This window comes from Alexandromys fortis, unplaced genomic scaffold (genome assembly GCF_014885135.2).
Source record: "Alexandromys fortis isolate MF-2015 unplaced genomic scaffold, M_Fortis_MF-2015_v1.1 scaffold_50, whole genome shotgun sequence".
Taxonomy (NCBI): domain Eukaryota; kingdom Metazoa; phylum Chordata; class Mammalia; order Rodentia; family Cricetidae; genus Alexandromys; species Alexandromys fortis.
The window spans coordinates 1,932,516-2,003,978 of NW_026067932.1; the positions used below are offsets into that span (position 1 = coordinate 1,932,516).

Consider the following 71,463-nt stretch of genomic DNA (forward strand, 5'->3'; position numbering starts at 1 on the left):
TGTGGTGAGGCAGGCATAACATAACTTGACCAGGCTAAGATTTCAGAAAATATTGATATATGATCAGTTGGCTTTCCTTTTTAGAAGGTGCATGCAGCTTGTCCTGTGGTGTGTGGAGGGGACTACGGTTGGTGAGAGCTGCTTTTGGCTCTCATGTTTTTGCCTAAAGTTCGTCTCCCCCTTGATTGGTTGATCCGCGGCTGTTGTTTCTCAGAATTCCGTGACTGAGCCAGGAATGGCGTGTGTTGTTTATTGATAGACATTTATTTCGCCTGTCTGGATTACCACACCACCGCAGAAGACTTTGACCCATGTGAATGTCTGGAAAGTCGAAAACATTTAGAAGCCTGGCGCTAATGACACCACCAACTGGGAGGTTATGGAGCAGGAGTTGGAGGTAATTCAAATGAGAAGAACACTTATGTAGTGTGTGTGTGTGTGTGTGTGTGTGTGTACAAGTTTGCATGTATGCCAGTAAATAGTGTGTAAAGGCCAAAGGACAACCTCTGCTGTCATTCCTTGAACACTGTCGACCTTGCTATTTTGAGATAGGTTCTCACTGGCATGGAACGCACCAATTAGGCTAGCCTGGGAGGTCAGTGAGCCCCAAGGACCCACCTGTCTTTGCCTCCCAGCACTACAGTTGCTGCGAGTGCCACCATACCTGGCTTCTTTTCACATGGGCTCTGGGGATCCAGCTCAGGTCTTTGTGATACCGAGGCCAACACGTTACTAAGTGAACTATTTCTCCAGCCTGAGGAGGAATCCTAATAGTGCATTTGGCTCACCTTTTTCTCATGACTCTAAGGAGCAAACAGAAGCTTAGAGGAAGTCCAGAGAGATGGCTCAGAGGGTAAAGACCTTGCTGTAGAAGTCTGACAAGCAGGCTTTGATCTCTGGGACCCACATAAAAGTGAAAGGAGAGAAGCCGACCCTACAAAGTGCCAACCGCATGCTGTAGTTAGGGTGCCAATTGCTGTGAAGAGACTTTTAGAAAGGAATACATTTAACTTAATTTAATTTAGTTTCAGAGGTTTAGTCCATGACCATCATGTCAGGAAACACTGAAAACAGGCAGGCAGGCACAGTGCTAGAGAAGGAGCTGAGAGTTCTACATCTTCATCCACAGGAAGTAAACTGTGACACTGTGCAAAGCTTGAGTATAGGAGACCTTAAAGCCCACCCCCACAGTGACTCACTTCCTCCAACAAGGGCACACTTGCTAATAATAGTGCCACTCCCTTTGGGGGCCAATTTCTTTCAAACCACCACACCACACAAAGGTGGAACTGAGTCCTTTGACTCCCACACATGCATTGTTTGACTCTCCTGACCCGCATACATGCACCACGGCATGTCCCCTGGTGTCACTCAGAAGAACAGCAAAAATATTAATATCCACCAAGGGTCTTGATCAAGGCGCCCTCTTCTGTGAAGCTAGCTGAGACCTTCCTTTTTTTTTTTTTTTTTTTTTTTTTGTTTTGGTTTTTCGAGACTGGGTTTCTCTGTGGTTTTGGAGCCTAGCTGAGACCTTCCAAGGCTTCNTACCGAGGCCAACACGTTACTAAGTGAACTATTTCTCCAGCCTGAGGAGGAATCCTAATAGTGCATTTGGCTCACCTTTTTCTCATGACTCTAAGGAGCAAACAGAAGCTTAGAGGAAGTCCAGAGAGATGGCTCAGAGGGTAAAGACCTTGCTGTAGAAGTCTGACAAGCAGGCTTTGATCTCTGGGACCCACATAAAAGTGAAAGGAGAGAAGCCGACCCTACAAAGTGCCAACCGCATGCTGTAGTTAGGGTGCCAATTGCTGTGAAGAGACTTTTAGAAAGGAATACATTTAACTTAATTTAATTTAGTTTCAGAGGTTTAGTCCATGACCATCATGTCAGGAAACACTGAAAACAGGCAGGCAGGCACAGTGCTAGAGAAGGAGCTGAGAGTTCTACATCTTCATCCACAGGAAGTAAACTGTGACACTGTGCAAAGCTTGAGTATAGGAGACCTTAAAGCCCACCCCCACAGTGACTCACTTCCTCCAACAAGGGCACACTTGCTAATAATAGTGCCACTCCCTTTGGGGGCCAATTTCTTTCAAACCACCACACCACACAAAGGTGGAACTGAGTCCTTTGACTCCCACACATGCATTGTTTGACTCTCCTGACCCGCATACATGCACCACGGCATGTCCCCTGGTGTCACTCAGAAGAACAGCAAAAATATTAATATCCACCAAGGGTCTTGATCAAGGCGCCCTCTTCTGTGAAGCTAGCTGAGACCTTCCCTTTTTTTTTTTTTTTTTTTTTTTTGTTTTGGTTTTTCGAGACAGGGTTTCTCTGTGGTTTTGGAGCCTAGCTGAGACCTTCCAAGGCTTCTGCAGAGCTTTGCTTCCTCATATGAGGTCTCTCCCCTTGTTGGAATCATCCCAAGATGGAGCCTCTCTCACAGCCCTGAGATGTTCTCAGGGGGTAAACCCAAAAGGCACAGAACATTGGAAGAATGTGCCATGTTGATCAGATGAGTCTTGTCCATGCTCTTGACTAGATACTATTTTTAGGTGGTCAGACTCACAAGGGATTGGGGAAAAACATGAAAAGCTGAACTCTTCTTGGTTGCAGGCCTAAGAGTAAAGTTAATCACAAGAGCAAGCCAAGAAAGCACATCAAAGCATGAGATGAAAAAGTTAAGGAGACCCAAGCCAGAAAGAAGATAAAATAACAACAACAACAACAACAACAATAAAAGACTCATTTGTTCTCGCAGTCTCTGAGTTCTGGTGAATGCCTAGCATAGCCAGGGTGGAAGGGAGTTTAAAGTATTCAAGATTCAGCAGTGAGGACACAGACCAGGTTTCTATTTACATATCCAGGGAAAAGATAAGGAACACAGCAAAGGAACAAGCGCTGGAGTGACAAGTACCAGCAAATTCATAGGTGAAAGTTAAGCTTAACAGGGCAGAAAAGTGGGAGAAGAAGCCTTTCTGAATAAAGGCCCTTGAGTTCAGTGATTGCCTTGATGGATATTGAGGAAAGAGCATTTGGGAAGGAACAATGCCCCTGAGGCAGGCATGGCGTGTTGAGAAAAAAGGAGAGGAGAGGTAAGAGCAGCATTGGGGGAGGAGGAAGGAGATAAAAACAGTCTTGCACTGGTGAAATGGTCTCTTTCTCAGAATTAAAGTCTTGCGATGGATGACCTCTGACGCCACAGGCCAGTCCTGTCACAGAGTCCCTACAGCAGCCAAACGCAATCTCCATTTCTCAGAAGTACTTACGTAGAGTCGCTCAAGCCTATGCAAGCAATCCGGATTCTCACCTGAGGCAAATCTGCCCGGGATTTACAGTGAACCTTGAAGAGATTTTTTGTTGTTGTTGTTGTTGTTGTTGTTGTTGTTGTTAAACAGGCTCTCCTTAGGTAGTCCTACCTGGCCTGGAACTCACTGTGAAGAGTAGGCTGGCTTCAAACTCATAGAGGGCCTCTTGCTCCTGTCTCCTGAGTGCTGGGATTAAAGGTGTCTGCTACTGCACCCAGCAGGGATTTTTTTTTTTTCCAGAGAAAATCTTAGTTGCAACTTGTACCCAAAAGCCTGTAAGACTAGGCAGGAACATAAAAGAATAAGTCAGCCATGAGAATCCAGTCTCTCCTCTCTCCCTGTCTCTCCTGTTTGTTTTTTACAAGACAGGGTTTCTCTGTGTAACAGCCCTGGCTGCCCTGGAACTCCTTTGTAGACTAGGCTGGCCTGGAGCTCACAGAGATCTGCCTGCCTCTGCCTTCAGCCTTCAAGCTAGTATTAAAGGCGAGTGAGCCACCACCCCCACAGTGAGAACCCAGTCTCTTCAACACAAGGAGTTACTTCACTTCCATGGACAAATATGCTTTCTTTCTCTTGCCATGATACAATTAGTGTATGTGTGCGTGGGCACACCTGTGCATGCATGTGTGCATGCCACAGCATAAACCTGCAAAGGGATGACTTTAAAGGTCAGAGGACAACTTATGGGAGTTGGTCCTCTCTCTACACTATGTGGAATCAAGGGCTAGCACTCAGTTGTCAGGCTCCATGGCAAGCATCTTCGCCCATTGAGCCATCTCACTGGCTCTGTATTCAATGTTTTGGGGGCTTTCTCTTATTTTCTCACTATGGATGGACGCTAAGGTATAGAGAATTATTCCTCCACCATAAGGTAAAACCACAAGGGTTTCCTACAAAAAGCAATTTATGTGCAATGCCAGGGACATCACAGAACGGGGGAGGCCTACAGCCAATGGGATGATCGCGTGCCGGCCAAAGAAGGCGGCCACTGCTCTGCTTCAGCTGATGCTGTCTTGAGGGACCGCGACCTCAAGTTGACAGATCATATGCTTGGGCAAGAGAGGGGGTTAAGCTGGATATCTTAATCTTTTTTAATCTTTCTGGTACTGAATGGTGGTACGCCCACCAACCAGTCTGAAGAAGTCAGCCCCTTAGGCACATGGTTTGTAGTTTCTGCTTTGACAAGAATTCCCGGGGGAGCTCTGATTTGAATAGCACTAACAAGCTCCACCCATCAGCAAACACTGTTGTGGGAAAAATCTGAGGGCATGGCCGGTCACCTGCTATGTTCTTAGGTCTCAGAAGTCTGGAGGATGGCTTCTATCTGCCTCACTTCTCCTGAACCTTAACCCTGGCTAGGGGTGCCAATTCCAGGGGTAACCTCCTCTTTTCTTTGACCTCCAGTGAGTCCTCTGCTACAGGGATGGCACAAGTAGGACCTTAGGAAAGGGATGTGAGAATGAAAAGTGGCTGGAGAGATGGCTCAGTGGTTAAGAGCACTGGCTGCTCTTCCAGAGGACCCAGGTTCAATTCCCAGCAACCACATGGAAGCTAACAATTGTCTGTAACTCCAGTTCCAGGGCACCTGACACCTTCACACCAATGCACATAAAATGAATTTAAATGAACTATTAAAAAAAAAAAGAGGGACATGGGGATGAAAAGTGGGAGATGGGGGGCTGGAGAGATGGCTCAGCGGTTAAGAGCACTGCCTGCTCTTCCAAAGGTCCTGAGTTCAATTCCCAGCAACCACATGGTGGCTCACAACCATCTGTAATGAGGTCTGGTGCCCTCTTCTGGCCTGCAGGCATACAAGCAGACAGAATACTGTATAAATAATAAATAAATAAATATAAAAATAAAAAAAAAAGTGGGAGATGCTTCTTAGCATAGATAATAGCTCCCGTCTTCCTCTTCTGAGGACTCTACTCCACTCCTTCCTTTTAAGTCCCTCCACACTTAGCCCAGTGACAGCATGAGAGTGTCCCGGCTTACAGTTACCCAAGTCCAAATCAAACAGCGGTTCCCATACCCACAAATCCCAAAGGAAGGACAGCTACAAGCAGGTTGGGTTCCAAGGCGCAGGAATCTCTTCCTGCCCCTCCAGCCCCGGCTTCCTTCTCTTGTCTTCGTTCTGACCTACTTGGTCATCACTGCTGTTTCTCCTGAAGCATTTCCACTCAGTCTTGAAGAGGAGGATCTAACTGCCTGAGGGGGTTGTGACACTAGACAGGGCCTCGTGTCCCAGGGCCTGAGTTACTCCCATGGATAAACCAGATTTATGTGTGCTCTAGAGGAGTGAATGATTCCAGAACCAGAGAGGGCTGAGGATGCTCTGTGTCACTGGTGTAAAGATGTGGGATGGGATGCATTTAAAGAGGAGGAGGGATAGTGGACCCTTAAATACGTACTTTCGGTCAACGAGTACATGAGAGACTCATTCCTATCAGACTTAGTTGCCAAAGATCACCTATTGGTCACCCAACTTCTGTAAATTGGTAGAAAAAAAAGAAATATGTCAATGACAGTATTAGCTCATTGCAGAACAAACATGTCTGGTTTGGTACCCTTAGAAGGGGTGTTCAAGTCCAGGCTATTCCCCAATGCAGGGAATGGAAGGGGCTCTTTGGTTTTGTGAACAACTCCCCCCCACCATTCCCTCCTTGTACCATAGTAAGGACCCAGTTTCAGCATATTTGCTCTTGATTCTCTGTCAAGAGGCTGCAAAAGAGCAAGGAAACCACTTAGCAGACACCCCAGTGACCCGGGTGGTTTGTCCTGGTGTGCACTAGACGTGTGGCAAGCCCTTCAAGTCTAAGCTTGTTGGGAAATCAGAATGGGAAGATTGGTCCACAGGTGGACAGGAAAGCATTCGGTGGGCGACGCTCTGAGGCCTTTGACCCGAGATGCTGAGCCCTGGAGTGAGTGTTAGGAGCGGCAGGGAGGGTGTAAAAGCACAGTGCGCTCCTCTCCTAAGTGGGAGGGACCATCAGGACTCAGTTTGGGACATTGAATTGGGGATGCCTATTAGACATCTCCAAAGGTGATGACGAGGGACAGGGGGAGAGCTCAGGAGAGGGGTCCTTCAATGCCGAAGTGCAAGGTCGATAAGATATACTCTACGTCAGGGCAATTGAAGACATTGATTCACACGTGACTCTGGCAAAATAACGACTATCAAAAATACTAGATTAAAGAATGTCAGATTTTAAAATTCACCCCTTTTCTGTTACCCTCAAATACTTACTTTTCCCGTCTCCACACCGACTCCCAGTTTTGCCCAGATGCTTGCATAATTGCATAATTTTGTTTTTCCCTCTTTGCTTGCCAGGATCTCAGAGACATTTCCGGCATGGCTCCCACAGTGTTTGTGGAGGATTTAAGAGACAGACAAAATGCTGGGCATGAAACAGTCTAGAAACAAAAGGTTCTCAATCGCCCTAATGTTGTGACTTTTTAATACAGTTCCTGTATACAAAATCTGTAAGATTTTGAAAAAATCCTACACAGCTTGGTGTCCCTGCAGTAAACCATGTACCTACAGACTGAGGTGAATGATGGCAGACCGCCCTGCACTGGATCAGAGACAATTCTAGAAACACATCTGTGTGAAGGCCCAGGAGGCAAAAATGGAGAAATATCTCCTCCAGGCTTATGGGTTTGAATACTACTTCCTAACTGGTGGCACTAATTTAGAAGGTTGTAAAGCCTTTAGAACAATGGCTCTCAACCTGTGGGTAGGGACCTCATTGTCAGCTCTCTGTCTCCAAAAATGCTTACGTCACGACTCATAACAGAAGCAAAATCACAGTTATGGAGTATCAATGAAAATAATTTTATGGCTGGGGGCGTCACCACAACATGGGGAACTCTATTAAAAGGTCACAGCATTAAGGCGATTGAGAACCTCTGTCTTAGGAGGTGGAGTTTCGCTGAAGGAAGTGGGTTGCTAGAATGGGGTTCTCAGGTGGTAGAAGTAACCGATTATACCTGTTTCCTGGCCCCTTCTCCAGCAGACGGCACCACAAACTCCTGCCTATGTGGAGGGGGTCCTCCAGCACCCAGGCCTTCCTTGGCTACCTCCTGTAAACCATGAAACAAAATCAATCCTTCTGCCCCTACACTGCCGCTGCCAGGTGTTTGGGCACAGAAATCAGTAAAGTAACACAGTTACAGTTGGAAGATTTAGTTTAACTGATAAGTAGAAATTGATTTGTTTAATTTCTGCACACATGTGCGTGCGTGTGCGCACGCGCGCGCACACACGCACTTTATGAATTCATAAGCATAGACACACACTTTCTCGAAGGTTCTTTACCAAGAAACCATCACACAATGTTGACCATTGTGAACCCGAGACATTTTAGTGGTTTAAAGTTTAATTTGGGCCGCCGACTACTCGGAGACGCTATGGGGGATCTGATTTGTTCCGTGTTAACCTGCCCCCAACAGCTTGCATCTAGCTTTTAATTTTACGGAAAAGGTTAGGGGTGTAAAGGAGGCGAGCGCCCTGCTCGGTTACTCAACCGCTTTGTACTACAGGCTTTCTCAAACTTCACTAGGCTCCACCCTTCCCATCGAAGAGTCCAAGAAAACAAACAGCTCCAGGCTCACGAATCCATCGCCGACAAAGCCCCTCTCTAAACTGCGTTATGTCCCCTCGTTCACCGTCCTGTCACGTGTATAGAATTACTTAAGAGGAAAAAAATTACTGTGGACAAAAATTGGTCCAGGACTCCTGACCTTGGAGCTGGTTGGTTGTGTTTCCTTCCAGGGCCAGCAGGCGGGGCACCAGGAAAGGCTTGGAAACCGCGCCTCCCCCACCCTCTCCTAGCCTCCCTTGCCCAACTTCCCCATAGCCGCAGCTTCAACTAAAAGTGGCCATTGACCTTTCAGGCTTTTGAGCAGTGATGCAACACAACAGTATTTCAAAGAAAAGTGGTTATCGAAGTTTTGAATCTGGTTTTCCCATGACTGTTATTTTGTTTGTTTGTTTGTTTTTCGGGAAAAAGTAGGTCACATTTAAAGTGGGTCACTTTTCAGGGCCCGGCGTTCATGAATGTAGGATGGGAGGCCAGGTGACCTCCAACAGTGTGCAAGGTGAGGGTTCCATTAGGAAAGAGGTGCTGGGATCTGGGTCCCCGGTTTTGCGGGGAGTCACAGAGACAGACGCACCGGGCCCGTCACCCCGCAACCGACCGGGGCACAGGTAAGGGCACCTTCTCTGTGGGTTCGAGCAGGTGGGCCGGGTGGGCCTTTCGGGGCTTCCGGAAGGACACGTTGGAGTTGAGCGGAGGAGGAAGGGAGGAGCTGGGCAAGGCTGGTGCAGGGGACTACCCGCCCGAACTCCAGGGGGAGGGATTGAGAGCAGCGCGCGGCGCGGCTTTAAGGAGGCGCTGGTCTCTGCTCGCTCTCGGTCTTCTAGGGCACTGGCGGAGAGGGGGCCGCTTCTGGTTCGCTTCCCGAGGCCCCCAGGAGGGGTCATCGACCTGGGCAGTAGCCTGCTTTCCCCGGCTCCGTGGGTCTTAGAGAGGGAGGGACCGACTTCTGGCCACCCCCACCCCCGCCCCGCCTCCCGCCTGTCCATGCACCCCGGACTGCAGAGGGTCGCGTCTGGCAGGCCGGTGATGGTGTGGATGGCTGGAAAAAGATCCTCTCCTCCCGTGGCGAGCCAGAGAGAGGGGCTACTCTATTCGGAGGGGGAGGGGGGCCGGGGACCAAGGTGCTCAGCTGCTGCCGATAGGGGCAGGCACTGGCCGCCTAAAAGGCACTGGCTAGGGATTTCTCCCACTAGTCCCCGAGCACCCCGAGGTGCAGGGTCAGAGGAGGGCGGAGTCCCAGACCGCCACCCGCAGCCACCGGCACCCGCACCGGCTCTCAGGCCGGCTCCCTTGAAGCCTGCGCATTAGCGCCCGAGCCTCTTTAAAGCGCTGGCGGGGGCTGCGGTCACGTGAGACGGATTCCTGGAAAGTTCCTGGAAAGCGGCCTCCGCAGCGGCCGGGCGGGGCGCAAGGGGCGGAGGGAGGCGGGGAGCGTGCGAGCGCGCGAGGGAGGGAGGGAGGCGCGCGGGGCTGGGAAGTCGCGCGCACACTCTGCTCCGGGGACAGACGGTTAACTCTTGCCAAGTCTCGCCGCCGCTGCGGCTCGCGGGCCTTGGGCTTCCCTTGAAGCATGAGCCTTCCCTCCCGCAGCCGCCGACGCTGCGCGGGTCGCGGACAGTGCGCGCCGGGGCTCCGGGCGCGCGGACTCAAGATCCCTTGTGCCCCGAGCCCGGAAGCTTGCGGCAGGTACCGCTCGCGAAGCCCGAAGGCTCCGCCCGGGGCAGAGTGGCGGCGGGGGGGGGGTATAGCGGGGGAGGGCGGCGGAGTGAGAGCGCTGGAGCAGACGGACTGCCTGGGCTTCCTCAGTTTAGGGCTCTCGGGGAAGAGTTCGAGTCGCGGCTCTGCCCCATCCGGATGCAACTGCCACCTCTCCTGGGTTCCTTCTCACCCTCGCGAAGTCTTCGGAGCCCCCAACCACTGCTATCCAAATTTATAATCCTAATAACCTGATCTCCCGCTCCTCCCAGCCAGCCTCCGCCCTTGCTCCCCCCACCCCTTCTCTTTCGCCCATCTCCTCCGCCACAGCTGGAGGGAAACCCGGCACTAGCGAGCAAGGGTGTCAGCCTGGGGTGGCTGGGGAGAGCGAGGCGACGATCCCTGGGGTTTTTTTTTTGTCTGCTTTCGGCGCAGCAAAGTCCGGCTGCTTCTACCGAGCGCAGAGCCGGTTGCATCCCCAGGCATCTCGTTCTTCAAATAAACACCAACGGGGGAACTCAGACGAGCACCCCTCCTCACCCCCGGCTCCCCCGCCCCATGTCCGCTGGGGAGGCTTCCTGGTGCGGAGGCGGCAGTCGCCGCGGCGGAGGTAAGACCTCGGTGCTGGTTGATGGCACGACCCGCTGCCCTCGCTGTTGCGGGCTCAACCCCCGGCCTCGTCTGGAGCTCGGGCGGAGGCTGCCCGCTCCGGCCGATTCCTCGACAGCGCCCGCGGCGGCAGCTGCAAGAGCAGCGTTCCGCGTCCCGGAGCGACCGCCGCTGATCCCCTCGTCCTTGTCCCGAGCGTGCTCCGGGAAGCCCTCAGGAACGGGGCCGAGGCCGCCCTCGCGGCAGGGATGCAGCGGTTGGCGCACCGCTAGCGCACCGCAGCACCCTCGGCTGGCGACCCAGGAGCCCTGCGGCGCTTTAGGGCGTGGAACCAGGTTTTGCCGGACGCATCCTCCCAAGGGCCATGGGGCTGCTCGAAGTGTGGGATGGAAATGCCAAGTGCAGAGAACTGCCACGTTCTTTGCATTTATTATGCTTTTTTTCCTATTTGCCCTTGACAAAGGCCTATCCGACCCGCAGGTGACTGTTCCCTAGGCTCCCTGTGTGTGATTCCTGCACAGTTCTTGGGCGGGAAAACACCTTGTTTATTCTCACCCTGTCTTCCATCTGACCCTCTCCACTCAGGCCAACTCTAGCGTCTTGGGTCTGGGCTCTCTTTTTACCCGTCTTTCCCCTAGAGCTGGGCAGGGCGTTGACTGGATGCCTGGGGTTAAATGGTACAGAAGCACACAGGCGGAGGAGTCCCTGGGATTTTCCACGTGTCTCTTTCCCCACCCCCACCTCGGCCGTAGGGGTCCAGTCCAGACTGACCCAATCTCTGCCCCATTGTCTCTTCCCAGGCGATCTGTGGGTGACCGTGTCTGCGAGAGACTTTGCCACACCATTCTGCCGGAATTTGGAGAGAAGGAACCAGCTGCTTCCAGTCCCCTCCCCCTCCGCCACCATTTCGGACACCCCGCAGAGACTCGTTTTGGGATACCCTGTGACTTCCAAGGAGGACGCGAGGTCCTCTGGCCCCAGCTCGGGCGACCACCTGTCTCTGACGTGTTGACTCCTCTCCCATGACCCTGCGGTGCCTGGAGCCCTCCGGGAATGGCGCGGACAGGACGCGGAGCCAGTGGGGGACCGCGGGGTCGGCTGAGGAGCAGTCCCCGGAGGCGGCACGACTGGCCAAGGCCCTGCGCGAGCTCAGTCAAACAGGTAGGGAGCTGGCGGCTGGCAAGGAGTGCGAGACGGGGCGCCTCCCCCAAGGCGGTGGAGAGAGCCGGCGTGGGGAGCACTGAGAGCGATGGGACTAGTCTCCTGGCGTCCGGTCCCCGTCTCCGGAGCCTGGGACCCGCACAGAGGGATGCCCGCCGGCTCGGCGGGATCTTAGGTGGCGACAAAAAGCAAAGTGGAGGGACGCTGGAGCTTGGGCGGAGGGCAGAGCGCGAGCTGGGAATGGTGTCCCAGTGCGGTGACCCTGGGCTGCTTTCGGCTGGGGTTCGGGCTTAGGCGCTCCTGTTCGCACCCGCGTGGGAGAAAAGCGGCCGGTGCCTCCCTTAACGGAGGGCGAGCCGGCGGCCAGTGGGGCTGGGCTGCGTGCGCTCCCGGGGCTCAGCCTCCGCCGCAGCACGGGACGGTGGCGGCCAAGTTGGGAGACAGACAGTCTGCGTGGAGCGCAGCTGCAGAGTAGCCTGGCCGGGAGCAGCTGGCAAGAGCCGTGCCCAGGACAGCCTCCAGGTACAGCTTGGTCTCAGGCGGCGCTCTGCGCAGTGCGGAAGCGGTTCCCTGCATTTGCGGGAAAAGAAAAAGTATACATAGTATTTTTCTCACGAAAGCAACTCTTGTAGTTAAAAATCTGTCTTGAGGCAAGACAACTTTTGGTAGCAATAAGATTGTGGGAAGGAGGGGGAAAAGTTCCAGTCTTTTCTTTCTGCCCCCCCCCTCCCCGCCCCCGGCTTTCCCTCCTCGGGAAAGTTTCCCGGATATATACTGGCGGTATTTGTGTGTTGTTTGAAGAGGGGTGTCAGCCGAATTGGAGGGCACGTTGTTCAAACTTATTAAATGAAATGTCTTCTGTAAGTGAAATTCTGGATATGACCAAAACAATTAAATAAAAATTTCAGAGAACAGGGGTTGTAGTTGGGGTTGTAATACAATTTGAACCAGGGCAAAGTCCAAAAGAATATGGTGAAGACTGTCAACTTAAAGTTCCAGATACTATGCACTCTCTCTCCCCCCAAACTTAGCTAGTTTTAATCAAAGCAGTCCACAAAGTAGTGCTTCCTAGGACTTCTAAAAGAGGCTAAACATTACAGACAGGTTCTTTGCAGGCAGCTCTGGGGGCTACCAACCATTCAAAAAAGATACTTCTGTTTTTATTGGAAATACTGGAGATAAGTTTTCCACTTTTCCCCTAATGTCTACTTTATTTCTAATTTACTTAGTAGGTTTTTGTCTCAATTTAACTATACTGAAAGTATCATTTTTTTACTCAGCCAACATGTCTATCATATTGCAAATGTTCTTTTGGCTCGTTAGAAGAAAATCTTAACGTAGTTTAAAGAAGAGATACGGAAAATCTTTTAAAAAGAAAGAGCTTGGCTTACCGTTGTGCCTAGAATGGACTTAAGTGTTTTTCAATACCCATCAAAGGATTTGTGATAGTTCCTAATAAACTCCCACCAGCAGGCATTTTTTTAAAAAAAAAAAATAGGTATAACAAGAAGAATTAGTTGAGCATGGTGGTGCAGGCCTGTAAATCCCAGGACTTGGGAGGTGATTGCAGAAGAATCAGAAGTTCAAGGTTATCCTTGGCTACAAAGTAAAATTGAGGCCAGCCTATGCTCCATGCGGCCCTGTCTCAAACAAAACAAGTAGAAAGATGACTGCCAAGTGCAGACCGTATTCTAGAAATTCGTATCATTAACTGTTTCACTTTCTTTTCTTTTTCTCTGTGAACGAAAACCCCAGGATGGTACTGGGGAAGTATGACTGTTAATGAAGCCAAAGAGAAATTAAAAGAGACGCCCGAAGGAACTTTCTTGATTAGAGATAGCTCGCATTCAGACTACCTACTAACTATATCTGTTAAGACGTCAGCCGGACCGACTAACTTGCGGATTGAGTACCAAGAAGGGAAATTCCGATTGGATTCCATCATCTGTGTCAAGTCCAAGCTTAAGCAGTTTGACAGTGTGGTTCACCTGATTGACTACTATGTTCAGATGTGCAAGGATAAGCGGACAGGCCCCGAAGCCCCCCGGAATGGGACTGTCCACTTGTATCTGACCAAACCTCTGTACACGTCAGCGCCATCTCTGCAGCATTTCTGTCGCCTCACCATTAACAAATGTACCGGTGCCATCTGGGGACTGCCTTTACCAACAAGACTAAAAGATTACTTGGAAGACTATAAATTCCAGGTATAAGTATTTCTCTTTCTTTTTTTTTTTAAACACATGCCTCATATAGACTCTCTCCGAATGCAGCTATGTATAAGAGAACCCGGAGGCCCTTCTCTGGATAACGGCGCAGAACTCTTTCTTAAGGACAATCGAGCTCAATCTAATTTAAAGGTGTGAAGATGTAGCTAGGTATTTTTAAATTCCCCTAGGTAGTTTTAGCTGAGTGATGCCTCCTTTCCTATGGCTGATCAAGACCAAATGGCCCTTTAAAATTAAAAACAAACATCCCAAGTAAAGGCGAGGGAGTCTTGCTACCAGAATGACTTGCCTTTTTCGGGTTCCTATGCACTGGGTCAAAAGTCCAAGCTCCATAGGCGAGAAAGTCCCATGTGAGTTTCTGAAGGAGGAAAAGACCCTGGCTGACCCAGGCTTAGCTCCACTTCTAGATGCCTGGCGGTCAGTCTGCGTGAGAACACGGGATGCTTTCCATCCTGGTGTATGCGGTAGGAGTTTTGTTAAACCGATCATGCTTGTATTTACCCCTCATTTTATGCAATTAACCAAACCAACCAAAAACCAGTCACCGCGAGATCCTGTATTTGTCTTTTTACTACACGTATGAACTCCCGTGAATGAGTACTGTAGTAATCCATTTCGAGACAGCCTTACTTACAGAAACATTTCAAACTGGTGCAAACGGAAGAGACATCTCTCTTTTCCTTTAAGGCTAAAGACAAGAATGTCATGCTACACAGGTGCAACTCAATCCTCGATAATAAAACCCAATGTAGATAGAGACATTTTACCCCTTGACGTAGCTGTGAGTCTTAACCTACTGCCATTGATTTTTGGAAATGGCTTTACAAGTTTCCGAGTTGTCCTTGAATTGTCTGACCACGGACATCAGCAGCTGTCTCCCTTCTACCGTGTAGAATACCGACTTACTTTTCTTCCAGATATAGGGGGTAACTTGCCTGTTTTTCAAAGTGTTTATTTACTGCTGTTACTATCCGATTAGAATGTATTAACTAATAAAGAAAAACCTCTGACTTTTACAACTTGCATTTATTACTTTGAGCTGTAGATGTCCATTTCCATGGTAATAAAGGGTTGTCATAAAAACTTATATCAAGTGAAACAGATATAAGCAATCAGCACAGGGTAGAACATTAACTCGCTCGCCTCCAAATTAGGCCTGCACCTGCCCTGCATGGTTTAGAAAGCACGGTTTACAGACGAGGGATTGTCAGACAGCCTGGTCCTGTGCAAGCTGGACGGGTGTAAGCCTCAGGCCTTCGGCGTTTTCAAAAGGAATGGTTTAGCAACGATTGGAGTGATGTCAGGGTCTGCCCTTTAACAAGCTGAGCAGACCCAATACTAAACAAAAGTGGCAAAGCTTCCGGCCACTTTCTTTGGGTCCCAGTCTCATGACTGCTGCAGATGGGTCATCTTTTCTGGAGCCTCGACGTACAGTCTTCTCGCCACTCTTTACATTTTCCCTGCCAGCCCCTAGACTCCAGTGTTCCAGGTGAAAGACGAACCTGGTGTACCGTGGGTGTACTCGGAGCGAGCAGAAAACTATCAAGTGCAGATTAAGAGAACTCGCTTCTCACATATCGTACGTACCTTGCAGTTTTTGAAATTCCCAAGTAGTTTTCGCACCTAGAAGGAATTATTAAGTCTACCCAACACCAAGGATTGCTGGGCGTGGCATAGGAAGAGCCTCTGTAGCCTAATCTTGAAATAAGAGCTAGTTTTATAGTGTCTAGTCAACAGTGGGGCAATAACCTTCTCATTGGGACATTTAGATGCTGCGTTTTTTCTTCTTCACGACACGGACATTTCTTTGATAGAATGCCTGACTCCTGGCCCATCTCTTATATGATGAGTAGCAAGGAGCTCTGTGGAATGCCCACACAGGTCTCCTGCCACTTCTCAGCCCATGGGGGCGAGACATGAGTGCCTGTGGCGTTAGGACAAGTTCCACATTATGGCATCAAGTGACCTGCAGCTGGAGACGGCCCAGGCTTCTCCGCCGTGGGCTGTGAAACCGATCGCTTATATTTTCCCAGTCCAAGAAAGTTGAGAGGCATCAGGGGACAGCGTTTTTTGCTTTACAGCCTCTAATATTTTATTTATTGAGTTCCTTGTGTGCCAGTTTCCTAATCAGTACCTTATCCATATTATCTCGTTCGATCCTCACAAGGACCGAAAGAGCAAAGTACAGTACTTACGGGAGGTGATTATTTTCGACACCGGTTGAGCTAACCAGTTAGAGCAGGCTATGGGAGCAACTATTGCCTCAACCAGAATAGTACAGATACCTTAATTAGTGTTGCACTCTGTCTGTGTGAGGTTCTACCCAATCTCTGAAAAAAGTCAAGAAATGTTTTATTTGTACCTACACGTGTATAATGTGTGTATAGACGTGTGCCAGGCTGTATATGTGGGAACTACAGGACAATTGACTTGGGTCTGTTCTCTCCTTTCATTGTGTGGGTCCCAGAGATTGAACGCAGGTCTTCAGGCTTGCTGGCAGGCGCCTGTACCCACTGAGACACCTCGCTGGCCCTCCAGCCATCAATCTTGTCAGTGGTTTTTTCCTTGAGCACCCCCAAAAGGGGAGCTCATAATAAGTGGCGAAGGGGTCAGTTTGCCCCTTTTACTGGGTGGCTGCTAAACGTTGCCAGTTACCAGTGATCGCCCCATTTTAGATCCAGTAAAACACAAACAAAGAACGTATTCCCCTAAATGAACCTCAGCAGAGGTTGGAAAAATTTTTAGGGTTGTCTTTCTGTGAGGGTGGGGGTGTGAAGCCTTAGTAAGGCTATTTATTCTTGTTATTCTAAGTGCTGCTGTTGTCGTGGGGTATCCTGTGCAGGGTTTGGCTGTCCCCCCAGACTTAAGTGACTGCTCTGAATGAGCAGAGATGAATGTCATTCCTTCCAGTGGACAATGACAGCTGTTTTTTTTTTTTTAGGGGCCGTACTCTGGCTTGTATGAGCGTGGAGGTCTTGCTTTGTGTTGCTGATATGGAAGTCTGACTTCGTCGCAGTTACATAATCCAAATAGGTGACAGGAAGGGACTGTTGGTTGTTCCATGCTGTTTATTTTCTTGGGAAGGGATCCCCCTGCTTTTAGAAAATTGCACCCTGCTTGGCGGAGGGTAGAGATAAAGACGTCATCAAGTAATCCAAGGGATGGAATGTCCAGAGAGCAGACTGTGCCCTTCTGGTTGTGGGTTTGGGCACAGGGCAGGAGGGGGTGAGTGGCTGTGGCTCTAACAGCTGGGCTGAAGCCTCCCTGGCTCCCAGTAGCCCTTGTCCATCTCCGGGTCCTTTCTACCCTCCCAAGGAAAGAATGTGGCTCTGAGCCTGTCATTTCCTTAGAGGCATGTATTCTCTCTTCCAGTTGTTAACTCCCTAGAACCCTGATGTTTGAACACACTGTTTGGATCCGTAGTTTAGGTCCTTTATATTGCCAGAACTTTCAGATTCATAGATTAGGTTTTTGCCCATGCAGTAGCCGGCAAACCGGCAACCTTCAAGCAGGTTCTCGGGTTCTTGGAGCAGTAAACAGGCCGCACGTCTTCCCTTTGTTCAAACAGCCCGTACTCTTCCTTGCTCCTTTAATGCAACTCAAAATTTTCTTCCTCTGACATGTGAAATCAGGCTTTGGAATAACACCACAGTGGGATACTTTCAATTCTTGGCTCCTTCTGCCTCAGACTCAAGGATTAGTTACTCCGCTGGATTTCAACATGTCTTGATCCACTGTAGTGTTTTGCGTTCATTTGCAATTCAGGCATCTTTTTTTTTGGGGGGGGGGATAGTTTTGGAGATTGAACGCAGGGCTTTCCTCAACGCTTGGCAAGCATTCTCCCGCAGAACCACATCTCCAGCCCAGTCTCAGCGTTTCTAATCTCCGTGCTGTTTTAAAATCTCAGCCCTCCCATCCCTGCTGTCTGATGGGTTCAGGATGCCTCTGGCAGAGGTAACCCCCTCACAGCCACGGTGCTCAGGTGACTGTCTGCTCTCTGGTGCTCACCAGTAGAGTCCTCTTTGGCTCCTGTCCCCTCTTGGGCACAGTTCCTGCCTTTCTTTTTCATTTTCTTATCAAGGCCCATTAGATTTTAAATTCTTGGTGACTGTATCATGGGCCTTTGAAAGAGGGAAGCTACCTTAAGCTAGGTAATTGACAGATTTAGGATTCTTAGGATTAAACCTCTGTTTCTCTTTAGCTCCCTTAAGGTTTTAAAGCACAGCTAGTCCCAAACACCGCACTTCGAACTTTTTTTTTTTTAGCTTGTTTATTTAAACAAGCAGAGCTTCTTTTCCAAGAGTTTATGCTCTGTTGGGAAGGAAGGAAGAGGGCCCTTCTTCAGTTTGTTTGCTGCTGAGAGCAATTCTTCTCGCTTCAGCTTGTCTTCTCCAGCCTCTTTTAAAGAATTTTTTTTTCCAGTTTCTCTCCTGCATGGCTGCAGTCACTTCACCTCACACTCAGTGTCGGTGACAGCTGTTGCTGGAGCCAGCCTCGAAAAGCCTCCCTGTCCCAGAGGCTTGAGTAGGTCAGCTGAAGCAGAGGCCTGCTATCTTCCTGCCCCTTCCCCAGCTCCCATCCACAAGGGAGGTCGGACCTGCCTTCCCAGGGAAGGGGACGTGCTCACTTCAATAAACATTTACTGAGCCATAAAAATAAAACTGCTTTTATAGACAGCTCTCACTTTGAACTCCATCCTTCACCTGGAGAGACCCGCGTCACCTTAGAGCAGGAGCACGCTTTGGGATGGTTGGAATAGGTTAAAGGGCTTGTGAGGCCTCATCTCTGCTAGGAACAGGGGGAAGGGAAAGCCAAGCCAGAGGCTTGGTGAGAGCTGAGGAAATTATGCCAGCTGCCTCCCCCTCTGTCCAAGCCCACGTTCCTCCCAGGGAGCCCCTTTGCTGTGCGGAACGAGCCATATTTGCTAGTTAAATCATCGCAGGACATCATAGACTTTCCTAGATTGTCCCCGTTCCCAGTGGTGTTAAGATAAAAAGATAGCCTTTTTGCCAAATGGTTTTCCCCCTTCTGTTCATCTGGCAGCCCTGTTCCTGTTTAGATTTTGATCTTGTATTGCTGTGATCTTCATCTTTCAGGAAAACCGACTCCCTGTTGTTTCTTCCCCTGGATGTTATTTTCCGATTTTAACTTCTGCCACCTCGATGAACGTCACTCTCTTAGGTTGCCGGCTTCTATTCCCTGTTCTTCTAGGTAGTAGACCTTCATTCTGGGTTGGCCAAAAAGTGTGTTTGTGTTTTGCAAGCCCTTTATTTGCTTCTCTGCTCTCCATTGTCTGTGGTAATAAAGGGTGGAGAAGGTCGGGTTAAGACGATTGGTTTTCAACAGCTTCTGCTTCCTCTCCATTCATCCCCATTCCTGGAACCACTGACTTATTATCCTCCTTGTCCTTCTTATTTAAGGATATTGATAAGCCACCGAAGAATTGGGCAAAAAGTAAAGGGTTGAAGCCTCACTAGTGTGGTGGGGGGGGGCGCTCTTGAGTCCATCATGAGGTACCCCGTTAGCTCTCCTAAAATTAGGACCAACTTCTTTCTTTAAAAAAAAAAAAAAAAAAGCTTTATTTTATGTGCATTGTTGTGAAGGTGTCAGATCTCCTGGAACTGGAGTTATACAGACAGTTGTGAGCTGTCTGTTGACTTGAGTTTTCTGCCCTGCCCGGTTCCCGCAGTCATTAAGTCCCAAAGAAATCACACAGAGGTCTACATTAGTTATTAACTGATTGACCCATTAGCTCAGGCTTTTTATTAACTCTTATAACTATATTAGCCCGTTATTCTTGTCCATGTTAGCCATGTGGCTGGGTACCTTTTTCGGCAAGGCAGTCACATCTTGCTCTATGGCTGGGTCACGATTGCAGACTTCGCTTTCTTCTTCCCAGAATTCTCGTTGCCCCCACCTCTACTTCCTGCCTGGCCACCCTGCCTATACTTCCTGCCTGGCTGTTGGCCAATCAGCATTTATTTAAAATACAAGTGACAGGGTGCAGACCATTGTCCCACAGCGGCTGTCGTGTGCGTGCTAGAAATTGAACCCACGTCCTCTGGGAAAGCAGCCCATGCTCTCGAAAGCTAAGCCATCTCTCCAGCCCCAACCAATTCATTTCTATCGTCCTTTGTACCAATCCTAGTTCTGAAGGTGGGGCAGGAGTGGGCAATTTTAGGAGAAAAATCCTTCTGGGGCCGGGTCTTGAGTACCTAGACTCAAACTCCCCGTATAGCTAACAGTGATCTTGAACTTCTGATCCTCCTGCTGCCTCCTTCCAGTTGCCAAGATTACACAGGTAGGTGCCAACCCCTGGGTGATGCAGTGCCAGGGAGTGAAAACAGGGCTTCCTGCATTCCAGGCAAGCACTGTTACCAAGTGAGCTACTTTCTCAGAAACAGGAGTCATTTCTAATAAAAACCGGGTTCTACCTTTATATAGGGCAACGTTACCTTGTCCTGGTGAACCAGGTACTTTCTTCCTCAGCATCTTTTCCTCATCAGCGTTACCTGTAGAGTTTAGAGCTGGGGAGAATATCTAATTTTTATTCAAATGTATGCATGTGTATCTGTGTGTGCATGGATACTCAAGAGAGGCCCGACATCAGAGGATAGGTGTGAGCTACCCTCTCACACCTGTGGGTGCTGGGAACTGAGTTCAGGTCCTTGGAAGAGCAATGAATGCTCATGACACTGGGCCATCTCTCCAGCCTCCACCCTCTAAGCCTTGTGGCCACTACTTATACTCACCCAGGCCTAATAAATCAGGGTTTTTCTTTGGCTTCTATTTATATTCATTTATTCCATAACATCCCCTCCAATCTTCTTTCTCACCTGCATGCTTCTCTGCCCCTCTCCTTCCCGGCAACATTTATTGGGCACCCGTTGTGTTATTCACAAGGAACTCAGAGAAGAGAATCCTCTTAAACTAAAGGAGCCCCTTTCCCTTATGGGCAGAGGTGGAGTAGATGGGATTTAGATTTATTCAATAGTCTGATCTGCCTCCTGCCCTGTGGCGCCATTCCATTTCGTCTCCACAACAACCCAGGAAGGTATTACATGCTCCTTTTATTGAAAATAAAATGGAAGCTTGAAGATAGAAAACACAATGCCCAGTCATCCAGCCCGAGACTCTAACATGTATGCAGGGATAGAGTCATAATACTTACCACAGGACGGGAGCCCCGAACTTGCCTTGAGGGCTAGGAAAGGCCTCTGAGTAGGAACCTTAATTCCTAATACTTGGGTATTAAGGCAGGAAGGCGTCTTCAGATGAGGTACGTATCTTCGGTGAGGAAGATCTTTTGGTCTTGGGGTTGAAGAGGGTAGAGCCAAGGCTTGTGGGGGCGTCCTGACATAGAGAGCTGGGACTGACCTTACCTTGATGAAAAATTTAGATGTATCCTGTGGGCAGTAGGGAACTGATCAAAACCTGTTTCCTTCTCCTCCTCTTCTTCCTCCTCCTCTTCCTCTTCTTCCTCCTCCTCTTCCTCTTCTTCCTCCTCCTCCTTTTTCCCCCCCAGACTCTTCCAATAGGATTTCTTTATTGTTACCAGATAATCACTGCACATAGTAAGGGGTTCACTATGATATTTTGATCCATGTATGTAATATACCTGTTATCTACCCTTTTCTCCTCTCCTGGTCTGATACGAAGCTCCTTATATGAACGAACAGTTGGCTTTGGCTTGTGCTGTGTGCTGTCCTTCTGGAATCCCTGAGGGCTGGGGTTTGGAACCAGGAGAGTAGACTTAAGGAGAGGGATGGGTATGTGGCAGATAGGAAGACAGTAGGTGCCCACGAGGAACGGAGACACAGATGGTGGCCTCGTTTGCCAGCAGGCTCAGGTTTGGAGTTTTGGGTCGGCCAGCTTTCCATTTGATACTGGCTTCCACTCTGTGCGTGTTGGGATAACTCTGCATTCTCAGGAAAGCAGGGATCTGCCACACGGTGGGTGCCCTGCTAAACTGGGACTGGAAAGACCTCGAGACTGTCTCGAGTTGCTTTGTCCTAGGCCAGACCTTGAACTTTTTAGAGTCTTAGTCACGACATTTGTAAAATTCAGAGATGGAGTCATGATGCTTTTTAGACTTTCAGGAAGTTACCTCACCTGTGAGCACGCTGGGAGGGGAGGAGACAGGAAGGGCGAACGCCACATTTTGTTGGAACCTTTATTGATCCTTAAAGGGTAGGCAGGTAGGTGGTCGTTGAACTTGTGTTCACTTGACAAGCAATTTGTTACAAAAGCTATGAAAACACCAGCACCACACTATGTAACATATTAAGGAGATCCTTAGATTCCTTAATAAAACCAAAACAATTTTCTCTTTTTCTCCATTACCCCATTTGAAAACAGCTTTGGGTGTGGACATTCTTGCCTAGTCTATCCATCTTTTTGTTTGTTTGTTTTTGAGACAGGGTTTCTCAGTAGCTATGGAACCTATCCTGCAACTCGCTCTATGACCAGGCTGGCCTAGAACTCACAGAGATCTGCCTGTCTCTGCCCCCCAAGTGCTGAGATTAAAGGCATGTGCCACCATTGTCTGACTATCAATTTTTTTTTAAGTTTTATTTTTATTATCGATGTAAATGTGTGTGTGTGTGTGTGACTGTGTGGGCACATGTGTATGTGTGCCGATGGGGGCCAGAAGAAGGCTTCAGCTCACCTGGACCCGGAGTTACAACTTGATATGGGTGCTGGGAACCAAACTCTGGTGCTGATTCTCAACAAAAGAGCAGCAAGCATTCTTAACCACCGAGCCATCTCTCTGGTCCCTAGCCATCTTAGATTTGGTCTCCTCCTCCTGAGCTTCATCATCTGATACTTTGGTCTCCGCCTCCTGCGGAGGTATGCTATAGGTATGGCCCCATCATGCATGGCTCCTCCTGGACCTGTCTTAAAGCAGGGGTGTTGGCTTCGACTCTTGACCACCACCATTGTTGAGGTCCCCTTTGCTCTCAATGAGAGTCAGGTTGACATTTACTTGCTATTATGATAGCCATGGAAAGGTGGTAGAGACTTTTTTTCTCACAGAGTAAGTTAGTCACCATGAGACTGAGTTGAAAGTCTGGCTCTCTCTGTGGGTGCACCTCACTTCTTTTCTTTATAAAATAAAACCTTAGCCATCTGTTAAGCTAGAAAATAGATGGATGTAGTAGTCAGGGAGAGAATGGGGGTATGAACCTGACAATAAGTCAAAGCTGCCGGGAGACGCAGGTGGAAGCTGTGTTGGGTAGGCCACAGAACTCATGTGTTCTAAGCATGGGAAGAAGGCAATGATTCTAAAACAGAGCAGCAGCTCTTGGGTTCCCAAAGGACTGGGGAAGAAATCAGTAATGCCAGGCGTTGCCCTTGGTACTCACCACATACGACCTCGTTGAGGGCACACAACAAACCACTGAGCTCTCCTTTAGAGATGAGGAGACTGGAGTCATTAAGTTAGGGTATAAAAAGTTAGAGCTGGGATTTGAGCACAAAGCTGCCTGACTCCAAAGAACAAACCAAAAAACTATGACTTTATTCATTCTTCCCTATTTCTGTAGGAAATGTATTATACTTTCATTCAGTGCTGTATGACAGTCGGATGTGGGTAATATGTAGCATGTGATTAATGTCAAGAGGGCATGACTCTTCCCAATGTCCAAATACAGTATTGTTAATACTTTATGGAACCGCTGAGTCCCAGGCCCCACTCTAGAAGACTCTAATCTAAATGTACTTCTTCCCCCTCCCCCTTTCTAAGCTTTCCATTCCTAGCCAGTATAAACCACACCCCTCATCTCTTTCCAATTATTCTTTTGTTTTCTTCGGAGGTAAATTCTTCGAATATACTGTCAGTCACTGTTCTGTGGCTGGGAAGAGACACCATGACCAAGGCAACTCTTATAAAAGAAAGCATTTAATTGGGGACCGGCTTACAGTTTCAGAGGTTTAGTTCATTTACATCATAGTGGGGAGCATGGCAGCACACTGGCAGGCTTTTCATCCTGACCCACAGGAAGCAGGAAGAGAGGGGGAAATCCTCAAAGCCCCACCCCCAGCCACCCACCTCCTCCAACAAGGCCACACCTCCTAATCCTTCCCAACAGCCCAACTGGGAACCAAGCAAGCAAACATATGAGTCTTTTTTTTTGGGGGGGGGGGCAATCTCCCTCAAACCACCACAGCATAGATGCACCATTCATAGCGGGCTAGGTTCTGCTGTTCGCGAACCCAAGATGCTTGATGACTTAAAACAGCAGAGGTTTATATCTTAAAAATAACGAAGATCCCTACATCCGAGTCTGACAACAAGGCTCTTAGTCCCACAAAACCCCAGTCTGAAGAAGCAGCCACCAATTGGATGGTTCTGGAGTGCTGAGCCAATGGGAAAAGAAACATCTCCTGCCAGCATGCATGCTTACCAGTACCTTAACCACTCTGTACACGGGCCGGAATGCCTTAAAATGGTGCCCTTCAGCCACAAGGGGCAGACAGGGCAAACCTCCCTGCTCTCCAGAGGAGAAAACAAATACTTGGTGAGTGGTACGAACCACCACAGACACCACGCTGCCTACTGGACAGCTCCTCTCCCACACTCGACAGGACACCTATGGGTTGGTTAGTGGTGACCCACCTTCCTTTCAGTATTTCAAAACCTCTGCAAGTAGGGCACAATCCCTCCTTTTCTTTTAGTTATTTCTGAGCCAAAGGAAAGGTCTGCTGCTGTCTTGAGGTGAAACCGGGCATCGTAAAGAGCCAAGCTCTCCACTGATGTCTCTCTGGGCTTCTTCACTCTGTTAAAATTAAGCCTGTCTTTTTCTCCAGTGTGAATAATTCAACACAAATAAATTATATACTCATACACTTTCAACGTTTACTCTTTCACCTAATTGGCCATGAAGCTGAAAAATAATTTTTACAAGTCCCTCCCTCCCTCCTCTCTTTCTTTCTTCCTTCCTTCCTTCCTTTCTTTCTTTCTTTCTTTCTTTCTTTCTTTCTTTCTTTCTTTCTTTCTTAGATATAGTTTTATGTGGCACAGGCTGACCTTGAACTTGCTATGTAGCTGAGATTGGCTTTGAACTCTTGATCCTCCTGTCTTTACCTTCTGAGTGCCAGGATTACAGACATCCATTACCAAGCCCAACCTTTTTTTTTTTTAACTCAATTTTCAACCAAAAATGAAATCTTTTTTTTTAGACACATTACAAATGAAATACGTTTCTCATGATAAATTGATACCTAATCACTGATTTTAATTTTCTTTGGAGAGGACTGTATTCTCATTAGCACCAACTGAGTTCTACACTCTATTTTGGGGTACAAGCAGATTGGGTTTTTTTTCTACAGAAAACAGCTGTATAACAGAAGAACATGCTGTGTTTCAACAGACAACGACCCTCTACTGGATTCTTGGACTGTTAGGTCTAACAAGATTAGGACATACAGAATCTACTACTACTTTACAGCTTTCCAAAGGAATTCAGATTCTTCCTCAATACTACATCTCGGTTTCGCTAGACTAACCTGGCTTGGAGACTCTCACGCTATTGACTTCTTCCTCTTCGTATTTATTTCTTTCTTTCTTTCGTGTATTTAGTTATTCATGCATCTGCTTACTCACACAGTCATCCCACATCTCTGTCTACCATGCATACGACATGGTCCTGGGAAAAATGAAAAGGATACTGTCTTTAAAAAGCCTCCGGCAGCAGTTACAGGATAAGTCCTATCCCCGTCTTTTTTAGGAATCAATAAAGAAGCACATAAATTATTGTGTCACAGCTTAGGGAAAGATTTCACATTTATATTTTAGTCTTATTCAGTTTTTGCACACACACACACACACACACACGTGTGTGTGTGGTTTAAGTACATTTTTCTGAGAAGGCCCCATGGTCTTCACAATATTTCTGGAGACCAGTACTCTCGCTGGATTTGTGGGAGATTATAGAGACAATGAAATTACTGATGGATCAGGGATGTGAGGCAAAGGAGGGATTCAGAACCTCACTGTACCCCTCAAGCTTCTGCTGGGAGTAACATTCTTTTTTCTCTTTAATTATTTCTCTTATTTTTAAAGATTATAACATGTAATCAGATCCTTTCCCCTTCCCACCCTTTCCTACAAACCCTCCCGTAGATCCCTTCTTGCTCTCATTCAGATTCATGGCTTCTTTTTTTTTCAGCAATTGTTGTTACATACATCCATGTATGTATGTATGTATGCATGCATATACACATACATGTTTATCTGTGTACATGTATATTCCTAAGTACATAAATACCACCTTCTTAGTCTGTGCAGGGTTACTTAGTACATACGTGTTCAGGGCTGACCATTTAGTGTCGGATAACCAGTTGGTGCGCTCTTCCCTGGGCAGACTCTTTGTCTGGCTTCAGCATTTCTTAGTAACCTGTGTTCTTTGTAGAGTCAGGGTCTCCTGGCAGGAACCTTCTTTTATGCTTATTCCATTCTTTCCTGCCTCCCGTACCTACCTCTTAAAATTCCACCCTAGTAAAACCTGGAACGTGTTTTCCAACAGTCAAGTATGAAAAGCTGTACTGAAAAACAGCCTCCTTGGCTCGCTTCCTCTCTGTCTGTCAGTCCTGGTTTTTGTTTTGGTTTATGGTTTTTAAGACACCCTCACATAGCTCACGTTGGTGTTGACCTCCTTACTTCACTGAGGCTGGCCTGGAACTCCCGGTCTTCCTCCTTCCACCTCCCGAGTGTTTCCATAGAGAGGCCTGGCCCTGCTTAGGCCTACATACACCTTTTGAGCCTCCAGCTGATTACTTCTCTGGCCAGAGTGCAAACTGTACGCAGACAGTGCCCTGCAGTCTGTAGCGTCTGCTCTATTTTTCCCAGTAGGTGCGGAACGACTATAAAATGAGCTGATTCTTTCCAAGGAGAGTTCTTGTTTCAAGGTCACTGTATTGTTTATCAATTCTCGGTATCAGTTTTAGAAGATGCAGTTGCAAATTAGGTGAGCTTCTATGTTGATTCCTGCACCATGGGTTGAATGTATTCAATGTGATCTCAAACCAGGATTAGGAAAGGTGGCTTGGAAGAGTCCCCCTGCCACTGCCCTTTACAGTTTTTACTTTGGCTTGGTTTTCTTTTGCCGTTGTGAGCCGTGGTTAGTGACAGTTCTGCTGCCTGGGCTGTGGACTGCAGACACCACAGCAGCTGGGCTCCCTGGTTGGCTCCCCGCAGGTTCCTTGCCACCGCCACACACTGTGTGAGGTCCAGGAATGTATAGTTTCTGAGGTCTGATATATTTTGATGGTTGCCAGAGAAAATCGATGTCTGCCCCCCCCCATTTTTTTTTCTAGGAAAAACACATCTAGACATTTCCAAGTCGATTTGTAGGACTTCATGTCATTAGGACTCCGTGGCGAAACTTTTTCTCAAGTGGCTGAAGAAAACAAAGACACTTCAGTCTCCAGGGCTGTGACACCACGTCCTGTGAGCGCCACAGCTGAAAGGTTGACAAAGTCCTGGATTGTTTAGACGGCCTTTCTTCAAAAATAACCGGGTATTTGGCCTTTTTCCAATAAGGAAAATAACAGCTTTAGCTACTGACATCAGATTAGTGCCACGGCTTAGGAGAAACAGGGTACCTTTTCCTCTCTATTTTCTAATAACGCCTCCATTTGGCGACAGCCTTGAAAGGTTTGATTGCTGTTTGCCGTTCTTGCTGTTTTATTTATTTATTTTTGGCAAGGAGAACTACTTTTGGGAGAAACGGGCTATTGAAAAGTTAGCTTCCCAGACCAGGCATGTGAAAGCACAGCCTTCCACTTCATTTATATCCTCAGCACCCGAACGAGTTAAGAGGCTGTTGTGAGCGAGAGCGAGTACCTGGCAGTACCCGAGTTACTTCTTCTTTACTCTCCCTAGCTCCTTCCTAAACCCAGCGGATGGAGAACAAGCAAAGGCTTGTTGGCCGAGCAGCGAAGCTTCGGCATACTCTTGGAACAAAATGACGGTTGAAAACAACAACAACGAAAACGCAGTTTTTACGAGATAAGCTTCGGCTAGGGAGCGGGGAGTAAATGTTTTAGATTTGGAAGAAGTTTAAAAAAAAAAAAAAAAAGCTGCCGGTCTTCCGAAAGACTTGGCATCTAATTCGTGAGTTATTGAGGCCCGAGGAGAGAGAACTTGGTCTCTTAAAAGCTGCTACAGCACTGACTCAGCTAGAGCCTGGAAGCAGCCCGACCTTGATTTACATACACAGAAGCGAGGACTAGGCCGGCTTGAGCTATTTCGAGGAACTGGATGAGGGAGAAGGATCAAGATAGCAGCAGCAGCAGAGAAGGAGAGAGAGAGAGAGAGAGAGAGAGAGAGAGAGAGAGAGAGGGAGAGGGGGGGGGGGGGGGGGGGGGGGGGGGGGAGGGAGGGAGGGAGGGAGGGAGGGAGGGAGGGAGGGAGGGAGGGAGGGAGGAAGGATGACTGCAGGAGGGGGACGTCTCCTTTACGGTCTCTATTCTTTCTGTGGGGTCTGACGCTGTCTGGGGCGCACCCCGGCCGTGGAGAGGGAAGGGTTGAGGTGCCACCGGGCGACGCAGCAGCGTTCTTTGTCTGCCACCATGCCCATCCCGGAGTGCGGAGCCCAATGGGTCTGCAGCGTGGCAGCTGCTGCTGCTGCCCCGGCGCCCTGCGGGTCTCTCGTGGACCTAAAGCCACCACAGAAGCGTCGCCACCAAGTGCGCGTGGCACGGGGCGCACACCGCCGGCTTTGACGCTTTCCGCTACACTGAATGGGTTAACGTCTTCCCCTAGCCCCAGTTATCCTTCTACAAACCGGGTTCGGGAATGTGGTAGCCGCCGGTCTTGCTTCTGTTAATCCAGAGTAAATATAATCTTTTATTAACTGGTTTCCCAATTAGTCTGAAGGCAACAAACTCATGGTTAAAAATCTAGCCAGTTCAGCATGTCACTAAAGCGGGGGACGAAACTGCAAACCCTCTTTTCCACCCCACTCTCTCAGGGTACTGTTACTTGTTTTAAAAAAAATTCGGAACGTTCTAATTCTAGAGAAGCATCTATTTTTTAATCAGTTTTTTTTTTTAAAGTGCAAGCGTACAGTGTAATACACACACTCTATTCTGTGATTTGTTTCCCAGGTTTGCTATTGGGGGGGTCTGTAATAGCTTTTCATGTTTTTATGAAGCTTTATTCTTCTCAACAGCTGCACCATATTCCAGCCCATGAACGCACCGCTGCTGATGGGTTCGGCCCCCTAACTAGCAGTGGATAGTTAGGTCATTTCCCGCTTTCTGCCATCTCAAAGAAGAATGTATGTAAGCAAAGCTGGTCAAAGCACTGTGTGCTTATGGGAGCATGTACATGGAGTAGGTCCCTGGCCGCAGAACTTCTGGATAAAGGGGCCCCCATACCAGACACGTTTAAAGGTTTTCAAGCACATAGTTCCACCGATATCCAGACTTAATTGCGTTCTTAGCATCGTTCACATTTCAAGCCCTTACAAACCTTTCCTTAAGAGACTGTTAATATTTAAAAAGCACTTTTGGTAGTAAGAGCAAATAAGTCCATGTTTATCCGCTAATTAAATGTCTTTAAAGTTAAATCTCTATTCCCCCCAAACAGAGGTCTCTAGAGTGTGCCGTGCTCTGCCAGGGCCTTTAGAACTAGCAAGAAGCCAGCCTTGGCGAACTCATCCCACTGTCCAGGGACCTTCAGGGATGTGGCATGTGATTCCATGCTTTACTGTGACCCCAGAACACTGGCTGCTTTGAGAAGCTCTAGGGTAGAAACGGGGAAGCATTTGCTTCCTGTGTAAGAGTGTCGTCTCTAACTAGTCCAGTTCAGAAACAGAGATTAAAAACAACCGAGGCGAGAGTCTCCCCTCCCCCGTCCTCTCTCCATAGAACCTCCTGGTACCAGATGGGAGCCCAGTTCTAGGAACCACAGGATTAATTGCCTGCCACTGAAAGGTGACCCAGCAAGAGGATTAGCTTTACCCATGGAAAGTCACCCTGGTGGCTCTATGCTTTATCTCCATCTTGCCCCCAGAGGCCTGCATATGAGTGGCTTAAAGAATTCCACCTGCACCAAACACTTCCTCTTACTTCTCACTTGAGTTTTATAGGTAAAAACATTGCAGGTAGGTGCAACCAGATCCCAGTGTGTAAGTCAAGTTTTAGAACCTGGGATTCAGGCTGCTGTTAAATTGCTTTATAAGTGATACTAGTAGCACCCCCAATTGCCTTTTAGATTAAAGTCAACTTTTGGGGGGCGGGGACCCGGATAGAACTTTGAGTTGTTTTATTTCCCAGATGACCCACGTGACTGAAAAATGGCGAGTTCAAAACCAGACTCCCTCACCCTCAAAACTCATCTTCAACAAAAACACAGTCACATTGAGGTACAGGGCCTGGGTGTCAGCCAAAAGGAAAACAAACAAACAAGCAAACAATAACAAAGCGCAAACCAACACAAATAGAGTGGAAACAAACTCTCCAGCCCAGGTCTGAACCTGTGGCTGTCAGGCGCAGCCACCAGCACACAGATTTTTGTCCCGAGATAGAGCAGACAAATCAACAGGCATGGGAAACCGCCTCATAAAAGCCTTGGATTTCAAACCAGTTTCCAGTAACACACGAGAAGGGCATTGGAAGAGCGAGCGGGTGAAATGAATTGTCCCATGATGTCCTGAAATAGAACGCTCCTTTCAACTCTCAGGAAACACCTGGGGGCTGCTTTAGCCATTCAGACCAAAACTGCTTCTGAAATAAGGGAAAAATAAGCTGGATTCTTGGGCCAATGCCTTTAATATCTTCACACATTTGTGTTGTTTGTCTTCACCTAAATGACAACGATCATGAATTCTAGACAGTAATGTATTTAACTCTTTTGGGGAGGGCGGGGAGCAGATGATGCCAAGCTAGGGAACGCAGGCAGGGCACTTAGCTTTTAGCCCTGACTCCTTTTCTTGCTTTGTTGGGGCTGTTCTTCAAGTACTTTCATTTTGACAGTCCTTTTCAGCAGTCTGTTTAAAAGTTGAAAAGTGAAACAAAAATGTTTCTTAATTGTTACAACTTCTACCATCTCTTTTTAATTCATTATATATATATTTTTAATGTCCACGGAGACATCAGAGCAGGGCTTCTCAACCTTCCTAATGCCTCGACCCTTTAGTACAGTTAGTTCCTCATGACCTCCAAGCATAAAATTAGTTTTTCTTTGCTACTTCATAACTGTGATTTTGATACTCTTATGGATCTTAATGTAAATATATGATATACAGGATATCTGACTCTTGTGAAAAGGTTGTTCAGTCACAAAGGGCTGAGGAGAACCACTGCTGTAGAAGACATTCTTTCCCCCAAATCCGCTTTAGTTAGCAAATGACTAGGGCTCTTAATGGGACTTTTCCTTTTTTGCAAGTATTCCAGCTCTGTTGTTGCTCTTTAGAGACGATCAAGCCTTCGTTTTCCCTTGGAGGTTTGATATGAAGCCAGTTGCTTTGCTTGAGCATTCTGCTGTCCTAACACCTGATACCATAAGCACACGGTCACCAGGCTACTGAAGGATGTCATGAATTAACCTCAGAACCCCGGTAGTTACAGGGAAGGCTTGAACTGGTCTGCCATGGATCTTTGCATTTTAAACAAGAATTTCAAAAAAGCAATTCCGTGGTTACATAACCAGCCCTTGAAGCAAGTTTTACTACATTTTGTTCAAATTGAATAATCCAGTCAGAAACACAGGATCTCAAGACTTGTCAGCAGAATTCTGAAAGTAAAGATTTATTGAGGCTCCTCTCAGCGTTATGACTTTTGCAAGTATGCGACGGCATTACTCTTAGATTTACTAGGGTTCTTAAGGTCTTGTCAAAAATGAAACAAGCCCTTTCTGTGGTATGAGTCGCCTGTTAGCATGGCTATGATGCGGGGGGAGCAGCTTTGCCCTTGGGATCTCACTCATTACTGAAAACAAGATACGCTCAACCCTTCCCTTCCAGTAGCGGTATTTGTTTTTACTGATTCAGAGCCAGTAGTCAGCTCGGGGGGATGCTTCACACGTTCCTGTGAGTAGTCAGCTCGGGGGGATGCTTCACACGTTCCTGTGAGTAGTCAGCTGGGGGGGGGGGATGCTTCACATGTTCCTGTGAGTAGTCTTTTAACCGCGGGTTGAGTTTCTTCCCCCTCCTCCCATTTAGAACCCTGGTGATGCGTGTCTGAAACCCTGGTGCCAATTCTGTCCCTGTACGCCGGAGCGGGAAGCCAGGCTTCTCCTGCGGTTCTTTGTGGTCCAGAGTCCAGATTTGAAACAGGCTCACGGTCCTCTCGAACCCACCTTGAGGGGCAGGAACTCAGGCTCCCGTTTCCTGCCTGTGTGTGCCCCTCCAGCTGGAATGTCTTTCTCCTGCCAACTCCAAGCGGAGCCTGCTCCTCCTCTTCTCCCAGATTAAGCCTGCTTTCGCTCCTGGGCAGTGGGGTTGGTTCATGACCAGAAGTGCCTTAAAAGATAGACAAAAAGAAAAGAAAACTTCAAAACCAACCAAAACCACAGCCTATAGTTTTTTTTTTCCCCCTCAGCTATTTTGGATTTAACAGAATCCACTTTCTCCCTCCTCCTCTCTCCCGACACCCTTTCGTCTTTCTCTTCCCCCCGCTTCTTCTTCCTTTTCCTCCTATCCAATAACTTTCTTTCTAGAGTCCTGGAGTTTTGTCCATGTCAGAGACTGTGTATGCAAATGTGCATGCATGCAGGAGTCAGGAAGGTTTTTCTTTCTTTCTTTCTTTTTTTTTTTTTTTTTTTTTGATTTTTCGAGATAGGGTTTCTCTGTGGCTTTGGAGCCTGTCCTGGAACTAGCTCTTGTAGACCAGGCTGTTCTTGAACTCACAGAGATCTGTCTGTCTCTGCCTCCTGAGTGCTGGGATTAAAGGCATGTGCCACCACTACCTGGCCAGGAAGGTTTTTCTGTGGTTATTTCTATTTCTATTTATTTTTATTTTTTTTGAGACAGGTATCTCTGGGACCTGGGGGTCTTTGACTAAGCCAGACTGGTCAATGACATAAGGTATCTGCCTCTTCCCAGCGCTGAAATTATAGTCCCGCCATTATGACTGGGCTTTACCTGCTTTCTGGGGATTGAACTCAGGTCCTCATGCTTGCGTGGGTGGGTACTTTACCTCCGAGCTGAATCCCAGACGTGGTATCTATTTTCTTTTTTTAAAAAATTATTTTTATTTACTTATACATGTGAGAGTGTGCGAGTGTGTGTGTGTGTGTGTGTGTGTGTGTGTGTGTGTGTGTGTGTCCTAGAGGTGGCTGTGAGCTCCTGACCTGGGTCTTGGAAACCAAATGTGCGTCCCCTGACAGAGCAAGTGCACTTTTTTGTTGTTGTTATTTTGTTTTTGTTTATAGAGACAGGGTTTCTCTATGTAGCCCTGGCTGTCCTGGAACTAACTCTACAGATCAGGCTGGCCTTGAACTCACAGAAATTCACCTGCCTCTGCCTTCTGAGTGCTAGGATTAAAGGCCACCACTGCCCACAACTGATGCTTTAACTATTGAGCCTTCTCTCCAGCCCCCCAAGCCCTGCTGGCTGGCCCTGTGGGTGCTTGGAACTAACACAGTAAGTTGTGCATGCTGGCCCGCACATCTTCTGTGCTCTGTCCTACCCTCCACTCCAGCCCTGTCTTCATGGTTCACAGTGGCGGCTTACATTAAATTCCCACCAATGTCCGGTTCAGCAATATTGGATCTAGCAAATCATTCTGTGAATGAGATAGAGTGTGCATTTCTTCTTCCCTTTTCTTTTCGTGGCTGCCCCAGTACAATTCATTGAACAGATTCATGGTGCTCTCCCTGCCGGTTTTTAAATCACATTTTCCCACGGGCGTGTGTTTGCTATGTGCCCTTCAGTCTGTCCTGCGTCGTGTTGACTAATGCCATAGCTTTGTGATAAGACTTTTTGTCTAGTGTGGTCAAGTGCCTTTCTTTGTCATTCCGTCCTCTTGGTGACGTCTGGCTCTTAAGTCTTTGTTATCAAGAATTAACTTGTCAAGTAACACAGGGGAACGTGTAGATGTTGGTGTAGTCACAATACAGTTATAGATTTACTGAAAATATTCCCATCATTGTGTCTTCTCATCCCATATTGTGAACTTGAAGTGTCTTTCCATTTACTTAGCCATGGTGTGTGTCCTTGAGTTTGACTCCATATCATCTGTCTGCAAATTCCCTGAAGTTTTTATTGCTATAATTAGTGAACACTCTGGTGAACAGTGTGGGAGCTTGTAAATGTAATCCACCACCATAAACTCATAGGGGTGGCACTATTAGAAGGTATGGCTTTACTGAAGTAGGCGTGGTCTTGTTGGAGGAAGTGTGTCACTATGGGGCGGGCTTTGAAATCTCCTATGCTCAAGATACCGCCCAGTGTTTCAGTTCACTTCCTGTGGTCTGCCAATCGAAGATGTAGAATACTTAGCTCCTTCTCCAGCACCATGTCTGCCTGCACAAGCACACCTCCATGTCCCACAATGATGATAATGGATTGAACCTCTAAACCGTAAGCCACTCAACTAAATATTATCCTTTGTAAGAATTACTGTGGAGCAGAGCCGAGGTGGCGCACACCTTTAATCCCAGCACTCGGGGGACAGGCAGGCGGATCTCTGTGAGTTCAAGGCCATCCTGGTAGACAGAGCAAGTTCCTGGATAGGCTCTAAAGCTAAACAGAGAAACCCTATCTTGGAAACAAACAAACAAACAATAGATAAAAAGAGCTGCCGCGGTCAAGGTGTCTCTTCACAGCAATAGAAACCCTGTCTAAGAAAGACCCTTTTTAAAAGTTCTACCCTTTCTTAGTTTTCTGCTTCTGCATAGGCTCAGTGTTATTTGGGGATATTCATTCTTACCTAGGTACCTTGCTGAACTCTTAGATTGTTCTAAGAATTCATCTGAAGAGTCTTGGATTTTTATCTTTTTTTGTCTTTCTTTCTTTCTTTCTTTCTTTCTTTCTTTCTTTCNCTTCTTTCCTTCCTTCCTTCCTTCCTTCCTTCCTTCCTTCCTTCCTTCCTTCCTTCCTTCCTTCCTTTCTTTTTTTTTTCTTTTTGCACAGGGTTTTTCTGTGTAGCTTTGGAGCCTGTCCTGGAACTCACTCTGTAGACCAGGCTGGCTTCGAACTCACAGAGATCCACCTGCATCTGTCTCCCAAGTTCTGTGATTAAAGGCATGCACCACCACCACCTGGCAAGAGTCTTGGATTTAAAGAAACAATGTGAACAGTTTTTTTACAAGTTCCTCCCAAGCTTTTGAATCTATGCTGCTCTTCACTGGCTTGTATATGCAGGGTTAAAAACGAAACATGGATCGCCATTCTTGTACATTATAAAGTATCTTTATACATTACCTTTTTCATTCCTAACTCCTATTCCTTTTGCTATTAATTTTCAGGGAATTTTTTAATGTCGACAACAAAAATTTTAAATATATACTAAAAATTAAAATCTTTAAAAATTAGGAACCCTCACTGGCTGATGACCTAATTAGCATATGGCTGTCCAGTCACCGACAGTGTGTGACTGCAGACTCAGACACACTCCAGTACGTGTCCACGTTTTATAAATCCGGAGCTGTGACAAGGATGGGAAAAAGAAAATAGTCTTCGCCGGGCGGTGGTGGCGCACGCCTTTAATCCCAGCACTCGGGAGGCAGAGGCAGGCGGATCTCTGTGAGTTCGACACCAGCCTGGTCTACAAGAGCTAGTTCCAGGACAGGCACCAAAGCTACAGGTTTCAAAACCCTGTCTTGAAAAAACAAAAAAAGAAAATAGTCTTCAATACAGTGAGCACATGCGTGCACGTGTGCAAACACACGCACACACACACCATCTGTTGATGTGTAAAGTAATGTGAGTTACTAAATTGTTTTATTTATTAATAAACAATCATAAATAATAAAATAAATAATTATTATCTATAGAAACAATTATTATTTATTTAATAAGCCATTTATAACTCTTACGTTGTCTTCATGACAAAAATAGCTTCGTGACAAAATTAACCAGTGTCATGAAGAAAACATGCATCATGACAATGAAAGATCAAATCTTGGAAGCACGTCCATGTCCTGTGTAAGTTTGGGCACTCCTGATTGTCTACTGGGCACGCTCACGAGTCCATTCCTAGCTGGAGCCCCAGGGTATGTGATATGTAAGAGACCGCTGAGGATATTATTTTAGGGAATGAGCATGTCCGATGATAAATGCCTCAGTTGAAGCCTGGCTGGAGTTCGAATGGGGGCTACTCTCCATCGATTCTGACTGTGGCACAAGCCCCACGGATGCTCGGTCCCCAGGACAGTGTTAGGTCCTACCAAATCCTGCAACCTGGGATCTGAGAATATGCTTCCCTGCCAAGGTATGGGCAGAGGTGGTGCTGAGGAGACAGGACCATGGAATCAGGAAGTAGTTCGTACAGCTCCTAGCAGGTTGAAACAGGAAGGGCCCAAGGCTGGCTCGTCTTGGCAAGCCCCCGAGGGCCTGGCTGTTCACCTCTGAGGGGCTTGTTTTTTTTCCTCCGGTGTTCAGACTTCGTTGGAATGAAGTCCAGGTGTGGTCTGACTGAGAGGCGCTCACTGGGCTGTTTAGTTCTCCACTGAATCTGCTTGGTCAAAGCCCTTCTTGAAAGTTATGCGAGTAAACAGTCCTATTTTTAGGAGATCATTGCTTGCAAAAAATAGCTCGAAATCCAGACGTTTGAATCTCAACGGCCTTCAGCTTGCGTGGTAACGTTGCCAGTTGATGCTGGCGTTTTCTCAGGGGTCCTTGTTCAGTCTTACGTGTACTCATTGATGTGATCCCTATTTTCATACAGGAAAACCAAGGCTCAGAAAGGTTAGGTTATTCAAGTCAGAAAGCCTTGAACAAACCGAGCCCAGGACACTAGGTCAGTCAGCAGCCTGACGTCACAACCTGACGTTACAGCCCTCAGTTTGGGGCATATTTCCTTCCCACCTTGCCATATTCCATCTTGGCACTGGCTACGGGATGTTGTTATTGCATGGGATCTGGTCCAGTTTCCTGTAAGGAATTCAGTTGCTGAATTAGAGTCAAGTTACATAATCAAGAAATTGCTTATCCTTCTTATTTGCTTTAAAAAAAAAAAAAAGTCATTGGGATCTATAAGTTACCCTGCGCATCTCATTGTGCCGCATTTTTCTAGAGACTCGAGATATTTTTCTAACACAGCATCACTTGTGGCAACTGCTTGTCAGTTTAAAAAGCTCCCGGCAGTGGTGTGAACCATGGCCTTAGAACACGTGGCGAAACCCATCAGAGGCTGGGCAAGCTCTTCCGACAGAGCCTTGCTGATTGCTTTAACACACAAAGACCGAGTTCAGGATCCCATACTTGTGGGGATGATTGACACGCATCTCCAGAGAAACTTCATCTGGGAAACCACTGACCAGAAGCCACTCACCTCACAGAAATCAAATACGGAAACCAAGCGATGGTTTAGTGGCCGAATAAAAATAGCGAGCAGCCGGGCAGTGATGGCAAGTGCCTTTAATCCCAGCACTCAGGGAGACAGAGGCAGGCAGAGCACTGTGAGTTCAAGGCCAGCCTGGTCTACAGAGCAAGTTCCAGGACATCGGGGCTACACAGAGAAACCCTGTCTCAAAAAAGGAACAAACATGTGTCTGTGTGGACATAATACACCTACTTTCAACTTGGCATTGCTCACAGGGAAAACACTGTGGTCGCTGCCTGTTTCCCGATGAGGTCCTTTTGGCTCTAAAAACTGCTGTCAGTTTGTGGCAAGGCGGGCGAAGGCTCACAGAATGCCCGTACCAGGGGTTAGCTCAAACAGCCTGGGAGACTGTACCTGCTCAAGGCTCCGTTTCTGGGCACTTTCTTTCCTTTCTGTTCTTCTGAACTGATAGATTCTTAAAAAAAAAAAAAAAAAAAAAAAAAAAACCACCAGCTCAAAATTGAGATTCTGGTCACGGTTGTCCCGTGGATGGGAACGTCCTTGCGTGCACAGGCTGCAGGTGCCCTTGAAGGAGGAAGTGTCCCTTTAAAAATCCAATATCCCAGCGATCTGTGTTTTTATCCTCCAGGACAACAAAAAAAGATTTACCTAATCTAATATTTATATGCTTGAAAGTTTTTAAATGATCACATATCAAATGAATTGCAACAACCATAATTGAAAGTAGTTTTAGCTGGGGCTCGTGGCATACGCCTATAAGCACAATTACTTGGGGAGCTGAGTCAGGAATGCCACAAGTTCAAGGCCTGCCTGGGCTACAGAGTGAGTTCAAGTCCTGCCTGGGCAGCTTATGTTTTGGCCATGTCTCAAAAATAAAAAGTATGGAAAGAGCTGGGGATGTAGCTGCCTGTTCTTGTTTAACTATGTGTGAAACCCTACGCTCAGTCCCTAATACTGAAAAAAAAAAAAAAAGAGAGAGAGAGACATTTAAAAAACCATTACAGTTGTAACTACACAATATACCTGGCTGGATTCATCGGGGTCAAGAGCCACACTCGCCCTGTCTTGTGTCACCATTCACAGGACATTGTCTGTACTCATGGCCCAAGACAGCACTCACTTCTTATACTGTTTGTTTGTTTTGAACTATGTTCGAATACCTGACAAGAGCAGCTAGGGGAGGAAGGGCTTTTTTAGGTTCATGGTTTGAGAGGACCGACCATCACAGTGGAGAAGTCAAGGCAGTAGGAGCATGAGGCAGCTGGTCACATTGCAACCTCCGTCAGGAGCCTGAGGGAGTCCAATGCTGGGGCTCTATCCAGTTTCTCCTCCCTGTTCAGTCTAGGGCCCTCGTCCAGGGGTTGATGGCATCCACACTCAGGGCTGGGTTTTTCCCTGCTCAACTAAGCCTTTCAGGGAACACCCTCGTAAACACACCCACTACATTGATGGGTTTGATGAAGATCAACCGTCAAACTTCTCCTTTCCTACCCTTTAGACACTACTCACAGTTCATTGGCCAAATGGGATCACCTGACCCTGTCAGCCTGCAAGGAAAGCTGGGAAATTCAGTCTTTGTTCTGCACAGCCATGTTTTGACAACTCTGAAACCTAGGCTGGAGAGATGGCGTGCCTGTTGAGCAAGTGGGAAGTCATGTGTTTGGGTCCTCGTCAACCATGTTAAAGCTGGTTGTGTTTGTAACTCCAGCACTACCAGAGAGGAGACAGATCTCTGAAACTCATCTATCGGCTATCCTATGAGAAGTGATCGGGCCCTGGTATAGTGAAAGAAATGATCTCAAAAATTAAGGTAGGAAACCATTGAGGAAGATACACAATACCAACCTCTGGTCTTCCCATATGTGGGTACACAACCACACGAATAGGTACAATACATCACACACACACACACACACACACACACACCTTTACATTTCTATTCTAGAAGAAGTGGTGGTTATTTGGGGCCACTTAGACATCTGTGCATGATTCTCTTTATTTTCCCAGCACCAGGAGACAGGCACAAATGAACCCATTCAGTATTTGAGAAAAAGAGAGATCAAGTTACTTGCCAAGGAAACAGCTAGTTCTTTGTGAGCCCTTTGGGCGTGACTTTATTTTTGTTCCCTTTTGTGCGTCTAATTTTTCTGCATTCCAGCATGAGAATCCTGGTGGAGCTATCTCTGCCTTCTTGGGATTGCCACAGCCCAATGGCACCTGATTTCACCATGCACACCACTTAAGACAGACATCCAGGAAGGCGCCCCATGGCCTCTCCTTTAGAGTTGAAAGCAAACACTTGTTTAATTTCGTTTAAGGAATTCTGCGACGCTTGTTGAGCAATGGGTAGTACATTTGAGTGTTGCTTAATCAAAGCCTGGAACTAGACCAAGGAAACGCCACTCTTTGGTTTGATTCATATTATACCTGGCTTGTAGTCAGGCTAGAACACTTGTTCCCCAAATCTTCCCCCATCCTTTCTCTCCCTTCCTTCCTCCCTCCCTTCTTCCTTCCTTCCTATGTTGTCCTTCCTCATATTTTTTTTTCGTACAGAGTCCCACTCACCAGGTAGCCCAAAGAGGTCTGAGGTCTGAATTCTAATCCCTTGTTCTCTGTCTCCCAAGTAGTACAGGTGTGTGCCACCTGGCCCCAGAATCTTTTTAATTAAGAAGGAAACACTCTCCAAGCACTTGGGAGCTAGATGCAGGATAAGCAAGAGCTCACGGTCATCCTTGGGTACATAGGAACTTTGAGGCAAGCCTGGGCTACATGAGACCCACTCCACTTCAAAGAGAGAGAGAGAAAATCTTTAATAAAATATTCATTGTTCCATAATATTTTTTCCCAAAGGCCAATGTTGACAAAGAGACAAGCTCCTAAAAATAAATAAAAAAGTAAACAAACAAACAAACAAATAAATAAATGGTGGCAGATTTTCTAGAAAGAAATTTATTTTAAAAAGAAAAAAAAGCAGAGAAATCTGGTTCCTCCAAGTTCACACCTGAGGTTTCCGAAGCTAGGATATCAGATCTAAAGGACACACCCCCAAGAGGAGGCCCTAGCAATACCTGCTGTAAGTTGCCTTTGGGAAAGGTAGAAGTCACATTTGCAGGACTCAGACCCGAAGTCAGGTGAGCCGCTCACCTTTGACCCAAAAAGCGCCAGGATGCCAAAAACTTTTATAACCAAAATTAATGCTAATTTAACGTTGCATTGAAAAAGTGTTCAAAACAATCACGAACAAGCATCATAGCTATTTTTTATTTGTTCTTACAATTTTCTTACATGTGTACGATGAAATATATCTACCCCCCATTTCCCTCCTACTGCCCACAACCCCCAGCACAGCCTGCACCCAATTTCATCTTTTTCTTTTTCTTTCAAATAACCCACTAAGTCCAGTTGGCAATGCTCATCTGTACATGGTTGTGGGGCCATCCCCAGGAGCACGGGAAACCTGCCAGTGGCCAAACAGCCAAAGAAGAATGACTGTCCCTGCCCAAGTAGCTCTGAACACCAACAGCTTCTCAGTAAGGGGCGGGTCCTGGAGAGCCCCTCCCCCGACTTGGCCTTGTGCTGGTAACTTCAGTTGCAGTGGTTTCCTGAGTGCTACAGTCACAGAAAGGGCAGCCCTGAAGCTCTTTCCGGCATTCCTCCCGTTCTCTGGCTCTAATGGTGTCCCTGCATAGCTTCCCCAACGTTCCCTGAGCCTTCTTGATGGCGGTGGTAGTGGGTGTAGTTGCGGGGTGTTTTTGTTGTTGTTGTTTGTTTTTATTGTTGTTTGTATTTTTTTGGCGACCCACCACCCAACTCCCTAATAAATCACACGGAGACATTTTTTTTTTTTTTGAGACAAGGTTTCCCCGTGAAACAGTCCTAGCTGTTTTAGAACTCTCTCTGTAGACCAGTCTGGCCTCGAATTCACAGAGATCGGCCTACCTCTGACTTATTCTTACCTATGAATACCTGGCCTTGTCTTGGCTTATTTCTAGCCAGCTTTTCTTAATTTAAAACATCCCATCTACCTTTTGCTTCTGGGCTTTTATCTTTCTCTATTCTATATGCTTTTCTTTACTTCTTACTCTATGGTTGGTTGTATAGCCGGGTCTCCTCTCCTGCCTTCTTGCTCCTTGATCTTCTCTCCCCAGATTTTCCCTTCTGTTTATTCTCTCTGCCTGCCAGCCTTGCCTATCCTTTCTCCTGCCTCGCTGTTGGTCGTTCAGCTCTTTAGCAGACCAATCACGTGTTTTAGACAGCAAAGTAACCCAGCTTCACGGAGTTGCACAAATGCAACATAAAAGAATGCAACACATCTTTGCATCATTAAACAGATGTTCCACAACATCAGCAAATGTAACACATCTTCAGCTAATAATCTACAACAGGTGGGTGTGCTGAGAGAGACCTTCCGTCTAGGACTGGGTGCTCAGTCTCTTAGCGCTTGGACCGCCCATGCATTTCAACACTGACCGACCGAAGCCTATTGCAGGAAGAAACTTCTCTGAGAATACCTGAGGAGAGCCCAGCTCTATGGGTAAAAGGCAAATATTTAGAAAGCGTTTTGACAACAAGACTATAGCAAACTAACAATAGCATGTCCCGCCCTGGTGCTTCTGGCCTCCCTAGCCATGGACTTTGGATAATGCCAAGATTTTAAATAAGGTCAGACTGTTTGTCCTTGCTTTGCCGACCTGTGTTTCTGTGCAATGAAAACGTTACCCTCCGATGAGGCCCCGAGTTCCGTCCCCATACCCACCTCTCTCTGCTGGCTGGGTTAGAGCTATTACAGTGGTGTGAACTGGTTGGAAGGTAGGCTTTATACATATTCACTCTTTAGATACAGCTTTCCTTAGTTTTTCCCACTGAGTTCAAAATAAAGGAAGCTATTTGGAGGAGTGTATATATAGTAAACAGTTTTCCTTTTGGGGAGGCTCCGAGGCAGTGTAATTGGATTTTCCTTTGGGCCACCAGCTCCCAAATAACAACATGGAGACTTATTATTAGTAAAGTTCACCCTTAGCTTAGTCTTGTCCCACTAGTTCTTTTAACTTAAATTAACCCATTTATATTAATCTATATTTTGCCTGGTGACTTTTAATCTTTTTTTTTTCATTCTGTATGTCTGACTCCCTCCATGTCTCCTTACCATTTCGATTATCTCCTCCTGCTTCCGTTTTCTGTGCCTGGAGGTCCCTCCTATACCTCCTGCCTAGCTATCGGACATTCAGCTTTTTATTACACCAATCACAGCAATATATTTTTACACAATGTACAAATATCCCACAACAATGCGGGCTCCACAATGTGCCCGCATTCAAGACCTTGGTGGGGCTGAGGATGTAGCTCAGGACTGGAACACTTACCTAAGCATGTGCAAGGTCCTGGGTTTGACCCACTGCACCAGAAAGGTAAAGTAAAAGAAAAGGCAACCCCCCAGGAAACCCATGTTTCATTCTAGTGGTTTCTAGTACCCATGATTCTTAAGACCATGGCCACATCGCACTATATGTATAGCCTTGGCCTCTTGCTTCTTCTCATCGGCAAAACCTAGATAATCATGTAGCTACTCTGTGCCCATCAAGTAGTCAGAGCAGGGCCTGGTACACGAATTATTGGGCCACTTGAGATCCACCCCTTATAATTGTTTTATGTGTGTTATAGAGCAGTGTAAAACTATGTGTTAGTAATTTCTGTGTTGTTTCTCACAATTGATCAACGCCTTGTTCAATACTGTATGCTGTGCCTTCAAATCATTTCCTGGGATGGCGAGAAGAGTCAGCAAGTAAAGCTGCCTGCGGCCAAAGCTTACAACCTGAGTTCAGTTCCTGGACCCAGCATGGTGGAGAACTGGCTCCCATATGTTATCTTCTGATTGCCAGATGTATAGCATGGATCTAATTAGTCTTAATTAAAAACCTGGAGTCAGATATTAGGGGGTGAAAGCTGAAAGATCAGTACAGCAGCCAGCCACTAAAGTTCCAACCTCTACTAAAGCCTCAGACCGGAAAAGGACTGAACTCCTGTCTCCTCCCGCCTTAGAATCCTCTCTCCACCCAGCCATATCCCTTCCTGTCTCCAACTCCCTCCTGCTGGGATTAAAGACTTGAGATCCCAAGTGCTGGGATCAATGGTGTGAGCTCTGTTTCTCTTTTAGACTGGTTAAATCTCAAGTATATAACCCAGTGTGGTCTTGAACTCCTGATCTTCCTGCTTCCACCTCCTAAGTGCTGGGATTAAAGGTGTGCACCACCACTGCCTGGCCTTGTGTGGTTAACAAGTGGCTTGCTCCACCCTCTGATCTTCAGTTTTTTGAGACAGGGTTTCTCTGTTGCTTTTGGAGCCTGTTGTGGAACTTGCTCTTCTAGACCAGGCTGGCCTCGAACTCCCAGAGATCTCTACCTGCCTCTGCCTCCCGAGTGCTGGGATGAAAGGTGTGTACCACCACTGCCCAGCTTGTAATCAAGTTTTAAATTGCTTTCTATACTACACACATCCTGTCCCGTTCTCTATTGAGATGCATGCACTTTTGGAGAAATATGGGCTTTTGGAGAAACCAGGGCAGACTCTGGAGGGTGACACTCCTGGGTCGTGGTACCTTTAGACCAGTAGTTCTCAACCTTCCTAGTGCTGTGACCTTTTAAATACAGTTCCTCATGTTATGGTGACCTCCCCAACCATAAAATTATTTTCACTACTACTTTATAACTATAATTTTGCTAGTGTTATGAATCATAATGTAAATACCTTATTTGCAGAATATCTGGTATTTGACCCCTGTGGAAAGGTCATCAGACCCTCCCAAGGGTTCACAACCCCTAGGTTGAGAAATTCTGCTTTAGACAGATTGAATTTTCTCTAAGCCTCAGGGCTCTGGATAATGATAAAAATATCTACCTTCCAAGAAATGCTGTAAGATCAGAGACAAAAATAGCCTCTTTTCAAACCTTTGGTCTGGAAAGAGTACTTAATAAAAGTCTGCAATTACGTTGCCCAGTGTGTTAGGTTGATTTAAATGCATACGAACTTACATACATTACAACAGAGGTTCTTGGACCTCAGCCCGCATGCGGATTGACTGATTTCAGGTTGCCCTGGGCAGCGCAGCTTTAGTAGTCTTGGTAGCTGTCGCTCTGCCTGCTGCATGTGTTCCAGCACAGACTTCTGGGCTCCTGTGTCTGGAAATTCTGCATCATCTTATCTGGCCAGAGTAGAGCCTCACATCTGCAATCCTAGCAAAGTTCGCAGGTACGCAGGCCAGGTTTTCATAACACTGTTCTGCGGTTTAAATGTATGTGAGCCTCTGAAACCCCCACACTGGAAACTTCTACCCAGAGTCTACTATTAGGCGTTATGGGAAGGGATTAAGTTATGTGTTCTCCATCTTCGGAACAAGATTGTCACTCTTGCCAAAGGTTGGGGAACAGGGCAGCCCACACTTTGTCTTCATCCCTCCCACTTAGTGAGGACCCAGCATCAGTTCCTTTAGCCCATCTGTCGCAGAGCATAACAACGCTGTGCCATCTTTGAAGCAGAGCGCCAGCTCGCATCAGATACCAAATCTGCTGCTCCCTTGACCTCGAACCTTCCAGTCTCTCTGGAACAACACGTTTCTGTGTTTTTAAAAACACAATTTATTAGCATAAATTAATTATACATACTAATGGGCTTCATACACGTATATAATGTATTTGGATCATGTCCACTCCTCTTACCTTCTCCTGTCTCCCTTCCATTCCTGTTGGACTCTTTCTTCCCAGCCAGCCCCTCTGACACGTTCACATCTTTTGCTGAGTGTCTGAAACTCAATGAGTTTAAAGAGGGTTGCTTACAGGCACCTTCCCAGCAGCCTCAGCCACTGAAAACACCCTTCCATCCCGTGGCGACCATTATTGGCTATAGTTCAGGGAGGGGTGTGGCCTCATGAGTCCTTCCCTTGAACATTTTGTTGTTTATAATTACTCAGCCTAAAGAGGTTTCTCTCAGCAGCAAGATGGCAGAGTTGGAACAGTTTTGCGATGTCCTACGGAGGCCCATGCTTGGGTTCTGTTAATTTTATACCAACTTGATACAAGGTAAAGAGGGAGAAAAATGCCCCCTTGACATGGGCTGTAGGCAAGCCTATAGAGCAGTTTCATGATTATCAATGGGGGAAGGTCCAGTCCATTGTGGATGCTGCTACACCAGGGCTGATGGTCCTGGATTCTGCACGCCTTTAATCCCAGCACTCGGGAGGCAGAGGCAGGCGGATCTCTGTGAGTTTGAGGCCAACCTGGTCTACAGAGCTAGTTCTGGGACAGGCTCCAAAGCCACAGAGAAACCCTGTCTCGAAAAACCAAAAACCAAAATCAAAAAAAAAAAAAAAAAAAAAAAAAAGAAATCAGGCTGAGCAAGCCAGGGGAAGCAAGCCAATGAGCTGCATCCTCCATGGTCTCTGCATCAGCTCCTGCCTCCAGTTTCCTGCTCTGAGTTCGTGTCCTGACTTCCTTCGATGAACAGGGATGGGGAGTGTAAGCCAAATGAACCCTTTCCTCCCCAAGTTGCTTTGGTTATGGTGTGCAGATGAACTTTCTCGTCAGGACCCACCAGTTCACAAATGATGACACGGAGACTTATTACTAGTTATGAAAGCTTGGCCTTAGCTTAGGCTTGGCTCAACTAGCTCTTCTAACTTAAATTAACCCATACATTTTAATCTACTTTCTTCCACATGTTCTTACCTCATCTCCTTTTGGCCCATCCTGTTTCCTTGGCATCTGACTGGCAACTCCTCCTTTCTTCTTCCTAGAGCTCTCTGTCCCCAGAAGTCCCGCCTAACCTCTTTGTGACTAGCTAATGGCCATCCAGCTTTTTATTAAACCAATCACAGTGGCATATCTTCACACAGTATAAAGAAATATTCTGCAACAGTGATGCTTCTTCATCCTGGCGATAGTCACCCTAGCTAAGGTTCCATTTCTGAAGGTCAAAGGACACTCAACCGTCAGCCCCAGGGTTTCTCATCACACCATGAAGCTGGCATTATTGTCCCCGTTTTCTAGACAAGAAAACCAAGACTTGGAGCCATTATTCATTTCCTTGGCATCAAATAGCTAGAAAGTGTTCCTAACCCGGGTCTGAACACCAACAATTCCCCCCGCCCCACCCTCCTTTCTTAGCTCACAGAGGAGATGGCTGGTTTGTTTTGGACTAATTCTCTTCCCAGTGAGGAGTTCTCCAGGGAGACAGGCTGCAGGCCAGTCATTCAGGAGATCAAGAGTGGACACAGCAGAGCCCTGGGTGGGGTGGGGGTAGGTGGCCGGAGGTAGGAATTCTTGGCAGATTTGCTTACACCTAACTTTATCAATGAAAAAAACAAGAAAAGGTCAAGACAGGATTTCTGCTTTGCAGGACTGTGTTGTTTCAGCAAATTTTGTATTAGCTGATACACAAACCCGAATCACCTAATTGTCTATCAAAAATATTTCTTTGAGTCCTCTTTTATTACTGTGTAATTGTTAACTGCCTGGGAGCCATATGTTATCATGATTCTGTTCATGGATGGTTTTTATAGTCCACCAAATGCAGCATTGCTAAGTGAACATAGGGCTAAACCCATCCTAACGCTTTATTCAGTTTGTTCCAATGTCTCTCACTATTTTTGGGTAAATTTGCCTTGATAATGCTGTGGATAGTGCTAATTTCTCCCATCCACTTTTCACAGTGGAGGCCGAGGTCAGCTGGTGTCTCCATACACTTTTCAAGTCACTCCTCTGCTCAGAGAGGTGCTAACCTGGTCATCAGCCACTAGTTATACCTCTAACTCAATGCCTGGGTCAGGCATCGCCCTTTCCGGGATGGTAGCTTTTCCACATGGTCCTGGGGAGGTGGGGGCGTACACTATTCCTTGATTCTATGCTGGAGATGCAGTGGGAACCAACCAGGGGGTGACACCTACCTGCTGGGGCTGTGAAGCCAATGAAGACATGTGGCTCACGTCCTGGGTATGCGCCTGGTATCTGCCTCACAGGTAGCCAACAACAACCTGCCCATCTTAGATGCAAAAGAGCTTTGTAAGATGCAAGCGTCACTCAGATTCACTCCCAATGATGCCTTTCCCTGCCCAAGCCCCAACCCTCCCCAAACCCCCCCCCCCCAGTGTGGACTTCTTCTGTTTCTCAGTACCGTTTATCTCCTTTGGAATGCCATTCCCACAGCCTACCTATTTCATTCTGGTGTTGTGTTGTTTCATGTCGGTCTCCCCTCCTCTGCCTGAAGGCATGTGGGGTGGGCTCTCAGCAGCCAGTCAGACCCAACCTCACGCTGAATACTGTTACAGCCTTGGTTGCTACAGTGTGGCCTTAAGACTGCCAGCCTCCAGGGCTGAAGAGAGCTGTCCTGCCCAGGAATACACCTCTTTCAATGGTTGAATCGCAGCTCTGAAAGGCCAGCCAGTATATGTACACACACACACACACTTATTTATTTGTTTATGTATTTATTTTTGAAACAAGATCTCACTATGTAACTTTGACTGCCCTGGAATGTGCTTGCAAGCAAAACCGGTCTTGAACTGACAGAGATCCACCTGCCTCTGGCTCCCAAGTGTGCTACCACACCCCACCTAAGCTAGCTACGCTTTGGGCCAGCCTAAGTGTCCTTTGAGATGGCTTCATAGTCTCACCTTGTCCTGTGCTCAGTCTTGCTTCCTTCCTGGTGTGCCGCCATGCCCTTGGTAAAGGAAGATCTTTACCATGACCCTGCTTGCCAATTGAGTGTGTTCAAGTGATTCGAGGGTAGTTGAACCTTTGGGGGTATTGGTTTGAGTCCCGTTCCACCTCCTTTAGTCAAACGCAGCATAGATTCTGCACAGGAACTTCCTGGGTTTCTATCCTGGAGTTTATTTCTTCCTTTTCACTCTGTTCCATTTTCACTTTCCTGGTCTCATCCCTGCCTCCCTCCCTTTCTCCTCCCTCTCCACTCCTTCTCCTCCAGGTTCCTTTCTCTGGCTCTGATACTGGCTCTCAGGTGGTTGAGGAAGGAGGAGAAAGACTGGGGAAAGCTGAGTCGCGGGTGGGGACAGCTCCTTGGGTTTAGGCGTTGGTAACTTCAGCACCTTCCCTCTAAGGCCAGTGTGTACCTTTGGGCAAAGCCGTGCTGCACCAAGGAAACCAGTATCCCAAGGTGCTGTTAATTGCATGGCGGGCCTCAGAAGCAAGGTGACTTCTCATCCTGAATAAGAAGAAAGAGCCTTTTAAAGCAACAAAGCTCCCATATAAACAGAAGGGAAAGAGAGCTCTCCTTTCGAGGCCCCGTGAAAAATGGCCTCTTTGTTGTTAATTTCTCATCCCCAGAACAGTCTCCTGTAGTGAGTTCAGCGTTTTTGGTCTTTTTCAAAAAGGCTCCTTCTGTCCATCTCAGAGAAAGCACCAGGTTCAACGGAGTTAGAGACCACACTCTGGTGCCCGGGAGGCTGCGTCTGAGCTGAAGGCCTCATTTACCAGGAGGCATTTGCTAACCAACCCGGGGCCAAAAGACACTCTGCGTGAGCATACCTTGAGTACTTCACGATGCTGAGAAGAAATTGTCACTTGGTCCTCAGTGAAACAGAGCTTCATAGTTAAAGTTGATATAAAAACAAACAAAGAAAAAAATCCTGCAAGACCAATATAAAGCTTTAGAAAGTATTTTTCATTTCAGATGGATGTTTGGCCAACGTCCTGGTTAGCTCTACAACTAATAACCAAATGTTCTTGTCATTTGAAGACCATAAAACTCAGCACTTCGTTTTGTGTGTGTGCATGTGTGTGTCACATCCTGTATATGGAAGCAGGGTCTCTCTCACTCATCCTTAGGCATACTGATTCTGGCTAGTCTAGCAAGTCAACTTGCAAAGTCTTCTCCCAGGAGCTTGGATTACAGGTGGGCTAAAAACACACACCTGTTTTTAGTATGGGTTCAAGGGATCTGAACTCAGTCCTTAAGCATACAGGGCAAGCACTCTATCCACTGAGCCATCTCTCCATCTCTAGCTCTAATCTTCATTTTCTGACCCTCTGTCCTTCCAGTTGATCCTAGTAGGGTGGGGATGTAGTAGAGTCATTGCGTCTAGGACAACAGTAGAAGGTATTCGTGTTTGTTGATGGTACCTAGACCTCGAAGAAATCATAGCAGAGAACAGGGATTGTTTTCTATGATTTATAGAGTGGTTCTTCTGAGGAGTTCTTCCATCCATTGTGGGACTTCAGTCACAAGACAATCCAGGCACACTTGGAGGTCTTGAACTGTGACAACTGTTTCAAGCGTCAACTTGGCACGACCTCGAATCCCTTGGGAGAACCACACCGAGGAGTGGTTTAGATCAGTTTGACCTATGGGCATGTCTGTGGGGGAATCTTCCAGATGGTCTTAACTGGGAGGACCCAGCCTGGAAGTGGGTTGGGGTCCCATTCCTTGGCCCGGGATCCTGGACTACATAAGCAAAAGCTAGCTGACCGCCAAGTCGAAGGCACTGATTTCTCTCTGCTTTTGGAGGTGTAGCGTGACCAGCTGTCCCAGGTCTCGCTGCTGTGACTTCTCTGAAGTGATTCTAACCCAGAACTGGAAACAGAAATAAGCCTGTTTGCCCCTAAGTTGATCTTTGTTGGGATATTTTTTAACCACAGTGACAGAAATGAAAGTAGGACACCAGCCTTCCCATTGGGCCGTGACGTGAGCCAGCCCCAGCGTTTTGGGCTGTGCCGACTTCACTCTTAATTCCAGAATAAGTATATGAATTTGTCCTGAACAGTCAGGCATAGTTTGATTGTAGAAAGCTGGGCAAGAAGAGTTTATAAATACCATGAGGGTTGCTGAGAGGTAGGATACAAACCGGGGTCTGACAGCCACCTTGCCACCACAGGTGGTGACCAGAAAAGCCATGCCATGAAGGAAGGGTAAGCAGTCACCCTAAGTGACCCCATACAGTCATGGCTGACCCCTGATTCCTATGAGAACTCATTCGTCTCTAGATGGGTTAGCTAGGGTTTTCTAGAATAAGGCAGATAGAATGAATACATGTTACAAAAGGGGATTTGTTAGATTGGGCTACGTGATCAGCAGTCTACCAATGGCTGTCTGTACTCTGGAGAAGCTAAGAACCCCAGAGCTGCTCTCTCTATAGATTGGATGCCTCTGCCGTCCCAACCTGGTATTGAAGATTCCTGGAGAGGCGCTGGACTTCGTTCTGTGTCTGAAGAAGCTGGAGGTTGAGGCTAGAGAAGGTCAGCTAGCTAAGAGTGAGGATGGGCAGGCAAAAGCAGTTCTGCTTTTCCCCGGGATTTCTGTATAACACTCCCACTCAATGGGAGGGTTTCCCCCATCAGTTAAACCAGGGGACTCCTCTATCCGAGTAGCTTAGAGACAAGTCTCTTAGTTGATTCCAGATCAAAGCAAGGCGACAGTTAACCTTAACTAATCCAGTGACATTCCCTAGTTAAGTTTCTGCCACCTTCAACTGCCCAGAAATCACCCATGCTTGAGCCAGCCTCTTCCCTCCCATTGCAATCCCCTTCCCATTGAAGCATGCAGGACAGTCCTTGGATGAGCCCAAGGCCATACTTGGCCCCCTAACAGAGAGTAGAATTGGGGTGAGGGTCAAGGGGTGCGTCTTGATGGATAGGGAAAGTATGTTCTGGGAACCAGCTCTGAGGTCTCAGGGGGACCGGTAAGGACAAAGGTTAGTGTTTGTGTTAGGAAGGTCACAGTATCAAGACCAAAATTTTCGTGCTTCCTTGTTTGATCCTAGCAACCTAATGAGTGTGTGTGTGTGTGTGTGTGTGTGTGTGTGTGTGTGTTTGGGGGTATGTGCATGCAACTGGAAGCTGGAGTGTTTTTTGTTGTTGTTGTTTTGTTTTCTAGATTAATAAAAACACTTTTTGCCTGGGCTGGTGAAAGTGCTGGAAGGCAGATTAGAAAAACAAAGCCCAAAGCCGAGACACCGTTGCATTCCTGACATTTTATGAGTCACCTATGGCTGATCAGCCACAGCCACAGTAAACAAACCTTCAGCTCACCCAGCGCTCCCAATGCATCTGAATGGGGGCAGGACGGGCGCTGGGGAACGGGGCAGGCAGTAACATTTGGCTTGACTTGCTCTCGCTTTGGGGGGCCGCCTTACTAGTTCAGTTCTTCATCGTGACACGCAGGAAACACGAAGTGAAACTGAGGGTCTGTCCCGGGTGGCAATTCCATCCTGACCATGCATGAAGACGGGGATTTTATACTCCCGCTGCAGCCTGGGGTTCTCGCTCCTCTGCGTGCCTGCCTGTAAAAGCTCAAACTCGAGCAACACCAAACTGCGGTGTTTGAAGTCGGAAAACCGGCAACTCTTGACGGTGTTTTCGGGACTTGGGAAGTGTTAAGAGAGGGCTCGGGAGGTCTTGGTGATGCTGAATTCTCCAACGCTGTGCATGTTCCATTAGTTTGGAAGAACCGGTTAAGTTGCATATCCGTGAGGGGCGCTCTCTCTCTCTCTCTCTCTCTCTCTCTCTCTCTCTCTCTCTCTCTCTCTCTCTCTCAATAAAAACCTTACAGTGTGTTAAATGCTGTTACTGTAGGCAATCATTTGTTACCGTGGTGGACTTAGTAACAAAATGAAGTTGAGAGTGTATTTGAAAAAATAATGATCACAGTGAAAATACAAAAGTTTAAACAGGCAGTAGTGTATTCACAACTCTCCAGGATCTTTAGACACAGGTTAAAAAGAAACAAAACCTAAAGTAGGGGCTGGCTCAGTAGTTAGGAGAATGTCCTGCTCTTTCAGAGGACCTGGGTTCAATTCCCAGCACCTACATGGTGACTCACCACCTCACCACCATGCTGTAACTCCGGCTCCAAGCATCTCACTAGGCATACACATGGTGCACAGAAAGGCATGCAAGAAGAAAAGAAAAAGACAGACAGACAGACACACCTGAAGTACCTAAAGTCTTGTGCCAGCCCAGGGTGGTGATTAGAATATTAATGCACCCCAGAGGTCTATGGATTTGAACACTTGGTCCTCAGCTGGTGATTTAATTTGGGAAGGTTGTGGAACCTCTAGGAAGTGGAGCCTTGCTGAAGGGAGAGCTTCATGGGGGTGGGGGTGGAAATTGAGGTCTTACAGTGTGGACCTACTTCCTGTTCTGGGCTTTTGCTTCTTGAGTGCAGATGAAATGTGATTGGCCAGCCTCATGTCCCTGTCACCAGGCCTTCCGGCCCCACTAAGTTGTCTTCCCTATGGAACTATAAACCAGAATAAACCCCTTTCTTCAAGCTCTCAGTTGCCTTTCCTCAGGATATTCTATCTCTAGTGCACAGAGCTTGCTCCTTCCCATACCCCACTGCACGACCACCTGCCTAGTCTAATCGCAGGTAATCCTGGTTCGAACTATAGCAACATCCTCCACGGTTGCATGTTGTATAATCCATTGTTTAAATTTAGATTTAAAACACGGAGGCTGGGAGTGTTGATCAAAGTGCACACCTTTGATCCCAACACTTGGGAGGCAGAGGCTGGAGGGTCTCTAAGTTCAAGGCCAGCCTGGTCTACAGAGGGAGCTTTAGGATAGCCAGGGCTACACACACAGAGAAACCTTATCTTCAGAAACCAGAAGCCAAAACCAAAACCAACCGGAAAAAAAAACTGGTTCCGATTACTCCCCAGCCTGAATGTCTTCAATTTTTTTCTAGCCCCCCAAGCAGAAGTCAGAGACCTAGTCCACAGCCTCCTGAAACCCACCATGAAACCCACCGTTCATCAGTCCCTGCTGCCTATCTGGCCAGTTCCCAGCATGCTTTCTCAGTCTCACCAATTTCCAGCCCCTGTGCCCCACCCCCAGCTTTTTCCTGCTTCCTGTGCACCCAGGAATTCCTGTGCACCTTCAGAATTCCACCAGTGCACACGAACTTGGCACCGATAGCTGCCTCCTGTCCTTTTAGTACGCGACTCGAATGGCGCCTCCTTCATAGCCTTTCCCAAGCTGTTATTGGTTCTAGGACCTTATTTTATTTTTCACTGTACCCAAGACACATGTGTGTGTGTGTGTGTGTGTGTGTGTGAGAGAGAGAGAGAGAGAGAGAGAGAGAGAGAGAGAGAGAGAGAGAGAGAGAGAACCCCAGGAAACATGAGCCTTGGTTACCTTGTACAAGACGTGTATCAGCCGGAGCACCAACAAGCAGCGGACAACATTCTCAAAATACCTTAACTGAAAGGAAATTAACAAACTGTGTGCAGGGCATAGGCAGGCAGGGTTAAAGGAACCAGTGAGGCCTAGCGAAGATCAAAGTGGCAAGTCATCCTATCCCTAGGCCTGAGAGGATCAAGAGGAGGCAGCCGTATTAGTCTGCTTTTCGTTACTATGATGAAATACCTGAGACGGGATAACATCAGAAAGTTCAAGGCGCCTGTTGATGGCCTTTTTGCTGGGAGAGTCCTGAGCTGGTGCTGCCTCTTGGATCATAAGGGAAGGTCCCACATTGTGAGCGCACTTAGGGAGACTAAGTTTTCTTAATACCTCACAGCAGGGATTAAATGGCAACAAATGAACGTGTGTGTGTGTGTGTGTGTGTGTGTGTGTGTGTGTGTGTGTGTGTGTGTATGTGACTCAGATCATATTCAGCCATACCAAGACCACGTCTAGAGATGGGAAATGCTGGCATTGAGGACGAGGGGCTGTGGCAGGGAGCGAGCGAGACAAGGCTACTTTACACAGTCTCGGTCCTCACTCACCCTCTGTCAGCATTTCCTGGCCAAACCCTACTCTAAGCCAGAGGTTAAGGAAGCGGAGGGAGCATGGCTCATACATGCCAGTCTCCTCCAGCTTCCTGGGGCACAAAGAGGGCAGGGAGGAACAGCTATCCGAGCGGGAAGGAAGCAAACCAGCAGAACCAGCCAGTCCCTGCGTGGGCATGCGCCGACTGAGGAAGACAAGGAAACCCAAGAGACAACAGATACCGCGAAAAGCGGGGCACAAGCGTCTGTAACGTGCAGGCAGGCAACCTCTCCAAGTCTTCAGTCAGGCGTGGTGGCTCACACTGTCATCTCAGCATTCAGGTTTGCTAAGGCAGGAGGATCGCTATGCGTTTGAGATCAGCCTTGCCTCAAATTAAGTTTTAGACCTGCCTAGGCTACCAACGTGAGGCCCAATCTCAAAAAAGTAGCCATCTTTAATTCTCCCAGGAAATCTGCGAGAGACAGCATCACCCCCTGTGTGGTCAAAGAGCCTGAGACCTCAGAGGTTAACGAACCTGTCAAGAAGAATCGTGGCCCTGAGGTTACAAATGAGCCCCAGAGGTTTTTGTTTGTTTGTTTGTTTGTTTTTGTTTTGTTTTCACTGAGTCAAGTTAAATATGTTTATATACTGCCAGTATTGACAAGGTCAGCAAAGACCCCACACTGGAAATGTCCCTCAATCCCAAGGAGCCTCTGCTTCGGCTTCTGTGGCTCTTAGCCTGCCTAGGGTCCACAGAGAAAGATGGCTTCCCCCAGCGGGAGACTCTAGTGGCAGGCGAATGACATTTATGCTCCAAGCACCACCTATTGTTTTCCTTCATGTCCTTTGCGTTCCGGGTGTGGGAATTTATTTTTATTATCTATAATTGTGTGTCTCTGTGTAGATATGTGCACGTGAGTGTTGATGCCCAGATCAGAGGGGATCAGAGGAGATCAGAGGAGATCAGAGGGGGTACTGGATTCCCCAGACCTGGAGTTACAGGTCACATCAGCCACCCAACCCCACGTCCCCTGCTAGAGCAGCACATGGTTTTAACCACTGAGAAGTCTCTCAAACCCTTAATATATATTGTATGTTGAGCATATTCCTCTAAACCACGCCCCCACATTCTCTCCTGCCTCCTGTTGGTTTCACCTCTGCTTTCAGATCTGATACATACATGATTCCATGTATCTATATTAAATCCAGGAACCACAAATGAAAGTGGGTTGTTTGTTTTGTTTTTTTGTTTGTTTTCTGAGGCTGGCTTAATTAATTTAGTATAATTGTCTCCAGTTGCATCCACCTCCCCACAAACAACAGAACTTCGTTTTTTTTTTTTTTTTTTTTTTTTTTTTTTTTTTTGTTTTTTGAGACAGGGTTTCTCTGTGGCTTTGGAGCCTGTCCTGGAACTAGCTCTTGTAGACCAGGCTGGTCTCGAACTCACAGAGATCCGCCTGCCTCTGCCTCCCGAGTGCTGGGATTAAAGGCGTGCGCCACCATCGCCCGGCCAGACTTCGTTTTTCATTGTATACATAGATCACATTCTTTATTCATGCCTTCCTGTTGGACACCAAGGTTGGTCCATAGTCAGCCATTACAGAGTTGAACAGAGCCAAGATCACCAATGTGCAATCATCTCTGTGACGGCTTGATTTGAGTCCTTCAGGGAAACACCTAGAAGTAGGTCAAACGCTAAATCTATTGTTAGTTTTTGGAGAACCCTCTATACTGGTTTCCTAAGCAACCGGACCAGTTTCCATTCCTACCGGTGGTATAGAAGAGCTCCCTTTTGCCCACACCCTGGCCAACGTTTATTGTTTGTTTCCTTGATGTCTGTCATCCAGGCTGGAGCGAGATGGGATGCAAAGCATTTTAATTCAAAGCTATCTGTTTCTTCATAACGTAATTATTTGGGAGCATTCCAGCTCTTTAAGTCTCTGGAGAGGCTGGGTTTCACTTGTCCCTTGTCGTTACATCGGCAGCACTTGGCAGGTACCAATCAATACCGTCGGCTCTTCAGCGTCCTTTAGTGTTTAAGGAGAATTTATACGTGACACAAATTTGTAGCCCTGTTTGCATCTGATATTGGATTATGAGTAGTTTTATTACCCAAGCTGTATAAACAGCATTTTCAAAATTATTACCATATGTCAGTTGTACATAGTAATGAGTACATGTCTACGATGTCCTTGGATAATTTTTTTTTATCACCCCATCATCCTTCCTTATTCTCCTTTCTCCCTCATTCTAGACTCTTTATTCTACCCAAACAGCATTCCCTTTACTTTTATGACTTAAAAAAAATAAAATCTGGATTTCACATGTGAGGGGAAGTGTGTGATGTTTGTGGTTCTGAGGCTGAGCTACTTCACCCAATGTGATGACCTCCCATTTTATCCATGGTCCTGCGAATGATGTCATCTTTTTTCTTCATGGCTGAATAATTCTCCATCATGTACCCACAGTGCACTCTCTGTATCTCTTTATCTATGGGTGGGAACCCAAGCAGTTTGCTTAACCTGGCTGCTGTGAATAGTGTCATAGTACAGAGCTCGCCATCGGTGCTCTAATAGTAACTGTCGGGGTCTAAGTTACTTTAGGTCATTTTTTGTTGCTGGAAACTTAGGTATATTGTATCCCCATTCCACTCAATACCAGTGCGGTCAGGAGCAACATTCTGGAGTTGGATTCCTTCCAGCGGCATTACTTCTACGAGAGCGTCTGTCTTTAGGGAATACCTAGAAAGGATGATTAGGCTCAACAGCTGTAATTACATCAAATAGACTCAGCTTTGAGAATCTAATTTGTTTTGCAATCTAATCCATCTTGTTGTGGAAGAGTCAAGAGATCAGCATTACCTGGTATACACAGGTGGAAGAATACCTTTGTAAAACCCATTCATGCTTCTATCCCTGGCCCCCCATTCACCTTGCTGGGGGGTGTGGCTTCTTCCTAGGAGGCTGTGGTCTTCTCCGAAGATATACCATTTCACCATCTGTAGTGTGGCCTTGCCTGTTGGCGAGCTAAGCCCAGAGGTCATTATGACTGCTTCAAGTCCCACCCAAGCCCACGTAAATTTCATTATTATGTTGGACACTGCAGAAGTTTTTGAGGTGTCAAATTGAAATGTCAACTTCCATTGTATTTAAAAATACCAAACTGCCCCTATTAGCATCAGAAAATCCCCTGAAAGATGCCTTAAAGCATAGAGAGGGATGTGAGAAGGGAACTATAGATGCAAATTTCTGTCCGGCCCAGTCCCACAGCCATTCAGTCCCGAATAAACACACAAAGACTTATATTATTTATAGACTGTTTGGTCTGTTAGCTTAGGCTTATTATTAACTAGTTCTTACAACCTAAATTAACCCGTAATTCTTGTCTATGTATAGCCACATGGCTTGGTAACTTTTCTCAGTGAGTCATTCTCATCTTGCTTCCTCTGCGGCTGGCTGGTGACTGCCTCTCCGCCTTTCCTCTTCCCAGAATTCTTTTAGTCTGGTTGTCCCACCTATACTTTCTTCCTGACTACTGGCCAATCATTGTTCTATTAAACCAACAGAAGTGATAAGTCTTTACAGTGTACACAAGAACACATCCCACAGCAGGGAACCAACCGTATGGCTTGAGCATCAGTGTAAATCTGCCTGGAAACCGTACGGCTAGTTTTGCAAGCACTGGCTGAGGATGGTGAAGTCTGATGCCGGCTGCCCTGCTGATGCTTCATTGACGTCACTTCCTATTGCTTGAGCAGAGCAAAATTCTCAGTTTCTCTTCCTTCCTTTCATGATCTGCCAAATAAGGTAAAAATGTCATCTCCTTTCCAGCCCAAGGAAGCCTAAATTCATGTGTACATGAGGACACAGTTCAAGGAGATTAATGCCTGGAACATGTTAAACAGTGTGAATATTTGATATACTGCTTGCCTTAGGGTCGCTGTTGCACCATGGTCAAAAGCTATTTGGAGAGGAAAGGGTTTATTTGGCTTACACGTCTACATCACAGTCTACCTCAGGACATGGCTGGAGCCTGGAGGAAGGAGCTCACATAGAGGCCGTGGAGGGGTGCTGCTTACCGACTTGCTCTCCTTGACCTGCTCAGTTATAGAACCCAGGACCACCAACCCAGGGATGGCACCACCCACAATAGGCTGGGCCCACCCCCGTCAGTCATTAATCAGGAAAATGCCTCACTGCTGTGAAGCAATCCTTTTCTACACTATGGATATGTATAACTCTCATTCGTTAATAAAAAGTTGACAGGGCAGGAGCTGCGCAGGAAATTAGGTGGGACAGCCAAACTGAGAGTGATGGGAAGAAGGAGGAAAGAGTAGAGAGAAAAACCAGCCAGCCGCCCAGGAAGCAAGACATGCTTAAGGACAGGGAAAGCCATGAGCCACGTGGCAGTGCATAGATTAATAGAAATGGTTAAATTAAGTTGTAAGAGCTAGTTAGTAATAAGCCTGAGCGTTTGGCCGAGCGTTTATAATTCATCGTTAGCCTCTGAGTTGGTTATTTGGGACTGACTGGTCAGGACAGGAAGCATCTGTTTACACCTCACAGAGCTGCCTACTGGCCAAGAGAAAATTCAAAATAGAAGTGCTATAAAGGCATTTTCTCAATCGAGAGTCCCTTTCCCCAGAGGACTCCAGCTTGGGTCAAGCTGACATAAAACACCAACACAGCACTCGTCTTATTCCAAGTGGTTTTTTATTTTTTCCTTATGACTACTCTACGGGGCAGATCAGGCATTGAAAAACAGCCAGTCAGTGTCTGTGCTCATCAATTCAGCCTGCAGCTCTTCCTTCAGTTAGAGCCCACACTTGAAATCCTGAAGTTTCATATAAAAGACCCAAATTTTCTTGAAAAAAAAAATCTCATGTGGTAGCAACCAGTCTGAGGCAATGCCTCCGGCTTCTTCAAATGGGAGTCTTCCTTGCTAGTGTGCCACAGAATGTTAGAGATGAGTTTGCCTAGCGTGTGCAGGGCCCTGAGCTCCATCTCGAACACTGCAAGCGAGCAAACACATGGGAATTTTGTCAGTGCGAGTAGTAGATACTGGAGCAGTCGCTTCCGGCCATGACTTCCATCTTGGTTAAGATACCCAAGGTGGGACAGGATTAAAACAGTGGGGCTTATGCGTGTTTGAAAACTGATGGTTCCTCATTGCTGCTGTTCCCCAGCTGTCTGCTCTGATCACTTCAGGGTCAGCTCAGAAGGTCTCCTCATAGCTACCGCTTCATCCACTGGTAAGGCAAACTGCATCCAAAGGCTCACACAGCATATACTCACACGCATACACACCAACACACACTCACACACATACAATGCACACACATACAAAGTGAAGGACAGCATACCTTCTCAATGAGGTATACTTTCTGTTTTCTGCAGCCATGGTATTTCCTTAAGAAAGAAAACCTTTATGCAAAACAAGCAACAACCAAAAGTTTGCCAGACAAGGTAGCCTGAGTAGTTTGTGCATGGAGCTGAGGCAGGAACTTCATGGACCAGATGGTGAAACTGTCTGGAAACAAATAAAGAAGCCGTGGGACAATGGTTTAGTCCCAGCACTCAGGAGACAGAGGCAGGTAGATCTCTAGGAGTTTCAGGACAGCCAAGGCTACATAGTGAGACCCTGGCTACAAGCAGATCCCCAGAAGCCCACCTAAAGAGCACACACACGCACACACACACACACACGCACACACACGCACACACACACATACACACACCCTAGTCTCATCTGTCAGCACCCTCCTTGCAAGAGAGAATCTTGCCTCATGTTCTCTGTTGCTCTGAGAGGAGACACAAAGTCTACCCATGGGCAAGAAGGGGCAAGTCAGGTGGATAAACCTCCTGCCAGGCACTTCTCAGCCAGTGGGAGCACACTCAGCTCCTGCTACAAAGCTAACTGGTGACACACAGTTTCTAAGAAAGAAGTTGTCTCTATTTTTAAACTAGACAAAAAGCCGTAGAAAACACATAACTTGTTCAATCCAACAAATAATTGCTTAAGAAGAAGGCTTGCCACATAGTAATCCTTCAGCAAATGTCAGCTCCCAATTCTCCGTCTTATAGGCAATTTGAGGAACAATTATTTTTCCAAAATCACTTTGAGTTCCTTAGAAAGGTTTGAAGTGTCACGGGGACTTCACTGTTTAGAGTTTGAAATTCATTTGAGCCTGGCGGTGACGGTGCAAGCCTTTAATCCCAGCACTCTGGAGACAGGCAGGCGGATCTCTTGAGTTTGAGGTCTATAGCCTGATCTACAGAGTGAGTTCCAGGACAACCATGGCTTCCTAGAAAAACCCTGTCTTGAAGAAACAAAAACCAAAGGGAGGAAGGAAGGGTATTCATTGGAATCTTCTGTTCTTGTGTGTGGACATGGACGTGTGTGGACCACAGGGAGCATGTAGGGAGATTGGCTTTCAGGAACTATTCTCTCCTTCCGCCATGTGGATCCCAGGGATAGAACTCAGGTTATCAGGCTTGAGTAGCAAATGCTTTTTTTTAGGCCTGCCCTGGTAGGTTTTGTGGCAGCTGCAGGAGCTCATGGGAGATGCCCTTTAAGATGCTCTACAGAGACAAAGCATGATCCTCTAGGTCCTCACCATGGACAGAACATATTTCCCCAAATTCACATGCTGGAACTTAATCGCAAGAGTGAGTGTACTGAGAGGTGGGGCCACCAGCAGGTGTTGAGCCAGCCATGAGGACGTCCAGCCTTCAGGAAAAGGATTGGTGACCTTTTAGAAGGTTATAGGGAACTGATGCTTCTTCCTTTTTGCACCTCTGGCTCTTCCACCACGTGAGGGCTCCAATTCCAGCTGGGAAACCAAGACCAGGTCTTCATTTTGACTTCCCAGCCCCCAGCTCTTTGAATCATGACTTTTGATGATAGATTATTCCGACTCCGATATTTTGGCAGCAGCTGAAGAGGTCTGGACCCTCTGCCCAGGACTTTTACTTCCCACCCTTCTGCCCAGAGTGGACAGGCAAGGAATCAAGAGCCACAGGGAAGATTGCGGTGTCTTCCAGTAATTAGGCAAAGCTGTTGCCAATTCTAACAAGATCCTAGAACAAGGCCCGAGAAGGAGTTTGCTAGTGGCTAAGCCTTGGTATGGCTGTTGAATGTCCTGGCCAGCGCATTTAACTGTTCCTTCCCAGCTCAGCTTTCTGGGTTGCTTTTCCAAAAAAGCAGGTTGGAGCCCCGCCCTTCACTATCCCCTGAGGTAATTTTTTTAAAACTCCCAGCTGCGAGTGAAGGCCCCGTTCCCCCCCCCCCCCCCCCCCGAGATCCTTAGACCTCTTGATCATTGGCTCATTCTGGGCTGGTAATTTCCCAGGCTGAATCATCCTGACTATCTGGCCATCTCCTGGGGGAGACGAACAGTTTCAAACACTCTCAGTGACTCATGCATCCTCTCTGGTTCTTCTATTTATTTTTTTGTTGATGTTACACACACAGAAAGTCATAGAATACCAACATTTTCCGTGGGCATGCCTTTACTTGAACTTTAGCTTCCCCTCAAACAGCTGAAAGAGAGGTCTAATTATTTCATCCTTAACCAGCTCCTAGGACTCGACCCTCTAAAGAGAGAGGCTGTCTGGATGAGAAGGGAACAGTATACTGGTTTTTATGGGAGGAAAATTGCCCAGCACTTGATATGCGGGGCCACTTCTTCCTGTAGTGACTCTGGCATCGGAACCTTGCGTCTGAAACCCTGCAGTAATGAGACTAACAGAGGCGACAGAACAACCCTTCTATGACTTAAAGCAGTTCCAAAAACAGTGTCCCGGGGACCAGGAGGACAAGACCCCATGATAATGTCAGCCTGAGGTGGGAGTCAGGTGCGCCTCTGAGAGTAGCTAGAGCCTGGCTTTTAGCTTCTGCAAAGGCTTGGCTCTTGAGAGTTGGAGATCATTGCTTGGGTCTTCTTAAGGCATATTTAAAACGAAACCTTTTTGTGCTTACTCTGTTGCCCATTCGTATCCGTGGCTACCATTTGTGTTACCAGGAACTGACTTGGGGAGGTTCTTAAAGCCTTATTTCAGTCTCTGCTGTAGGTTGGCATGAGTGCCTCAGGCTGCCAGCTTCACAGCACGCCCTACCCTCCATCCTCAGCCTGGCACCCTTACCCAGCCTTATCTCGCTGGCTGTTTCTCCACTCCACTGCACCCTCCTAACAGACTCTACAGTCCAGGCATACCTCATAATCACACAGTTGTCGACCGAGCCAGGACGCTCTCACGTCAGAGATTCTGAACACTCTGTTCTGTCCCAGCAAATTCTTCCTAGCCCGTCTCCCCGGAGAACTCCTACTTATCCTCCATGGCCCAGCTCAAGCATTTTTTCCTTCTTGTATCTCTCCAAACAGCCCCAGAACGTCTGATCCACCCTGTACCTAATGTACAATCCTGTTACACAACCCTCTTGACCTCAGTCTCGGTTAAATGCTCTATTGGTAAGAAAGTATTTTGCACTGTTTACATGTTTTTCATGACATGGCATGATGTGATCATAGAAAACATAGGAAGCCTATGGAGAAAGACCTCCCACACTATAGTAACAGACTCGAGTGGGCAGCTTGTTTCTGAGCTGGCATGCATGTGGGCACACACCCGCACACTCAGATGAAACAGGGGTGTCTGTCACGTGCCCGAGACAGGTCTGGGTAATGTAACAAATAGTTTGATATTTTTCTGTATTTTAAAACATCAGCGGTATTATTATAGCTTATGTACCACACAACCACTCATTTAAATTATAGAATAAATGTGATGAGTTTTGCTACACAGTTGTGAATGCACACAATTATTTTGTGAACGTTTGTCCCTCCTACCCTTTGACAATTTCTGTTTCCCATGTACTCTACCCCCAGCCAACCCTAGGCAACCACTTACTTATTTTCTGCCTGTCTAGACTTGCCTGCTCTGCTCATTTCATACAAATGGAATTAGCCAACATTTAGCTCTTTGTGCTCCCTCCTGCTTTAACCTCGTGAGAACAGGTGTACAGGTGGGTGGCGCCATTTCTGGCTAATAATTTCTTCTTATGTTGTTGGTTTGGTATTGTTTATACCTGTTGAGGATTTGGGGACTATATACAGAAGTTTTCTTTCCTTGCTATCTCTGTCTTGTTTGGTTCTCAGCAGCATGATAGCCTCACAGAAGGAGTTGGGAAGCAGTCTCTACTCTTATACCTCTTATGAATTTCTAAGGAAGTAATAATAATTATTATTATTTTAAAAAAGTGCCAGTAAGACTATTAGTTGTTTTTTAATCTATAGATAATTCTAAAATTGCTAATTACCTTGAAATAATAAATGATTTTTATTATTATTCGAATATTGTGAGGTCAGCAACTTAAGAAATAAGTCTGAGGACAGGACAGTTTGTAACTTATGGCTCCCAAGAGGACCAAGCCACGGGGAAATATCAAAGGCCACATGGGGAAATATCAGGGCAGTCAGGGAGTAAAGGGGTCAAGGGGAAAAGTCGGGCAAGAGACTTTACTTCAACTTCTGAGGGGAGAATAGCTGATTAAGGGTGAGCAGGGTCAGGATTCACTGGTAGGAATGAATTCAGAGTATGCTCTTTGGGGCCCGTGAATTGTTTATCAATTGTTTGGTACCTGGCGCTGCTGTGGTTAGGACAGAAGACAGCTCAGGACTGGGGATGTGTAGCTTAGGGGTCGAGTGCTTGCTTAGCATGCCAAAGACCCTGGCTTCAGTTGGAGGCAGTATAGGATGTGGGTTTATTAGCCGGCACATGTCAAATCTTGCTAGCTGTAGGAACTGGTAGCCTGGCATTGCCTCTCCCCGTGCCCACGAGACCTCAGGTTTCAGATAATCAAAATGGTAATTCTCTTTAATGTTTCTTATAAGATAAATATGCAACTTCTGCACTGAGTTTTGTTTCATTTCATAGCCTCTAATATTTGTTGTCAACTTAAAAAAATGAGTTAAAGTTGGGTGTGGTGACGCATGCCTTTCTTCTCAGGGTGCCAGAGGCAGCAGTCGGTGGATCTCAGTGAATTTGGAACCATCCTGGGCTACATAGAGTTCCAAGACAGCTGCATAGAGACACCCTGTCTTAAAAAGCAAAGCAAAACAAACAAAACCCCCAATTAATATTTACATGAGATTGTTCTTCCTTGTTACAAATGATGCAATCACTAACTTTACATATACGTCATCTAGGAAGCATTTGTTTTTGTTTTTTGTTTTTCGAGACAGGGTTTCTCTGTTTAACAGCTCTTACTGTCCCAGAACTAGCTCTGTAAACCAGGCTGGCCTCGAACTCACAGAGATCTGCCTGCCTCTGCCTCCTGAGTGCTAGAATTAAAGGCGTGCGCCACCACTGCCCAACTTCTTTTTCTTATTTATTTAGGTATTTCTCAGACTCATGTCAAACTTCCAGAAGCAAGCGAGTCGCCTACCAAGCCCTCTCCTGGGCCCCCCAGTGTGTGTTACCTTGTTCAGCTGATATTGTTCTCCCCTTCCTTTACTGTTATTATTGTGCCGTGCGTGTCCATGATGTGTGTCCATATGTGTCTCCTGCCTCCACGTGGGTTCTGGGTATCAGATTCAGGTTTACAGGCTCAGCAGCATGCGCCTTCGTCCACCGAACTATCTTATCAGCCCTCTTTTCCTTCTGACGCACAAGTAGTTTTAAAACATAGCTAGGTCTGAAATAATTCCTACAACCCCACAGTTCCATTCCAAAGTGGCTCACCCTGCACATTCCACCTCCTTCTCGAGTTCATCACAGCGGATGCATCGATTCTCTCTGTGCAATGGTCTTTCTGTGTGTGTGCCTGCGAGTTCACACACACACACACACACACACACACACACACACANGGGCAGGGAGGGAAGAAGTAGGCATGGTTTTGGGCTTACATCAGGGAGGTCTTTCTTACTTTCTAGGATGGCTAAGCATTCTCTCAATAATTTAAGCTCATTCCTCTCTAAGTTGCCACACTGATTTCCAGGGCCAGTGAACAGATGGTCCGTGGGTCCCTACTGTGTGTCAGGCCCTAGTGTCCAGAGGCGCATTCTCATAGAGCATCACCACCACCATAAGAATGAATAAAATTTACCACCCCATTTTGAAGAATGTATAATTCCCACCCTCAAGAATACAAGCTCAGAAGAGGACTTACTGAGTTAAAAGACTCTTGACATGAAATTGCTTTCTAAGAAGTGGGATCAATCTCCTTTCCCGGGAGAAGTGTGTAGGAATGCTTACTAACATGCAGATAGGACATTTCAATTTTAATTTGCATTTTTATATTATTTTGAAACCGAGTGCTTTTTCTCCTGTTCCTTTAGAGAACCGTGACTAATACCACATTTATTAGACAATTGTATTTTCTTACTGGATTACAAAATTTTTGTGCTTTTGCTAGCTTTTCAATAAGATCTATTTTTGTGTTGTGTTTATTTGCATGAATGATATATTGTTTCTATTTTCCTTTTAGAGTTTCAGTTGAAAATATTATTTTGCATTTGTTTTGTGCATTTAATTAAAAATATTTTATCATTATTTTATGTGTATATGAGTATTTTGCCCGCATGTGTGTTTGTGTGCTACATGTGTGCCCCAGTGCCTGCAGGGACCACAAGGTGTCAGATGTCCCAGGACTGGAGTTGCAGACAGTTGTGAGCTGTCATGTGAATTCTGGGAATCAAGCCTGGGTTCTTTGGCGGAGCAGCCAGGGTTCTTAGATATTGAGCCATCTCTCCAGCCTCTGTGCATTTAGCCTCCATGAATCATTATCATTGTCATTGTTGTTGTTATTATTATTATTATTTTGAGACAGGGTTTCTCTATGTGGGCCTGGCTGTCCTGGAACTAGCTCTGTACACCTGGCTAGCTTTGAACTCACAGAGTCCACCAGCCTTTTCTGAGTGCTGTCTCCTGACTGCTTTAATTAAAGGTGTGCACCACCAATGCCTGGCTAATTTTCATGGATTTTTGATAGACATATTTTTAAAAAATTCACTTTAATAAAGGCAAAGCATCCAGAGTTACCTCCATTGCTGTTTCTTTTCTTATGCTTTTACTACAAAATTCTTCCCTGAATCAATCCAGAGTAATAATCATCTGTTTATCTAGTTATTGGTCTCTCTCTTCCACCCTCCGTTCTCCTACTGTTTTATGAAATGAGGTCCTCCCTCCACAACCCAGACTGGTCTCTAACTCATAACCCCCCTGCCTCTGCTTCCCGAGTGTGAGGAAGGTGGAGATTCAGCATACGCTTGCATACCAGCCCTACTTCCTTTTAACACCAAGCAATCCAAACCAAATGACAAGAGTTATGGGGAGCAGAGGAAGATCTGACTTTATTATCTTTCCTCAAAGCACACTCACAGACCTCACTGAACAAGTTCCCCTGTGTCCGGTGCCACGGTCTGTCTCCACTCACCATCCACATGGGGCCCTGCCATTCATGGACAATTTTGACTTTTCTCAGAGATCCCACTCCCGTTTTGTTTACAGTATAGACATTAATATCAATATGCTTGATATAGTCCTTAAATAATGTCTAGATCCCTACAGAATAAGCGTAAAATGGACATTTAGTGGTAAAAATCATATAGATCATTTAAAAAACATTGATTGATTGATTGATTGATTGATTGATTTGTGTGCATGTGGGTGGGAATGCATGTTCTTTACTTTCACTATGAGGGTCCTGGGTACCAGAATTAGGTTGCCAGGTTTGGTGACAAATGCCTTTGCCCACTGAGCCATCTCCTTCCACCACAGGTAATTTTCACCCTTATTTCTTATTGATCAGTCTTAGCAGGTTCTATAGTTTGGGACTTAAGCATCCTCCAAAGGTCCATGTATGTAAGACTTGAACCCCAGACTGTGGCTCTATAGGGGAGTGGTGGAACCTTCAAGAAGCATAGGAGGTTAGGTCCTTATGATGCCCTGTGCTGCCACGGGCCGGAAACTACGAAAACAGAGCAGCCATGACCGAAATGTCATGAGCCCACACAAGCTTTCCTCTTCAGAAGTTGGATTTTCTCAAGGATTTCGTCACCAGGATGGAGAGCTAATCCGCGAAGGTTGTCTCTGTTTCGTTTACCGTTTCAAACAACCCTTCTTTGGTTCGTTAGGGTTCTCTTTCTGATGATGGCTCTGCCATTATTTTCTAGTGCTTGATTCAGTGAAACACGGTTACTGTGTCGATTAAGCTCGGTACCTTTTTCTAATACACAGCTCTCTGGTTTCTGTGCTTTGGGGGCATTAAATTGCATTTTATCTGGAAAGTATTCCTAAGGCGTGTGCCTTCCTGTGATAGCACTCACCTCTACTCCTCCCATCTAAACTTTTCATCTGAGTTTCACAAACCTGACTCTTATGTTCCCTACGGTACACGTAATAAAAGAGAGATCATTTAGTTAGGTATAAGCTTCAATCTAACGCAGTCTGTCTAGTCCCTCCTCAAGTTGAAAAGAGATTCCTTTAATTCTCCAACAAGTCTGTGAATTCTCCGATGACTTTAGACATTTTCATGACCTCTGTCAGTGTTGCTTGTTTGACTTCCTTCCAGAGCTGCTGTTCCAGACGTGCACGCCCTCCAGGTCTCTGAACACCCTCAACACTTCCAGCTCAGCAGGTTGTTCTCAATTACTAAGCTTTTCAGCTATATGATTTGTAACCCATTTTGTTTTCTATTTCTTCCTTACTTTGTTAGGTCTTCTTTTTTCTTTTCTTTTTTTTTTAACCAATATTGTGCCTTGACTTTTAATTTTTATCAAGCATGTTATTGGCCAATGTCAACAGTCCCGTCTCCTCTTTTTGCTGTCTTTCTTTTAGTGATTTTCTCCACTTCACGTCTCCTCAAATCTACAGCAACAGCCTGCACAGTAGACACAGTGGTGGATTAGGTCCTGGGATAGGATGGGGCCCCTTTTTCACAGACTGTTAATGAAGACAAGGCTGTTATCTCTACCCGGCAGAGGAATTCTTTTTCTTTTTCTTCTTTTTTTTTTTTCAAGACAGGGTTTCTCTGTGTAGCCCTGGCTGTCCTGGAATTCACGCCTCAAGCCCGGATGGCCTCCAACTCAGAAGTCCATCTGCCTCTGCTTCCTAAATGCTGAGATTAAAGGTGCCACCACTACCCAGCTAGGGGATTTATTCTCCATATCCTGTTTGGTCAGTTCAACTCCTAGGTAGCTTAACACAGAAATGACTCTGTAAGATCATGTGAAAGTACAAGGAAGAACAGGTCCAGTACCTTGGCATCAACAGCTCTAGTGATGAAATAGGCACCGATAGGAGGAATTCTGAGAAAAGCATTAGCCTCACCTCAGTTTTAGGGTCATTCACTGTGCCTCAGGGCAGAGGACGGCTGGTTAGTGAAAGCAGTGGTTAAGGATATACTTAGTTCATTTTTTTCCTCTTGTGCACATGCATGTGTGCATGTGTACGCGGGTGTGTGGCATCCATGTGTGTATGCATGTTCACATGTATGTGTGTGTGCGTGGGTGTGTACAAAGTTGATGTCGGGTGCCTTCTTTGATCACTCTCTGCTGTCTCCATTATAACTATTAAGGCAGAACTCGCCAATTCTAGTTAGTCTAACAAGCCAAGGAATCCCCTGCTCTGCTCCCTCCCTTCCTAGTACTGGGATGGGGCATGGGAGGTTTTATATGGGTACTGCGACTCTCCACATCAGCCCTCATGCTTGCAAGGGAGGTGAGCACCCTAGCTCCCATACTTGACCCCGACAATAGTTATAACATCTGGGATAAGCATCTTGCATTTATTAGGTATCCATCATAGCAGGACACCTAAGACAATTAATTTATCGAAACAAACAATTCCTTCTGGCTTACAGTTTTGGAAGTGCCAGTCCATGACTCATTGCATTGGAGTCTGTGGTGAGGCATCATGGTCCACAGTGCATTGTGAAGCCGCACTGTTCATCTCAAGGCTGAGAAGCCAAAAGGAAGAGAAGGGGAATGGGTCCTACAGACCCATTTGAGGGCACACCCCCAATGACCTAAAGATCTCTCATTGTGCCCTCTCTCTTAAAGTTTCCTCAAGATTCCAATAGCATCACCCCAAGGGATAAGACTTTAATGTGTGGATATTTAAGATCAGAACAACAGCCCATCTTACTGTCATTCAGTTTCAAAAATACTAAATAAAATATTAGCAACTCGAATCCAAGAACACATCAGAACCATCATCCACCATGACCAAGTTGGCTTCATCCCACAGATGCAGGGATGGTTCAACATACAAAAATCTGTCATTGTAGTCCACTAAATAAACAAACTGAAAAATAAAAACCACACGATCATTTCATTAAATGCCGAAAAAGTTTTCGACAAAATGCAACATCCCTTCATGATAAAGGTCTTGGAGAGAGCAAAGATACAGGAACATACCTAAACATAATTAAGGCAATATACAGCAAGCCAACAGCCAACATCAAAATAATGGAAACTCCCAACTATTCCACTGAAATCAGGAACAAGACAAGATTGTCCACTCTCTCCATATCTATTCAATATAGTTCTTGAGGTCCTAGCTAGAGCAATAAGACACCAAAGGGAGATTAAGGGGATACAACTGGAAAAGAAGTAGTCAAACTCTCACTGTTTGCTGATGATATGATAGTTTACATAAGTGATCCCAAAAATTCTACCAAGGAACTTCTACAACTCATAAACACTTTCAGTAATGTAGCAGGATACAAGATCAACTCAAAAAAAGCAGTAATCCTCCTGTACACAGATAATAAAAGGGCTGGGGAAGAAATCAGAGAATCAACACCCTTCACAATAGCCACAAATAGCATAAAATATCTTGGAGTAATTCTAACCAAACAAGTGGAAGACTTGTATGACAAGAACTTTAAATCTTTGAAGAAAGAAATTTAAGAAGACACCAGAAAGTGGAAAGACCTCCCATGCTTTTAGGTAGGCAGAATTAATATAGTAAAAATGGCAATCTTACCGAAAGCAATCTACAGATTCAATGCAATGCCCATCAAAATCCCAGCAAAATTCTTCAAATACCTTGAAAGGACAGTACTCAACTTCATTTGGAAAAGCAAAAAGCCCAGTATAGCCCAAACAATCCTATGCAATAAAAGAACTTCTGGAGGCATCAGAATCCCTAACTTCAAACTCTACCACAGAGCTACAGTACTGAAAACAGCCTGGTATTGGCATAAGAACAGACAGGAGGACCATTAGAACCAACTAGAAGACCTGGATATCAATGGATAAGGAAAATGTGGTACATTTACACAATGGATACACAGCAGAAAAAATAACGACAGCTTGAATTTTGCAGGAAAATGGATGGAGCTAGAAAACATTATTTTGAGTGAGGTAACACAGAAAGACAATTATCACATGTACTCACTCATAGGTGGTTTTTAAACATAAAGCAAAGAAAGCCAGCCTACAAACCACAATACCAGAGAACTTAGATAACAATGTGGACACCAAGAGAGACTTACATAGATCTAATCTACATGGGAAGTAGAAAGTAGAAAAAGACAAGATCTCCCGAGTAAATTGGGAGCATGGGGACCTTGGGGGAGGATTGAAGGGGGGAGGGGAGAGGCAGGGAGCGGAGCAGAAAAATGTAGAGCTCAATAAATATCAATTAAAAAAAAAGATCGGAACGACAGCCCATCTTACCGTCACTCAGTTTCAGTACTGTCACTGGGGAAATAGGGCCCTGCCTCAGAGTGCAGTTGTTTGAAAACTAAGAGATAATGTGTAAAGTTTCAGACATGACCCACAGTTGGAATTTTTTATTTTATTATTTATTTTATTATTTATTTATTTTTGTTTTTTCGAGACAGGGTTTCTTTGTGGCTTTGGAGCCTGTCCCGGCACTAGCTCTGTAGACCAGGGTCTCATCGGGTAACTCTGGCTGGCCTGGAACTCTCTATGTAGTCCAAACTGGTCTCAAACTCACAGAAATCTGCCTGCCTCTGCCTCCTAAGTGCTGCAATTAAAGGCGTGTATCACTATCCTTGGCCTCCATCATTTTTCTTTCCAAACGAAATCATACCCATGGGACAAATGAATGAATATGATCAACTTTCAGGGACTGTGAATAACTTTTCATTTCATTTGTCGGTGCGCTCATACTTAGGCTCTTCTCAGTCTGAAATTCATGCATATCTGAGATTCAAGACGTCTTCCACCCTCTCCTCCTACACGCAAGTCGACGCTTTCTGTGTTTGTAATCCATCTCACTTCGTTTCCCGCCGGGGTCCCAGAGCACAGGCCGAGGGTGCAGGCTGTGCCCCTGCGCAGGAGCGTTCACGGCTGCGGGTCTGATAGCTGCTGCGGAGTTTTCATTGTTTGTTTGCACCTCCTATTCCTTTGCCCTTCTTTTGCGCTACATGCTCCCGCCCCCGCAAACAGCTGCTATTGTTGGCTTCTGCCGTTATTATTCTTGCGAACACTGGGAACCGTTATTTGGTCCAAAGACTTCCCAGCTGGCTCTTGGCTAGTATTTTCCAAAACTGAGAAGTTTTACAGTTCCCAGTCTCTCACATCAGCTGTGCTTTCTGTATTAGAGATAGTCATGGCACGGTCAAAGGCTCTGAGTCATTCCCTCCCTTCCACCATGGCTTTAAAAGGGACAGAGAGTTCAAACTCCTAAGACAGACAGTGATGGATCACTTAGTT

General features: G+C 46.5%; 1 protein-coding gene across 3 annotated transcripts; it reads left to right on the top strand.

Annotated features, from left to right (window-relative positions):
- The first annotated feature begins 8,297 nt into the window (after positions 1-8,297).
- Socs2 (suppressor of cytokine signaling 2) lies at positions 8,298-14,640 on the top strand. Of its 3 annotated transcripts, none has more exons than XM_050145726.1 (3): positions 8,298-8,520; positions 11,017-11,377; positions 13,133-14,640. In XM_050145726.1, the coding sequence occupies exons 2-3, from the start codon at positions 11,239-11,241 to the stop codon at positions 13,588-13,590; spliced, it is 597 nt and encodes a 198-aa protein (XP_050001683.1). In that variant the 5' UTR covers positions 8,298-8,520; positions 11,017-11,238; the 3' UTR covers positions 13,591-14,640. The 3 variants fall into 3 exon arrangements, with proteins under 3 accessions (XP_050001683.1, XP_050001680.1, XP_050001681.1); XM_050145723.1 differs by lacking the exon at positions 8,298-8,520 and adding an exon at positions 9,407-9,598; XM_050145724.1 differs by lacking the exon at positions 8,298-8,520 and adding an exon at positions 9,669-10,217.
- The last annotated feature ends 56,823 nt before the right edge of the window (positions 14,641-71,463 follow it).

Coding starts and splice junctions, on each gene's coding strand:
- Socs2 (XM_050145726.1), top strand. CDS start 11,239: ATGACCCTGCGGTGCCTGGAGCCCTCCGGGAATGGCGCGGACAGGACG. Junction 11,378..13,132: donor GCGCGAGCTCAGTCAAACAG/GTAGGGAGCTGG, acceptor CGAAAACCCCAG/GATGGTACTGGGGAAGTATG.